The sequence below is a fragment of the Mustela erminea genome, chromosome 1 (genome assembly GCF_009829155.1).
Source record: "Mustela erminea isolate mMusErm1 chromosome 1, mMusErm1.Pri, whole genome shotgun sequence".
NCBI classification, from domain to species: Eukaryota; Metazoa; Chordata; class Mammalia; order Carnivora; family Mustelidae; genus Mustela; species Mustela erminea.
This window is the reverse complement of record NC_045614.1, coordinates 12049698-12110935: the sequence shown is the minus strand read 5'-3', so window position 1 is coordinate 12110935 and position 61238 is coordinate 12049698. Positions and strand designations below refer to the sequence as shown.

At 49.1% G+C, this 61238-nt stretch overlaps 4 protein-coding genes and 1 long non-coding RNA gene across 11 annotated transcripts in view; 2 read left to right on the top strand and 3 right to left on the bottom strand.

Annotated features, from left to right (window-relative positions):
* Positions 1 to 9278: 9278 nt before the first annotated feature.
* On the top strand, positions 9279 to 10291 carry LOC116573668 (olfactory receptor 10T2-like). Its single transcript, XM_032313910.1, has one exon. The coding sequence runs from the start codon at positions 9290 to 9292 to the stop codon at positions 10289 to 10291; it is 1002 nt and encodes a 333-aa protein (XP_032169801.1). The 5' UTR covers positions 9279 to 9289.
* Positions 10292 to 23380: 13089 nt separating this feature from the next.
* On the bottom strand, positions 23381 to 34042 carry LOC116573679. Of its 2 annotated transcripts, none has more exons than XR_004278927.1 (3): positions 33831 to 33925; positions 32112 to 32225; positions 23381 to 23625 (listed from the first exon to the last, which is right to left on the bottom strand). It is a non-coding gene; the product is annotated as an uncharacterized LOC116573679 (long non-coding RNA). The 2 variants fall into 2 exon arrangements; XR_004278936.1 differs by lacking the exon at positions 23381 to 23625 and adding an exon at positions 30317 to 31237 and having other exon boundaries at positions 33831 to 34042.
* ILVBL (ilvB acetolactate synthase like) lies at positions 33443 to 43916 on the top strand. 6 transcript variants are annotated; one of them, XM_032313868.1, is made up of 15 exons: positions 33444 to 33637; positions 34215 to 34359; positions 35552 to 35753; positions 35879 to 36006; positions 36094 to 36434; positions 39643 to 39742; positions 39879 to 39976; positions 40095 to 40231; positions 41236 to 41370; positions 42340 to 42454; positions 42554 to 42723; positions 42815 to 42885; positions 42968 to 43039; positions 43215 to 43320; positions 43437 to 43916. In XM_032313868.1, the coding sequence occupies exons 2-15, from the start codon at positions 34225 to 34227 to the stop codon at positions 43613 to 43615; spliced, it is 1989 nt and encodes a 662-aa protein (XP_032169759.1). In that variant the 5' UTR covers positions 33444 to 33637; positions 34215 to 34224; the 3' UTR covers positions 43616 to 43916. The 6 variants fall into 6 exon arrangements, with proteins under 6 accessions (XP_032169786.1, XP_032169759.1, XP_032169755.1 ...); XM_032313864.1 differs by lacking the exon at positions 33444 to 33637 and adding an exon at positions 33667 to 33900; XM_032313878.1 differs by lacking the exon at positions 33444 to 33637 and adding an exon at positions 34047 to 34124.
* Positions 43917 to 44317: 401 nt separating this feature from the next.
* On the bottom strand, positions 44318 to 50853 carry SYDE1 (synapse defective Rho GTPase homolog 1). Its single transcript, XM_032313845.1, has 8 exons — positions 50699 to 50853; positions 48750 to 49091; positions 48004 to 48648; positions 47635 to 47849; positions 46879 to 47005; positions 46508 to 46668; positions 45706 to 45931; positions 44318 to 45353 (listed from the first exon to the last, which is right to left on the bottom strand). Exons 1-8 carry the CDS (start codon positions 50784 to 50786, stop codon positions 44950 to 44952), a joined length of 2208 nt encoding a protein of 735 aa, XP_032169736.1. The 5' UTR covers positions 50787 to 50853; the 3' UTR covers positions 44318 to 44949.
* A 9940-nt stretch (positions 50854 to 60793) lies between these two features.
* The window catches only part of LOC116600376 (olfactory receptor 1I1), a 953-nt gene continuing 508 nt past the window's right edge, over positions 60794 to 61238 (bottom strand). The window contains 1 exon segment of the mRNA XM_032360571.1: positions 60794 to 61238. This exon segment is cut by the window's right edge and continues 404 nt beyond it. Coding sequence (XP_032216462.1) covers positions 60794 to 61238 — 445 coding nt within the window.

The window sequence follows — 61238 nt, the reverse complement described above, 5'->3', positions numbered from 1 at the left end:
GGTCAGCGGCCACCACCCTGATCGGTCAGCAGCTGTCACCATGGAGGCAGGACATTCCATCAGCAAAAAGATGAGGACTCCCTGAAAACCCAGGTGACGGTCGGCATTTTTTTAGCATTCAGTACTTTTATTTATTTATTTATTAAAAAGATTTTAATAAAATCTTTCTTTCTGCCTGTCGCAGAGAGAGAGGAGGACGCAGGCTCCTCCCTGAGCAGAGAGCCCGATGCGGGGCTGGATCCCAGGATGCTGGGATCTGAGCCGAAGGCAGAGGCTTTAACCCACTGAGCCACCCAGGCGCCCCAATCAAGTACTTTTAAACTAAGGTATGTCCATGGTTATTTCAGGCACGATGCTGTTGCACACGCACTAGACTACATATTGTGTAACATCACTTCTATATGCCCTGGGAACCCAAAAAATGCATTTCCCTTGCTTTATCATCGTGGTCTGGGACTGAATCTTCAGTATTTGGGAAGTGATCCTATTTTTGCAGTTTCTGTGAACTTCTTATTTATTTATGTATTTATTTATTTATCGTTTATTTATTTCTTTTTTTTTTTTTCAGTTTGAGGACTGACTGGCTTTCATTTCTCTGCTATGGAGGATGGAAGTGAAGGCTCGCCAGTCATTATGAGGCATTCAGTGCAGGCAGGGGGCCAGGGAGGACTCCCAGGTCCTGAGGAGGACTGCAGGACCCAGTGCTGCCGCCTCTGGTCCAAGCAGGTGCAAGCAAGGCTTGGTGGCTTCCATCAGTTTCCAAGGAGCTCTGGGCACCTTGTGCTCCCTCTCTCTCAAAGGCTGTGTGAGCACTTAGAAACACTATCCACTCATCCAGAACCTGGAGATCTGGGTGCTAGTTTCTCTCTGAACCACTCTTGGGGGCATGGGTAGATCCCTCCCCTTCTCTGTGACTCAGAGGTCATTGAATGGAGGAATTGACTCTGATGATCTCTTCTCTCTTGGACATTTTCAGACCCTATGCTGTCTCTGGAGCTCATAAATATGAGGGTTGGTGAGGATATGAAGGTCTGGCAAGGTCACTGTTTCCCAAAATGTGGAGCACAGAGGAGTAACATTTCCTGAGGATGGCAGGAAGAAAGATATCTTGGCATCACTGAGGCAGAAATGCATTCCTTTTCCTAATTCTCTCTCAGGGCTACTGATTACTGCAAGGAAAAAATTTAGTTTGATGCTAGTGGATCTTTTATCTAGTTATTACATTAAAAAGATTTTATTTATTTATTTATTTGACAGGGAGAGAGACAGAGAGAGAGGGGACACAAGCTGGGGAGTGGGAGAAGGAGAAGCAGGCTTCCCATTGAGCAGGGAGCCAATGGGGGGCTCCATCCCAGGACCCTGGGATCATGACCCGAGCCGAAGGCAGACACCTAACTGACTGAGCCACCCAGATGCTCCTAAACTTAAACAATGTTATATGTCAATTGTATCCCAATAAAGCTGGGGAAAATAAAAAAAGATTCTCAGCTAGGAAGAGAAGAGAGGGTCTAGGACTGAACTCTGGCGAGTTCTAATTTTAGATGCTGTGAGAGGAAGAGACTGAGAAAGGGTGGTGTATGGGGGTGGAGAAAAAGCAGGTGCCATGGAAAGCAAGAGAGTGGCCATGGCAAGGAGGGAATTCATCATTTGGGTTTAAAGCTCCTGGAAGGTGGAGAGGGAGGAGGACCGTTCCAGGGAGCTCACAGGCTACGGGGGGACACACAAGGACACAGACAATATGAAGAGGAAACCCAGGATGTGCGGGAGTGCAGATGCCACAGGCGACTAGCTTGGAGTGATCGGGGCAGGCTTCCTAGGGGAGGTGATAGAGATGTGTGTTTCTGGAGGAGTAGGAATTTTCCAGGAGGCTAGGAGGAGGGAGAAAGAAATTCCTGAGAGAGCAGCATGGGTGGGGGGCACGGGCAAAAGGATGCCGGACAGCATGGGAATGTCGGAGGAAGGGTCAGCAAGTCGGAATGGCTGGGTCTATACCTCCCTTCCTTATGAGTAATCGGTTAAATGGATGCGTGTCATTTTGCGTGGAGGGAACCGTGCGTGGCTGGATTTGGAAGTAGAGAAGATAGCAGGGCCAGATCACAAGGGTCTTGAATAGGAACATGGGGAATTTCAAACTTTACTCTGGGAGCCACGGGGAGCCACAGAGGTCTCTGAGTAGAGAGGGGTCAGAGGCAGAGCCTTCTGTTTTGGTGGCCAATCCAGAGGATGGACTGGAGGGAGGTGGCACTGCAGGCTTCTGCTGGGTGAGAAGGACGCACTTGAGTCAGGGTGGGGCTGGGGGTTAGTATAGAAAAGGAGGGAGGACAGAGAAAACATCGGACAATTCTGGGGAGAGTAGGGGGAGGGATCGACGGGGCTGGGGTCACTATAAGAAGCTGAGCGTGGGCAACATGTGCATAACATCTAGTGATCCACTTCTTCCTCCCAGCTCCGGGGGGAGGCAGTGTGCCTGTGTGTGTGTGCGTGTGTGCGTGTGTGTGTGTGCGGACATGCCTCTTCCCTGGGGCAGCAGCCTTGCCCAGCACACAGCGAGCACTAATGGGCACTGGGGAGCACACATGTTGTGAGGAGTGTGTGTGTTAGCTCCACCACAAAAATAAATCATAATTGGTTCTTCCCCCCACTTTTTGCCCTTGGAGCCTGGGGGCTGGGAAAGCTGTCCCTGGGGTTTCTAGTTTCCAGTAGGGAGAAAATCTGCAGGGAGTCACCAGCCTGAGCCCTGGGGTGCTTGTTAGTGTCTGGGGAGCCCCTTGGGCAGGAGCTCTGGGGACCCCTGCATAACAGGATCTGGGTCTTCAGCCCCTCCCTTCTCAGGCTGTGAGCAGAGAGCAATGCGGGCAGGCACCGTGGGAACCTGTCTTGGCCATGGTGAGTGTGGATTCAGAGCCTTTGTAAGGCTGGAGAAGTGACTCTGGCCCATCCCTGGTCTTCCGGGTGAAATATGAAAAGAAGTCGGGAGAGAGAAATGCCAGAGGGACTGAGTGTTAACCTGAAAAGATGGGCTTGGATGGCATTTGCCGGAAGGGTGCATGAGTCCCCCAAGCTTAGCTCAGCATGTGTCTGCCGCCGGTATTCCCTGAGACGACAGAGTCTCCTGGGCCCCCTAGCTGGACCCGTCTTGCCCTGCATACTCTTGAAGCTGCTCGGCCGCCCCGGTGCCCTGTCTTTGCTTTGCTGCATCCAACCTGTTAGGAAGTCTGGTGGGCTCCACCTGCACAACCTGTCCAGCATTGCCCACCTCTCACCGCCTCCACGGCCCTCACCCTGGTCAGTGCCCGTCATCCCTCACCTGGACCAGCTCCGCCGCCTCTTCCTCGGTCTCCCAACTTTCAGCTGTGTCCCCCCAACACATTCTGTTCTCCCTCAATGATCAGAGGGTGCCTGGGAAAGCCTGAGTCAGGTCACGTCCCTCCTCTGCTCAGAATCTTCCATCGGCCCCATGCCACTTGGCATGAGAGCTAAAGTCCTCCCTGGAACCCACAGACCCTAGCAACTTGCCCCCGTCACTCCTGTGGCCTCACCTCCTTTCCCACTTTTGTTCTCTCTATTACTCTGTTCCTCCTGCCTCTTCCTGTTCCAGGCGCAGTCTGCTTCCTCCTCTCTCTCTGCCTGCTTGTGATCTCTGTCTGTCAAATAAATAAATAAAATCTTTAAAAAATATTTTATATATTTATTTGTCAGAGACAGAGGACAAGCATGGGGAGCAGCGGGCTGAGGGAGAAGCAGGCTCCCCGCTGAGCTAGGAGCCCAGTGCTGGCACGACCTGGGATCAGGACCCAAGATCAGGACATGGCCTGAAGGCAGACGTTTAACCAACCGAACCTCCTAGGCATCCCGTTATCACTTATTCTTTTAAAAATGTTTTAAAAGAAGATTTTATTTTATTTTTCTGACAGAGAGAGAAAAAACACAAGCAGGGGTAGCAGGAGGCAGAGAGAGAGGGAGAAGCAGGCTCCCTGTGAGCAGAGAGCACTTTGTGGGACTCAATCCTAAGACCCTGGGATCATGACCTGAACTGAAGGCAGATGCTTAAGTGACTGAGCCACTGAGTCGTCCCATTAACAGATTTTTAAGTCACCACTGCATGGAACATGGGGTTCAAACTTGACCCTGAGATCAAGAGTCACAAACTCCATAGCGACCAGCCAGGTGCCCCAAGTTATTGATGATGATGATGTTGATGATTTAGAGAGAGAACGGGCCTGTGAGTGTCTGCAGGTGAGTGGCAGGGGAGAAGGGGCAGAGGGAGTGAGAAGTTTCAGTTGTACCCCGTAATGATTCCATGTTATTATACATGGCAACACGATCACCATCATAAGTCTGTCTCTCACCATACATAGGTACAAATTCTTTTTCTTGTGATGAGAACTTTTAAGATGTACCATCCAGTAACTTTCAAATACCCAGTACAGTATTATGAACTATGGTCACCAGGCTGGACTTGATATCCCATGACTGACTTATCTTAACTGGAAGCTTTCATTTTCTTCTTAATGATTTGTAAGAGCTAAATATATTTTAGGGCCACGACCTTTCCTAGTTTGTGACTCGCCTATACATTTGTTTCAGTTTAACAATGCTTTGTGAGATTTGGAAATTACATTTTTTTAAACGGTCGTATCCAATTACTTCAGGAAGTCTTCCAGGTCACTGGTTTCTATTATTCTCACTCTATAAAGGCGCTGATGTTCTCTCTGATACTGTTTAATTTGCAGCAAAAAGGCTTCTTTTAGACATCTGCTTCTCTGCCCAGTGTGCCTTTTCTCAGTCTAGAGTTCTTAAGTGGAGTACAAGATTCTTGGTTTTTGAGTTTCATTTTGCTTCAGTTTCTGCAGATGTCAAGGTAGGCGTTGCTTTTATCACACAATGAATTCCTAAGAGGATCTCTTTGGAGTTTCCCTAAGTTTAGTATTGTTTTAGTTCTACTCGTGCTAGATCAGAGGTTGGCAGACTGCAGCCCGAGGACCAGATCCGGCCCACTGCCTGCTTTTGTAAATAAAGTTTTATTGAAACAGCTGTGCGCACTTGTTTATACATTGTCTATGGCCTCTTTCACACTAGAATGGCAGAGTTGAGCAGTTATGGCCGAGATGGTGCAGCCCACAACGTCTAAAATATTCCCTCTCCGGTCCTTTCCAGAGAAGTCTGCACGCCTGTGCTTGATTGATGTGGCTGCCTGTTTCTTCCTTCCCTCGCCACCTTTTCCCTTCTAAGTTCTCCAATCGTCCTGACTTGTCTTCTTTGAAACCAGAATATAGATCAAGAGCATTTTTGTTGTTTTTCTCTATTTTATATGTCTTCAGAACTAAAGTCTAAAATTTGTTTCCTAAATTAAAATTTCAGCAAACTTCCAAGACATTTAAATGATTACTCTTAACTTCTATGGCCCCACTGCTGTGGATGAGAATTGTCAGGCACAGCCATTCATTATTCCTCCTCTTAGTGGTCACGGTTAGCAGGTTACCCCAAAATGCCACTAGGTGGCTCCTAAACCAGTCCTGTCCTCTCCACCCTCCTTTCCAGCCACCCTGTCTCTTGAGTTGGTGTTTGAGGAACTCAAGACTTGAGTTTTGCTTATCTAAGCCAAGGAACCCTTGGTCATCAGGAAAAGATGGGACGGGGGGCATTTTCCTTAAAAAAGTCCCATGTTCTAAATGAGTGCAAAATACTATGAGGAACGTTTCAATATAGGTTCTTTTTTTTTTTTTTTTTTTTCCCTGAGCTGGCAGGTTAATGGATCATAAAACAATGATGCTATCTCCAATCCAGGATTTTTACCAAAGCCTCATCATTTGAATTAAAGTGGTCAATAATTTAAGAGTTGTTTTCCATTTAATTAACACAGTTGTAGCCTTTAGTACAATGCCCAGGGTCCTCAATACTATTGGGTGGGAATGGGGGAGAGTATGAAACTTTGTAATTTCTCAGATCAGAAGAAATAAATAAACTTTGAAGATTGAAGAATATATTCATCTTTATACTAATACAGTCCTATAACATAAACCTTTAAAGTGTGATAATATTTAAATAATTTTATTTTATTATTTTTTGTTGTTAAATAATTTTTTAAATTTATTTTTTATTTTCAGCATAACAGTATTCATTATTTTTGCACCACACCCAGTGCTCCATGCAATCCGTGCCCTCTATAATACCCACCACCTGGTACCCCGACCTCCCACCCCCACCCCTTCAAAACCCTCAGATTGTTTTTCAGAGTCCATATTCTCTCATGGTTCACCTCCCCTTCCAATTTACCCCAACTCCCTTCTCCTCTCTAACTCCCCAAGTCCTCCATGCTTGTTAAATAATTTTACATAAAATTTAGATTTTATTTATTTGATTCAATAAATTCTATTTAAACACAATTGAGATACAAATAAGAGAGTTTGTTATGGGGAAGGCAGAAGTGCCTAGGGCCCACAGAACTCATGATGTAGCCCTAACATTCAGATTCCTAAAGGTGTTATTTTGTTCACGGCAGATGTCACTGTTACAGGCTTTGTCTTCTTTCTGGGGTGTTCTTTTCTTTTCCTTTTTTTTTTTTCAAGATTTTATTTATTTATTTGACAGAGAGAAATCACAAGTAGGCAGAGAGGCAGGCAGAGGGAGAGGGGGAAACAGGCTTCCCACTGAGCAGAGATCCCGATGTGGGGCTCGATCCCAGGACCCTGAGATCATGACCTGAGCCGAAGGCAGAGGCTTAACCCACTGAGCCACCCAGGCACCGCTCTGGGGTGTTCTTTTCACATGGACTGCAGCAGACCCTGTAAATTCCTCTCCCACATCCCTTTGACCCTTATATGTTTTTTCTCATCAGAGAAAATGTGAATTCCCCGTTCATGTCAGGTGGGAATTACTGGGAAATTCATGCCTCCTGGTAGAAACTTAAAAAAAAAAATAGTTTTTATTTATTTTAAGTAGGCTTCATGCCCAACATGTGTCTTGAACTCATGACCCTGAGATCAGGGCTTGCACAACCAACTGACTGAGCTAGCCAGGCATGCCTCTCGGTAGAAACTTTTAAGTAATGACCATTTTACTCTGGTTTTTTTTTTTTTTAAAGAGTTTGGCTATTTTATTTTATTTTTTAAAAGATTTTATTTATTTATTTGACAGAGAGAGATTACAAGTAGACAGAGAGGCAGGCAGAGAGAGAGGGAGAAGCAGACCCCCCCCACCCTGAGCAGAAAGCCTGATGCCAGGCTCCATCCCAGGACCCCGAGATTAGGACCTGAGCCGAAGGCAATGGCCCAACCCACTGAGCCACCCAGGTGCCCCAAAGTTTGACTCTTTTAGTGCTCAACATCACTCAGCATCAAGGAAATACAAATCAAAACCACAGTGAGATACCACCTCCACCAGTCAGAATGGCTAAAATTAACAAGTCAGGGAATGACGTGTTGGTGAGGATGTGGAGAAAGGGGAAACCCTCCTACACTGTAGGTGGAAAAAGCTGGTGCAGCCACTCTGGAGAGCAGTGTGGAGGATCCTCAAAAAGTTGAAAATAGAGCTACCCTATGACCCAGCAATCACACTACTAGGTATTTCCCCTAAAGATACAAATGTAGGTGTGCCTGGGTGGCTCAGTGGGTAAAGCCTCTGCCTTTGGCTTAGGTCATGATCTCAGGGTCCTGGGATGGAGCCCTGCACTGGGCTTTCTGCTCAGCGGGAGCCTGCTTCCCCCTCTTTCTCTGCCTGCCGCTCTGCCTACTTGTAACCTCTCTCTCTCTGTGTCAAATAAATATATATAAAATCTTAAAAAGAAAAAAAGTTACAAATATAGTGACCTGAAGGGGCACGTGCACCTGAATGTTTATAACAGCAATGTCCACAACAGCCAAACTATGGAAAGAGCCTAGATGTCCATCAACAGGTGAATGGATAAAGAAGAAGTAGTATATCTATACAATGGAATACTATGCAGCCATCAACCCCCCCCACCCCCCGGCGAAATCCTGCCATTTACAATGACATGGATGGAACTAGAGGGTATTATGGTGAGTGAAATAAATCAATCAGAGAAAGACAACTCTCATATGATTTCTCTGATATGAGGAATTTGAGAGGCAGGGCGGGGGGTTCATGGGGCATAGGGAGGGAAAAAATGAAACAAGATGAGATCAGGAGGGAGACAAACCATAAGAGTCTCTTAATCTCACAAAACAAACTGAGGGTTGCTGGGAGTTCCGGGGACAGGGAGAGGGTGGCTGGATGATGGACATTAGGGAGGATATGTGCTATGGTGAGTGCTGTGAATTGGGTAAGCCTGATAATCCACACACCGATACCCCTGAAGAAAATAATGCATTACATTAAAAAATATATTTAAAATGCATTATAATTAAAAGATATATTTAAAAAACTAAAAAGAAAAAAAAAAGAATTTGGCTCTTTCAGATTCCACCTATGAACGGTACCGTACTGTATTTGTCTTTCCTTATCTGTCTTATCTCACTCAACATAATGTCCTCAAGATCCAGCCGAGTTAGTAGCCCAAGGCAGGATTTGCTTCTTTCCCAAGGATGATTAATATTCCGTAGTGTGTATACAGCCCTTCTCCTCCTCCTCCTCCCTCTCCTCCCCCTCCTTGTCCTTTTAAAGTAATCTCTAGGGGGCGCTGGGAGGCTCAGTCATTAGGTATCTGCCAGGGTCCTGGGATGGAGCCCCGCATCCGGCTCCCTGCTCAGTGGGAAGCCTGCTTCTCCCTCTCCCACTCCCCCTGCGCGTGTTCCCTCTCTCGCTGTCTCTCTGTCAAATAAATAAATAAAACCTTAAAACAAAAATTCTGGACACCAAGCATAGGCTTGAACTTGCCACCCCATGAGTCGCATGTCCTACCAGTGAGCCCGCCAGGTGCCCTACACCACATCTTTATTCATTCATCCCTTGACTGACACAGGCTGTTTCCAAATCTGCAATTTTCTTGCCTATTGACAGACACTGGCTGGCTGGGTGATATTAAAGAAAAGAAGTAACATAATTTTTTTTTTTAAAAAGATTTTATTTATTTATTTGACAGAGACAGAGCTCACAAGTAAGCAGAGCAGCAGGCAGAGAGAGAGGGGAAGCAGGCTTCACTGAGTAGAGAGCCTGAAGCTGGGCTCGATCCCAGGACCCTGAGATCATGACCTGAGCTGAAGGCAGAGGGTTATCCCATTGAGCCACCCAGGCGCCCCTAGAAGTGACATAATTTCTGAGTCTCTCTCCTTTTTTTTTTTTTCGTAAAACAGGGATGATTTCCCGCCCTATCGGTACAGATGTATGGCAGATGGCTACAAAATTGTCCCATTCCATTTACTCTGTCCTTTCCTCTCAGGCTCCTGAGAAGCAGCAGGAAAATGCCACCTGGCTGGTGACCGAGTTTGTGCTGGTGGGTTTCTCCAACCTCCCACACCTGAGATATACCCTCTTCGGGCTCTTCTTCCTCACATACCTGGTCACCCTCAGTGGCAACATCACCATCATCATCATTATCCAGGAAGATCGGACCCTTCACACTCCCATGTACCGCTTCCTGGCGGTGCTGTCCCTCTCCGAGACCTCCTACACGCTGGTCACTATCCCCAACATGCTGGCCCATCTGCTCATGGAGAGCCAGGCCATCTCCATCCCTGGCTGTCGGGCTCAGATGTTCTTCTTCCTGGGCCTGGGATGTAGCCACTGCTTCCTCCTTACCCTGATGGGCTATGACCGCTACGTGGCCATCTGCCACCCCCTGCGGTACTCGGCGATCATGAGACCCACAGTGTGTCTCCGCCTGGGAGCCCTGGTTTTCTGCTCCGGCTTCTCGGTGGCCTCGATTGAGACCAGCATGATCTTCTCCTCGCCTTTCTGCGGCAGCAACCGCGTGGAGCACTTCTTCTGTGACATCGCGCCGGTCCTGAAGCTCAGCTGCTCCGAGAGCGCTGGCAAAGCGCTGGCCATCTTCTTCCTGAGCGTCCTCGTGGTGCTGGTCTCCTTCCTCCTCGTCCTCCTGTCCTACGCCTTCATCGTGGCCGCCATCGTGAGGATTCCCTCCGCCGCCGGCCGGCGCAAGGCCTTCTCCACCTGCGCGGCCCACCTCACCGTGGTCATTGTGCATTTTGGCTGCGCCTCCATCATCTACCTGCGGCCCGAGTCCGGGGCCAGGCCTGAGCAGGACCGCCTGGTGGCTGTGTTCTACACGGTGGTGACGCCGCTGCTGAACCCCGTGGTGTACACGCTGCGCAACAAGGAGGTGCGTGTGGCTCTGAGGAGGACCCTGGGGCGGAGCCGCGGGGTTTTTCAATAAACGCTTGATCCACGTTCCCCTTCTAGCTTCTTCATGAACGTGTATCCCGCCTGGCGCTCAGTTTCCCCGCTTGGAATACAGGGGTCGCTCCCGTAGCCTTGAATGAAATAGCCTCTTCAGTGAGGCAACTGGCAGTGGCTGAGACCCACCACGAAGTCCACGAAGAGAGCGCGGTCTCCTCTTCCTTTGGTCCTTGAGCCTTTGACTTGGCGGCGATGCACCGCGCTCTGCAGTGCAGATGGTCACCAGCCATGAACCCTGCCAAGCCTGGGCGAGCGGGGCGGGGTAGCGCTGACAGAGAGCAGGGAAGGCTGCTTCCTCCTTGCCCTGGGAGGTGAGGACCGCCAGGGAGCCTTCTGCCATCCCCTGGGGCACTGGGTGATCCTGAGACGCAGAGCTCCCATCTGACGCGGAGCTCGGGTTTTCTAATCTGTGTTCTGGGTGGCTTTGCACCAGCGGCCGCAGGCTGTCTTCTTCCTTCCTGCCGAATCACATCCTTAAATCTAGTGGGAGGAGGCAACAAACAGTAAGATCCTCTGCGTGATAAATATTTGTAAAAACTAGAGTGTCATGATGATTAGAGTTGATTTCATGATGGTTCTCTAGCTTCTTCCTCTTGGATCTCTTATTTCTTTGTTGTGTGACGGGAAAGGAAAGTGGAGGATTTCATAAATCATTGTGGTACAATTTGTGTAACATACATTTTGTCATTTTATCCATTAAAATCTTTATTATTGAGTTTCATGCGTTCTTGGTAGATTTGGGATGACAGTCCTTTATCATATATGTGTGTGAAAAGTTTTTATTTAAGTTCCAGGTAGTGAACATACAGTGTTATACTGGTTCCGGGTGTACCGTGTAGTGGTTTAACCCTTCCGCACGTCACCGGCGCACGCGTTAGTCCCCATCGCCTCCTCAATCCGTCCGGCCACCCTCCTCCCCTCTGGCAACCACCAGTTTGCTCTTTTTAAAATTTTTATTTTTAAACATTTAAAAAAAAAGATTTTATTTATTTATTTGACAGAGATCACAGGTAGGGAGAGAGAGAGAGAGAGAGAGAGAGAGACAGAGGGAGAGAGAGAGAAGAGGAAGCAGGCTCCCCGCTGAGCAGAGAGCCCGATTTGGGGCTCGATCCCAGGACCCTGGGATCATGACCTGAGCCGAAGGCAGAGGCTTTAACCCACTGAGCCACCCAGATGCCCTATTTATTTTGATTTTTATTTTTTAAAGAGATTTTATTTATTTGTCAGAGAGAGAGCACAAGCAGGGGGAAGGGCAGGCAGAGGGAGAAGCAGTCTCTCCACTGAGCAAGGAGCCCTATTCCGGCTCGATCCCAGGACCCTGCACAGAAGATATTTGCTTAATCAACTGAGCCATCATGGCATTTCCAATCTGTTCTTTATAATTAAGCATCTGTAGCTTGATTTCTCTCTCTCTTATTTTTCTCCCTTCGTTTGTTTTGCTTCTTAAATTCCACGTGAGTGAAATCTTATGGTGTTTGTGTCTCTCTGACTGATTTTGCTCAGCGTTATACTCTCCGGTTCCATCCACATCGTTGCAAATTTTAAGATTTCTTTCTTTTTTTTATGGCTGAATCATATTCCATGGTATATACATACCATCTCTATTTAATTCATTCACCAGTTTTTCAATTCTTGATTTCATCTGGGGACATGATCTCGGGAGTTGTGGGATGGAGTCCACATCAGGCTCTGGGCTCGGTGGGGAGTCTACTTGGGGTTTTCTCTCTTTCTCTTCCTCTGTCCTTCCCCCCACTCCTGTGCTCTCTCTCTCTTTTTAAAGATTTTATTTATTTGACACAGATAGAGAGATAGTGAGAGCAAGAACACAAGCAGGGGAAGTGGGAGAGGGAGAAGCAGGCTTCCTGACATACAGGGAGCCTGATGTGGGGCTCGATCCCAGGACCCTGGGATCTTGACCTGAGCTGAAGGCAGACACTTAAAGACTGAGCCACCCAGTCGGCCCCCCTCTCGTTCTAAAATAAATTAACAAAATCTTTAAAAACATTATGGTAAATGCATAAGCCAGATATAAAAGTACAAATATATGATTCCACTTACATGAAATATCTAGAATAAGCAAATTTATAGAGACAGAAAGTAGATTTGAGGTTACCAGAGACTGGGAGTAGGGGGGAATGAAGAATCATTGTTTCTGCTATCCTCATTCTTGCCAAAATTAATTCTCCACTTTCTGAAATTATAGCCACCCTAGTATATGTGAAATAGCTTAGTAATTCACTTTTGTCTAATTAAACCTGATGATGGATTGAAATCCTCCTGAGCATCTTCTCTGACCACTGTGGGATGAAATAAGAAATCAGTGACAGAAGGAAACTGGACACTTGCCAAATATGTAGCAATGAAACAATACCCTCTTTAAAAAAAAAGATTTTATTTATTTGACACACAGAGAGAAAAATCACAAGTAGCCAAATAGGCAGGCAGAGAGAGAGGGGGTAGCAGGCTCTCCCCTGAGCAGAGAGCCTGATGTGGGGCTTGATCCCAGGACCCTGAGATCATGACCAGAGCCGAAGGCAGAGGCTTAACCCACTGAGCCACCCAGGCACTCCTAAACACTATGCTCTCAAACAACAGGATCAAAGAAGAAATTACAAGTTACATTGGGAAAGAGTTTGACATGAATGAACATGAAAACACAACATACCCAAACTTAGGGGATACAGCAAAAGCAGTGTTCAGAGGGAAATTCATAGCTGTAAGTGCTTCCATTAAAAAGGAAGAAAAATACATAATCAACAACCTAACTATACATGCAAGGTACTAGAAACAAAGGACAAGCTAAACACCGAGGATGGGGTTTCCACCTTGAGATTTGTCAGCAAGCTATGGTCTGTGTGTATTATATGTTATATCTTCCATTTGTCAGAGCAAGAGCATCCTTTTGTGTTCATCTCTGTCTCAGGAGACCAGCCTGTATGGATCACATTGATGGGCTCTCTGCTTTCTGGCTTCTGGTTGGGTTTGGTCAATGAGAGGCACTGTCAGGAGCTGGAGGGTAGGAGGACACACAGGCCAGGGTATTATTCTCTCCTGTCCCCCTCTACATGTGTCCACAGGTGGCCACTCTTAGTCCGAGGTCACAGTGTTTTCCACACAACCAGTCTTTTTGGCTATAACCACTGTTTCCTTGGTTTCTTCAGGCATGTGGGTGCTGACAGCTCTCCAGTGCTACTAGTTCTTGGGTGCTACTCCAGCCCCTAACTCTGCTCACACCTTTTCAAACAGCACCACCACCCCTTTTAAAAAGATTTTATTTATTTATTTGACAGAGAGAGGTACGGTGAGAGAAGGAGCCAACTAGGGGGAGTGTGAGAGTGAGAAGCAAGTTTCCTGCTGAGCAGGGAGCCCAATGTGGGGCTTAATCCCAGGACCATGGGATCATGACCTCAGCCTGAAAGCAGATGCTTAGTGACTGAACCACTGAGGTGCCCCTATGAACAACCCCTTTTATTTTTATTTTTATTTAAAAAATTAAAAAAAAATTTGACAGAGAGATCACAAGTAGGCAGAGAGGCAGGCAGAGAGAGGAAGGGAAGCTCCCTGCTGAGCAGAGAGCCTGATGCGGGGCTCGATCCCAGGACCCGAAGGCAGAGGCTTTAACCCACTGAGCCACCCAGGTGTCCCTTTACAGCCCCTTTAAAAAACTGCCCTTGCATTACCTACCCAGAGTGCATCACTCATTTCCTGTTGGATCCTGTTGATACACTCACAAATGGAATTCCTTAAGAAAAGAACAAAACACCTCATAAAACTTTCCCTATTGACGTATCTTTGATTGCCCTGGGGAAACCAAGCCACTGTCCCTGACAACCCTGACTTCTCACGTGAACGCCTGTGCCTTGCATGGGACATGCCTCTCCTTGCTTCTCTGTTTTCTAACTCTGCTACTCATTCTGTGTATTTACTTGTACATGACTGTATGACATTTTCAGGGATAAGATTTTAAAAATCCCAAACAGATGTGTTTCTTGAAATCCTCTGCATTCCCCTAGAATGAATCTGCCATTGTGGTCCTGCAGAAAAAAGAGGGCGATGCCTACTTTGGGAAGGTGTCAGCGGGGGGTGGGGTGGGGTGAACACTGCTTCTGCAGTAGCAGAAGAAGAGAAGAAGAGAGGGTGCATGTAGAAGCTGGGGAAACAAAAGGTCAACACTGGAGTCCTGAAATGCAGAAGAGGGCACAATATGGCAGAGAGCCTTGAATATAGTCCCCAGTGATCCTATCTCCTGGTGCTCGTGACCTCATGTAATTCCCTCCCCTTGAGTAACTAGCTTCTAATCAACAAAATATGAAAATATGAGGGAATGTCATTTCCGTGGTCAGGTTACAAAGACTGTGGCTTCACTCCTGCTACTGGACACTTTCCCTTACTGGTTTTGATGGAGCAAATTGCACACAAGAGTTAGAGAAGCCCACTGAGAGTAGCCTTCAGCCAACAGTGAGACCCTGAGGCCCTGAGTTCAATGGCTCTTGAGGAACACAGTCTAGTCTGAAAACAAAGAAGTGAACTAGGAAAAGGATCCTTCCCCACTTGAGTCTTCAGATGAGACCTCAGTCCTGGCCAACATTCTGATCACAGCCTGTGAGAATCTGTGTCACAGAGGTCCTTGCTAAGCCTTGCTCAGATTTATGATCTACACAAATGTTGAGATAATAAATGTGTGTGGTTTTAAGTCATTAAGTTTGGGGTAATATGTTATGCAGCAATAGAAAACTAATAAAGGTATATTTTTGGGGGTGAAAAAGTAAGAGCCCTCTTTTCTCCTCCTTGGAATGAGCTCTTCAAAGAGCCTGTCATGCCAGGTGATTCACCCAACATCTGTTTTTCTCCTCTCCCTTAAAAACAATTTATTTATTTTTTTGAGAGGGTAGGGAGACAGAGGGAGAGGGAGAGAAGCCCAAGCAGACTCCCCACTGAGCATGGAGCTCAACACAGGGCTTGATCTTATGAGTCTGAGACCATGACCCGAGCTGAAACAAGAGAAACCAAGAGTCAGACGCCCCACCAGCTGAGCCTCCCAAGCGCCCACTATTTTTCTCCTTACTTCTTGCTAACAAAAGCTTGTTTTGAATTGGTTTCAGGGACATCTTGGGACCTGGGCCCCTGATAGCTCCAGAGTTGAGAATTTTGATTATTATAAGCCAATGAGAATAACTCCATTCTCTTGCTAGGGAGGGATGTAGAAATGGGCACATGACTCAGCTCTGGCTGATAAGAGTGGGAGGGAAGTCAGCACAGGGGGATTCTGAAGTTTCCTTGCATCAAAAAAAAGTTGTGAGAAGGACACTTTCCTTTCTTGCCTCTGTCTGAGTGTGTGTGAGATGTCATGATGTGTGGAGCTCGACTGAGACACAACACCTGAGAATGGCAGAGTAGAAAAGATGAACAAACTCTGTGTCCTTAATGACATTTCTTGACTAGAATAAAGAATATACTGGAGAAGATTACGCTGAGTAAAATAAATTATCTTCCATTTGTCAGAGCAAGAGTCAATTATCATATGATTGATAGAGTCAATGAGCTATCAATTGATCTATCAATTGATAGAGTCAATTATCATATGGTTTCACTTAACTTTTGGAGCATAAGGAATAACAGGGAGGACATTAGGAGAAGGAAAGGAAAAGTGAATTGGGGGAAATCAGAGGGGAAGATGAACCATGAGACACTGTGGACTCTGAGAAACAAACTGAGGGTTTTGGAGGGGAGAGGGGTGGAGGGTTAGGTGAGCTTGGTGGTGTTATTAAGGAGGGCATATATTGCATGGAGCACTGGGTGTGATGCATGAACAATGAATCTTGGAGCACTGGAAAAAAGGAAGAATAAATTGTCAATACCATTTAACTCACTTGCATTTGGTTTTCTGATTGCAGCCTGGAGCCCGCTCCTCAAACTGAAACAGATGTTAGAAGCAAGGTTTTACTGCTCAACACACCCATATCCACACCAGGGGCCAAGGACTGAGGGACAGGGTTTGAAGAGTTATAGAGAGTAAAAATGGCCCATTTTGTTTCCAAATCTAGTTTTGTCTTATGAGAATCTCCTCACTGTCTTCTATCTCCCATGGCCGCTCCTGAAGCTTTTTCAGCTCATTTCCTGCTAGTATGATTTTGGGCCATGGAGGTTATTTTAAAAGCTGATTAGTTACAGATAGTACATGAACATCATGTTGGGAGTTATACACTGTAGTGTTCCTTTAGTGGTCCTGCGCTGCCTTGCTACCCCTTCCCGAGAAAATGGAAATTTATTATGTGTGTCTGTGGCAGGATAGGGCTTTTATCCTTTCTGTTTTCTGAGGGAAGCATTGGCAAAATCCAAGAAAGAACGAGTCTGGACAAAATGATGAATTAAAAGCTATGGTATCATACCCATTGGGATGGTTTGTACAAACCCCACCCCCAGAAGGTAACAAGTGTTGGTGAGGATGTGGAGAAACTGGCACCCTTGTGTCCTATGTGTGTGTGTGTGTGAAATGGTGTAGTTGCTGTGGAAATCATTATGGCGGTTCCTCAAAAAATGTAGGACTGTGTAGTGATTCCACTTCTGGGTATATATCTAGAAGAATTCAAAGCAGGGTCTCAAAGAGATGTTTGCATGTCCATGTTCATAGCAGCATTATCTCCAATGGCCAAAAGGTGGAAGTAGTTGTTCACTGACAGATGAATGGATAAACAAAATGTGGTCTATCCATCTGATGGAATATTATTCAGCCTTAAAAAAGAAGGAAATTTTGGGGCGCCTGGGTGGCTCAATCTGTTAGGCGGCTGCCTTTGGCTCAGATCATGATCCCAGGGTCCTGTGGTTGAGTCCCCCGTCATGTTCCCCACTCAGCAGAGAGCCTGCTTCTCCCTCTCCCTCTGCCTGCTGCTCTGCCTACCTGTGCTCTCTATCTCTCTGACAAATAAATCAAAAATAAAATCTTAAAAAAAAAAAAAGGAAATTCTGACCCAGGCTGCTAGGTGGATGAATGGATGAGCCTTGAGGACATTATGTTAAATGAAATAAGTCAGACACAAAAGGACAAGATTATGGGAGTCTGCTCGTATGGTCAAAGTCATAGAGACAGAAAGTAGAACAGTGGTAGCCGGGGCTGAGGGACATGGAGGAATGGGGAGTTGTTGTTTCATGGGGACAGAACTTTGTTTTTGTAAAAGGAAGAGTTCTAGAGACTCTAGAATGTCTAGAGACATTCTAGAGAATCTAGAGACATTCTAGAGAATATACTTGGCACTACTGATCCGTACACTTAAAGGGGTCAGTGGGTTACATGTTAAGATGGTAAATTTCATGTTATGTGTATTTTACCCTAACTAAAATCGAAAAGTAGCGTTGAGTCAGGAATGCCTCGTGAGGCAGTCGATACTGGAAAGAGAAGGATTTATCTTGCAGATATCTTGGTGCTGATGGATCTGAAAGCAGCTCCCTAGACAAACAGAACAGAAGGACAGGTGCCGCAGTTCTTACTGTCATAGACCATGCCCACACCATTCCTTCTCCTGCATCCAGCACCCTTGCCCAGGGTTGTAGCCCAGCCAGTCATCTGTTCACTGCGTAGTGTTTGCTATAAGAACTCTCTTCTTCAAGCCCTGCAGTGACTTCTCCCATTCTGGCCACCCATGAACTTCAGAAAACTCCAGTCTGCATGAAATAGATGTTAAAACCACAGTGAACAACAACGACAGCAAAACAAACCTCAGCAGGGCCTGGGAAGCACACAGAAGTCGCAGAACTTAGCAACTTAAAATTTTTGTTAGGCTCCTCCCCTTGCTGTAAGCCAGTTGGTTGTACCATTGTCTTCCATGGCCCTGGGCTCTGCCCTCCCTGAGCCTCCTCACAGGGCTCTGTCCTCCATCACCGCTTTGGAAATTTTCTCAGTGCATTTCCTGTGGTTATGGTTTTGGGGACCTCATCGTGGAACACTGGGGCATTGTTTTATGAGCCCACTAGTCAACAGTTTTTTTTTTTAAAAGATTTTATTTATTTGACAAAGAGAGAGAGACAGACCATGAGCAGGGGGAGGGGGAGGCAAAGGCAGAGGGAGAAACAGCCTCCCCACTGAGCAGGGAGCCTGATGTGATCCTCCAACCCAGAACCCTGGGATCATCATCTTATCAGATGGCAGATGCTTAACTGAATGAGCCATCCAGGCGCCCCCTCAACAGTCATTTACAGGCTCTCAGTTTTTCTAAAAAATTTAGGAGGTGCTCCATCTTCGTGTGTCCAGACAGCTCCAAGTGCAAGCAAGCACAGCCAAAGATGTCCTCTCCCTCGGTTCTCTTTTGTTTCCATTTCTTTTATTGTGGTAAACTACCCATAATGTAAAATCAACCGTCTTAACCCCTTTTTACCTGTACACTTCAGTGGCATTAAATACATTCAGAATGTTATGCAACCATCCCTGTCATCCTTCTCCAGAACTCTTCCTCTTGTAAAACGGAAACTCTGTCCCAATTAAACACTAATTCCATTCCTCCCTCCCTGCCAGCCCAGGCAGCCACGCTTCTACTTCCTGTCTTCATGAATTTGACCACTCTAAGGCCCGCATGTGAAAGGACTCATACCACATTTGTCTTTTGGGGATGGCCTTATTTCACTTAGCATCATGTCCTCACGGTTCATCATCTGATATAGGTTGATTTATTTATTTGAGAGTGAGAAAGAACGAACACACATACGATTGGGGAGGAGGGGCAGAGGGAGAGGGAGAGAGAATCATCAAGCAGACTCCCCGCTGAGCATGGAGCCTGAGGAGGGGCTCGATCTCATGACCCTGAGATCATGACCTGAGCTGAAGGCAAGAGTTGAATGCTTGACTGACAGCACCATCCAGGTGCCGCTGGCATTAACTTTTGTGTCAGTTATTGTACAGTGGGAGCTGCTATAACAAGGAGATTCCAAAACACAGCAGCTGAAACTGGATGTTGCAGTCTTCAGGTGGTGATTGTTTTCATGCTGGTCAAGTGGTTCCTCTTTCCTTATAAACCATGTCTTCAATCCCTGGACCAAAGTAAATTCTTTAAGTCGCACCATTGTATCTACATCCCAGCCTACAGGAAAGGGTGAAAGGCTCAAAGGAGCACATGCTCTTTCCTCTGAAGGGCACAGTGTGGATGTGGTGGTCGTCACATCTGTTTGTGTCCCATGGTCATAACTCGGACCCTATGGCAGGCAGCAAGGGTATCTGGACACATGCTTTTTAGGGGGATTGACATGTGCTGGGCCACATCTTGGGAGTCCTATTTATTTTTATTTTTTTAAGTAAACTCTACTTACTTTTTTTTCTAAAGTAAGCTCATGGGGCTTGAACTCACAAGCCCAAGACCAAGAGTGGCGTGCTCTACTGACTGAGCCAGCCCAGCACCCCCTGGGAGTTCTATCTTTAAAGGAGGGAGGTGAGAATAATTTTTGGCAGCAAAGTAGCAACACATTACTTGTATCCACCCATGGATCAAGATTGCTATTTCCATCATATTGGTAAGAAACACTGAAGAGTTCAAAAACCTTGCCCCGTATCACACAGCTACTGAAGACCCAAGGTGGGATTCTGTCCCATGTGCTGTGTGCTCTTAGGACCTTCTCAGTTCCCTGGGAGCCAGGAGCCAGTGGAACTGAGAGATCACACATGATCTGAAAGAAATGTGGGATGAGAAGTGGAAGGGAGAGTAGAGCAAAGACATTCCTAGATTTCCATCTCAGGTCATTTGATGGGTGACTCAAGAGAATAATGAAATTTGGACAAATTTTTATTTTTACTTTCATTTATTTATTTAAAAAATTTTTTTTAAGCCTAACAGAATTCATTGTTTTTGCAGCACACCCAGTGCTCCATGCAATGCGTGCCCACCTTAACACCCACCACCTGGCTCCCCCAAACTCCCACCCCCACCCCTTCAAAGCCCTCAGATTGTTTTTCAGAGTCTATAGTCTCTCATGGTTCACCTCCCCTTCCAGTTTCCCTCAACTCCCTTCTCTCCATCTCCCCTTGTCCTCCATGTTATTTGTTATGCTCCACAAATAAGTGAAAGCATATGATAACTGACTCTCTCTGCTTGACTTATTTCACTCAGCATAATCTCTTCCAGTCCCTTCCATGTTGCTACAAAAGTTGGATATTCATCCGTTCTGATGGAGACATAATACTCCATAGTGTATATGGATCACATCTTCCTTATCCATTCATCCGTTGAAGGGCGTGTTGTTTCTTTCCACAGTTTGGCGACCATGGCCATTGCTGCTATAAACATTGGGGTACAGATGGCCCTTCTTTTCACTCCATCTGTATCTTTGGGGTAAATACCCAGAAGTGCAATTGAAGGGTCATAGGGAAGCTCTATTTTTAATTTTTTGAGGAATCTCCACACTGTTCTCCAAAGAGGCTGAACCAACTTGCATTCTCACCAACAGTGGAAGAGGGTTCCACTTCCCTCCACATCCCCTTCAACACATGTTGTTTCCTGTCTTGCTAATTTTGGCTATTCTAACTGGTGGAACGTGATATCTCAATGTGGTTTTAATTTGAATCTCCCTGATGGCTAGTGATGATGAACATTTTTTCATGTGTCTGATAGCCATTTGTATGTCTTCATTGGAGAAGTGTCTGTTCATATCTTCTGCCCATTTTTTTGATATGAATACCTGTTTTGTGTGTGTTGAGTTTAAGGAGTTAGTTCTTTATAGATCCTGGATATCAACCTTTTGTCTGTACTGTCATTTGTAAATATTTTCTCTCATTCTGTGGGTTGCCTCTTTGTTTTCTTGACTGTTTCCTTTGCTGTGCAGAAGCTTTTGATCTTGATGAAGTCCCAAAAGTTTATTTTCGCTTTTGTTTCCTTTGTCTTTGGAGACATATCTTTTTATTTTAATTTATTTTTTATTTATTTTCAGCGTAACAGTATTCATTATTTTTGCACCACACCCAATGCTCCATGCAATCCGTGCACTCTATAATACCCACCACCTGCTACCCCGACCTCCCACCCCCCGCCCCTTCAAAGCCCCCAGATTGTTTTTCAGAGTCCATAGTCTCTCATGGTTCACCTCCCCTTCCAATTTCCCCCAACTCCCTTCTCCTCTCTAACTCCCCTTGTCCTCCATGCTATTTGTTATGCTCCACAAATAAGTGAAACCATACGATAATTGACTCTCTGCTTGACTTATTTCACTCAGCATAATCTCTTCCAGTCCCATCCATGTTGCTACAAAAGTTGGGTATTCGTCCTTTCTGTTGGAGGCATAGTACTCCATAGTGTATATGGACCATATCTTGAAAGAAGTTGCCTTGGCTGATATCGAAGAAGTTACTGCCTATGTTCTCCTCTAGGAATCTGATGGATTCCTGTCTCACGTTGAGGTCATTTATCCATTTTGAGTTTATCTTTCTGTACAGTGTAAGGGAATGGTCGAGTTTCAATCTTCTACATATAGCTGTCCAATTTTCCAGCACCATTTATTGAAGAGACTGTCTTTTTTCCACTTTATATTTTTTCCTGCTTTGTCAAAGATTAATTGACCATAGAGTTAAGGGTCCATATCTGGGCTCTCTACTCTGTTCCACTGGTCTATGTGTCTGTTTTTATGCCAGTACCATGCTGTCTTGGTGATCACAGCTTTGTAGTAAAGCTTGAAATCAGGTAACGTGATGTGCCAGTTTTATTTATTTATTTATTTATTTTTAAAGATTTTTATTTATTTATTTGACAGAGATCACAAGTAGGCAGAGAAGCAGGCAGAGAGAGAGAGGAGGAAGCAGGCTCGCTGCCAAGCAGAGAGCCCGATATGGGGCTCGATCCCAGGACCCTGAGATCATGACCTGAGCCGAAGGCAGAGGCTTAACCCACTGAGCCACCCAGGCGCCCCTGCCAGTTTTATTTTTGTTTTTCATATTTCCTTAGCAATTCGGGGTCTCTTCTGATTCCAAAAAATTTTAGAATTATTTGCTCCAACTCTTTGAAAAAAGTTTACTACAAAGTCAACTTTGTAGACTTTGCACTTTCTACAAATTGAAGGTGTGTGGCAATCCTGGGTCGAGACAGGCTGCTGGCACTGGTGTTCTAACAGCGTGGAATTTTGATCATAATGGCATTAAAAGTGTAGATTGCTCTAGGCAGTATAGACATTTTAACAATGTTTATTCTTCTGATCCAAGAGCATGGAATGGTCTTCCATCTTTTTGTGTCTTCTTCAATTTCTTTCATGATTTTTCTGTAGTTCCTCAAGTACAGATCCTTTACCTCTTTGGTTAGGTTTATTCCCAGGTATCTTATGGTTCTTGGTGCTATAGTAAATGGAATCGATTCTCTAATTTCCCTTTCTGTATTTTCATTGTTAGTGTATAAGAATAAAATTTGGACAAATTTTTAGATGCCGTGTGTTCATGATTATCTACTCTCTCTTTTTAAAAAAGATTTTATGTATTAATTTGATTATCTACTCTCTCTTTTTAAAAAAGGATTTTATTTATTTATTTGACAGAATGAGATAGCAAGGGAAAGAATACAAGGAGGGGGGAGTGGGAGTGGGAGAGGGAGAAGCAGGCCTCCTGGTGTGAGGAGGGATCCCAGGACCCTGAGATCATTAACCCACTGAGCCACCCAGGCGTCCTCCATTTGTATTTTAAAGTTCATATTAAGCACGTGAAAATTTTTGTAGAATGCTTCCATTTTTCTTTTAGATTTGGGAATCAGATGATTCATAAATCACTAAGAACTACCAGAAACTTAGCACAGGCACCTCATTTGATTGCACATAGCTTTTTGGTGCTTCCTTTTCCCACACTTTGTAGACGTTGCACTTTCTACAAATTGAAGGTGTGTGGCAATCCTGGGTCGAGACAGGCTGCTGGCACTGGTGTTCTAACAGCGTTTGCTCATGTCACATCTCTGTGTCAATTTTTGTAGTTCCCAGCATATTTCAAACTTCGCTAGCATGGTATTTGTTATGATGATCTTGTGGTCAGTGATCTTTGATGCTACTACTGTAATTGTATGGGGGTGCCATGAACTGCGCCCATAGTAGTAGGTCAAATTAATAAATGTGTGTGTTCTCCCAGCTCCACTAACCAGCTGGTGCCCCATCTCTCTCCTCTCCTCGGGCCTCCCTGTTCCCGGAGACACAACATATTGAAATTAGGCCAATTAACAACCCTACAATAACTTCTAAGTCTTCAAGTGAAAGGAAGAGTCACACATCTCTCACCTAAAAGCCAAAGGAAGGACGACCAAGCTTAGTGAGGAAGGCAGGTTGCAGGTAGAGAGAGGCTGGAGGCAAGGCCTCTTGTGCCAGTTAGTCGACCTGTGATGCAAAGGAAATGAAAGTGCTACCCTAGTGAACAAACATGGGTGATAAGAAAGCGAAACCGCCTTCTTGCTGATAGGGACTAAGTCTGAGTGCTCTGGGTAGAAGATCAAACCACCATATTCCTTTAATCCAAAGCCTAGTCCAGAGCAAGGCTCTAACTCTCTTCAAGTCTGTGAAGGCTCAGAGTTCCGGGGAAGCTACAGAAGCAAAGTCTGAGGCCCAGCGGAGGTTGGCTCATGAGGTTCAAGAAGGAAACCAACTTCATGACCTGAAAGTGCCCGTGGAAACGGTATGGGTGCTGACGTAGAAGCCTCAGCAAGGACCGGGAAAGAGGCTGATTCATGAAGGTGGTGACCCTACTCAGCAGACTGTCAGTGCACGTGAGACAGCCAAGATGTCACCCAGGACTTTCAGAGAGAGAAGTCAATGCCTGGCTGCAAAGCTTCGAAGGACAGGCCTACTCTCTTGTTGGGGGCTAATGCGGCTGGGGATCAAGTTGAAGTCAATGCTTATTTACCACTGGAAAATCCTAAGGTTCCTTAAGAATTATGCTAAATCTACTCAGTCTGTGCTCTAGAAAGGAACAACAAAGTCTAGATGATAGCACATGTTTGTAGGATGGTTTACTAAATATTTTAAGTCCACTGTTTGAGACCTACTGCTCCAAAAGAGAAAGAAGGAAGAAAGAAAGGAAGAAAGAAAGAAGAGAAAGATTCCTCTCCACATATTACTGCTTGGGACACTTTGCCTGGGTGGCTCAACTCGTTGAGCATCTGCCTTTGGCTCAGGTCATGGTCCCAGGGTCCTGGGATTGAGTCCCACATCGGGCTCTTTGCTCGGTGGGGAGCCTGCTTCTGCCTCTGCCTGTCGCTCCCCCTGCTTGTGCTCTTTGTCTGTCTGTGTCTCTGTGACAAATAAATCAATAGAATCTTAAAAAAGTATTGCTTGTTGACAAGGCACACGGTCACCCAAGAGCTCTGATGGGATGTGCCATGAGATTAATGTTGTTTTCATACCTGCTGTCACAACATCCATTCTGCAGCCCATGGGCCAAGGAGAAATTTTGACTTTTTGAAATATTTATTTATTTATTTGAGGGAGAGAAAGAGAGAGAAAGCGTGCAAGCAGGCAGAGGAACAGAGGAGCGGGACAAGCAGACTTCAGGTTGAGTGCAGGGTCCAACAAGGAACTGGATCTCATGACCCTGAGATCACCACCTGAGTGGAAATGTTTAACGACTGTGCCACCCAGGTGCCCTAGTCATTTATACTTTTGAGCTTATTCTTTAAGAAATACATTTTTAAAAGACTACAGCTGCCACAGACAGTGAGTCCTCTGATGCATCTGGGCAAAATAAACTGAAAAGCTTCTGGAAAGGGTTTACCATTGTAGATGCCATTAAAAACATCTGTGGCTCATGGGAAGAGGTCAAAATATGAACATGAACAGGAGTCTGGAAGCCGTGGATTCCAACCCTCATGGATGACTGAGGGTTCAAGACGTCGGTGGAGGAAGTAGCCGCAGGTGTGATGGAAACAGCCAAAGAGCTTGAATCAGAAGTGGAGCCTGACGATGGGACTGAATTGCTCCAACCTGATGCTGAAACTTGAACAGTTGAGGAGTTACTTCTAATGGATGAGCACAAAGCATGGTTTCCTGAGCTGGAATGTAGTTGTGGTGAAGATGCCGTGAAGACTTGAAATGACCACAAAGGGCGGAGAGTATTATTGAAAACGAGCTGATAAAGCAGTGGCAGCATTTGAGAGGACGAAATCCCATTTTGAAAGAAGTCCTACTGTGTTTCAAATGTTAACAAACAGCATTGCATGCCACAGAGAAATGGCCTGTGAAAGGCAGAGCCAATGGATGAGGCAACCTTCCCTGTGGCCTTATTTTAAGAAACTGCCACAGCCACCCAAGTCGTGGCTGGCCATCGGTCAGCAGCCATCACCATGGAGGCAGGATTTTCCATCAAGAAAAAGATGACGAGGGGTGCCTGGGTGGCTCAGTTGGTTAAGCGACTGCCTTCGACTCCATGATCCTGGAGTCCTGGGATCGAGTCCCACATCAGACTCCCTGCTCGGCAGGGAGTCTGCTTCTCCTGCTGATCTCTCTCCTCTCATGCTCGCTCTCTCTCTCAAATAAAGAAATAAAATCATTATTAAAAAAAAAAAGAAAAAGATGACAACTTACTGAAAACCCAGATGCCGGTTGGCATTTTTTAGCAATCAAGTACTTTTTTTTTTTTTAAATTTTTTATTTTTTATAAACATATATTTTTATCCCCAGGGATACAGGTCTGTGAATCACCAGGTTTACACACTTCACAGCACTCACCAAAGCACATACCCTCCCCAATGTCCATAATCCCACCCCCTTCTCCCAAACCCCCTCCCCCCAGCAACCCTCAGTTTGTTTTGTGAGATTAAGAGTCACTTATGGTTTGTCTCCCTCCCAATCCCATCTTGTTCATTTATTCTTCTCCTACCCACTTAAGCCCCCATGTTGCATCACCACTTCCTCATATCAGGGAGATCATATGATAGTTGTCTTTCTCTGCTTGACTTATTTCACTAAGCATGATAACGCTCTAGGTCCATCCATGTTGTCGCAAATGGCAAGATTTCATTTCTTTTGATGGCTGCATAGTATTCCATTGTGTATATATACCACATCTTCTTGATGCATTCATCTGTTGATGGACATCTAGGTTCTTTCCATAGTTTGGCTATTGTGGACATTGCTGCTATAAACATTCGGGTGCATGTGCCCCTTTGGATCACTACGTTTGTATCTTTAGGGTAAATACCCAATAGTGCAATTGCTGGGTCATAGGGCAGCAATCAAGTACTTTTACATTAAGGTATGTCCATGGGTATTTCAGGCACGATGCTGTTGCACACGCACTAGACTACTGTATTGTGTAACATCATTTCTATATGCCCTGGGAAACCAAAAAATGCATTTCGCTTACTTTATCATGGTGGTCTGGGACTGAGTCTGCAGTATTTGGGAAGCGAGCCTGTTTGTGAAGTTTCTGTGGAATTCTTATTCATTCATTCATTCATTCATTCATTCATATATTTTTCTGTTTGAGGACCGACTGGCTTTCATTTCTCTGCTATGGAGGATGGAAGTGAAGGCTCGCCAGTCATTATGAGGCATTCAGTGCAGGCAGGGGGCCAGGGAGGACTCCCAGGTCCTGAGGAGGACTGCAGGACCCAGTGCTGCCGCCTCTGGTCCAAGCAGGTGCAAGCAAGGCTTGGGGACTTTCATCAGTTTCCAAGGAGCTCTGGGCACCTTGTGCTCCCTCTCTCTCAAAGGCTGTGTGAGCACTTAGAAACACTATCCACTCATCCAGAACCTGGAGATCTGGGTGCTAGTTTCTCTCTGAACCACTCTTGGGGGCATGGGAAGATCCCTCCCCTTCTCTGTGACTCAGAGGTCATTGAATGGAGGAATTGACTCTGATGATCTCTTCTCTCTTGGACATTTTCAGACCCTATGCTGTCTCTGGAGCTCATAAATATGAGGCTTGGTGAGGATATGAAGGTCTGGCAAGGTCACTGTTTCCCAAAATGTGGAGCACAGAGGAGTAACGTTTCCTGAGGATGTCAGGAAGAAAGAAAACTTGGCATTACCGAGGCAGAAATGCATTCCTTTTCCTAATTCTTTCTCAAGGCTACTGATTACTGCAAGGAAAAAATTCGGTTTGATGCTAGTGGATCTTTTATCTGGTTATTACATTAATAAAGATTTTATTTATTTATTTGACAGAGAGGGAAACAGTGAGAGAGGGAACACAAGCTGGGGGAGTGGGAGAGGGAGAAGCAGGCTCCCCACTGAGCAGGGAGTCTAATGCAGGACTCAATCCCAAGACCCTAGGATCATGAGCTGAAGGCAGATGCTTAACGACTGAGCCACCCAGATGCCCCTATTTTTTTATTGACTTATTTCCTATATTGTACCCTTTAGTCTTGTGGTTTATTCATTCCATAACTGAACACCTGTACCTCCTAGTCACCTTCACGCATTTTGCCCATCCTCCTGTCCCCTTTCTCTCTATCAACTATTGGTTTGTTTATAGGTCTCATTCTGCTTTTTGTTTATTCTTGTTTGTTTTTTATATTCCATATATAAGTGAAATCAGATGGTATTTGTCTTTCTCAGTCTGACTTATTTCTGCTAGTGTATCTTTAAAAAATTATTTACATTGTGTATGTAGAATATCTACCTAAACACACACGTATGAGATTATATGTATAATTTATTTACATATATATATTTAATGATTTTAAAATTTATTTGACAGAGATCACAGGTACGCAGAGAGGCAGGTGGGGGTGGGAAGCAGACTCCCTGCTGTGCAGAGAGCCTGATGTGGGGCTGGATCCTAGTACCCCGAGATCATGACCTGAGTTGAATGCAGAGGCTTAACCCGCTGAGCCACCCAAGCACCTATATTTACATATATGTGTGTGTGTGTGTATATATATATATGTATATATATATATATAATTATTATTATTTTTATATCTTTTCAGCATAGCAGTATTCATTGTTTTTGCACCACACCCTCTGCTCCATGCAAAACGCGCCCTCCTTAATACCCACCACCAGGCTCCCCCAACCTCCACCCCCCCGCCCCTTCAAAACCCTCAGGTTGCTTTTCAGAGTCCATAGTCTCTCATGGTTCACCTCCCCTTCCAATTTCCCTCAAACTCCCTTCTCCTCTCTAATTCCCCTTGTCCTCTATGTTATTTGTTATGCTCCACAAATAAGTGAAACCATATGATAACTGACTCTCTCTGCTTGACTTATTTCACTCAGCATAATCTTTCCCATTTCCATCCATGTTGCTACAAAAGTTGGATATTCATCCTTTCTGATGGAGGCATAATACTCCGTAGTGTATATGGACCACATCTTCCTTATACATTCGTCCGTTGAAGGGCATCTTGGTTCTTTCCACAGTTTGGTGACCGTGGCCATTGCTGCTATAAACATTGGGGTACAGATGGCCCTTCTTTTCACTCCATCTGTATCTTTGGGGTAAATTCCCAGAAGTGCAATTGCAGGGTCATAGGGAAGCTCTATTTTTATTTTCTTGAGGAATCTCCACACTGTTCTCCAAAGTGGCTGTATCAACTTGCATTCCCACCAACAGTTATTTACTTATATTTAAAAAAACCTTTTATTTTTAGAGAAAGAGTTGAGGAGGGGCAGGGGGCGAGAATCTCCAGCGGACTCCGCGCTGAATGAGGAGCCCGATGTGTGGCTGGGTCTCTGACCCCGAGATCATGACCCGAGCCGAAACCAAAAGTTGGACACTCAACTGACTGAGCCACCCAGGGGCCCCAAATTTAAAAATATCGTACATTAAAACAGATTCTTAAAAAGTGCCCAATTCAATGAATTTTAGCACATGCCACCACCACTATAACCCAGATACAGAACATCACCTCAGAAAACTCTCTAGTCCTACCCCCTTTATAATCACATCCTTCCCTATCCTCTAGCAACTGCTGATCTGGTTTTTACTTGGAGAATATAATACTGATGGAATCATACAGTATGTAACCCTTTAAGACCGGCTTCTTTCACTCAGCATCATTCTCTGGGTGTGTGCATGCCTTGTGGATAGAGAATACCACCCCACCCCATTTCTTCCCCTTGTTCTTTTTTCCCCAGTGTATACATATTTTTTTTTTTTTTTAAGATTTTATTTATTTATTTGATAGAGAGAGAAATCACAAGTAGGCGGAGAGTCAGGCAGAGAGAGAGAGAGAAGCAGGCTCCCGCTGAGCAAAGAGCCCGATGTGGGGCTCGATCCCAGGACACTGAGATCATGACCTGAGCCGAAGGCAGCGGCTTAATCCACTGAGCCACCCAGGCGCCCCCCCAGTGTATACATATTTTTAAATTAACATATAATGTATTATTTGTTTCAGGAGTACAGGCCTGTGATTTATCAGTCTTCTACAATACCCAGTGTTCGTTACAACGCATACTCTCCCCAACGCTCATCACCCCATTACCCCATCCACACACTCCCCTCCCGCCCAGCAATCCTTAGTTTGTCTCCTAAGATTAACAGTAGTCTCTAAGAACTTAACACAGTGTTGGTTGTTTCTTCTTGTTTTGCTCTGACTTAGATTTAGTTTGGCACTGTCACCAATATTCTCATCTCTAAGTGAAAATAAAAATTTTCGCAGAGTCTCATTCTGTCTTAATTACACTGCTTAGTAAATTAGATACTCTAAAAAGAAAAAAGAATGGTAACTTCAAGCTTATCAAATATACTTACTTGGTTTATTTGTTGACTTATTTTTTCCTAAAAGTAGGCAAGTTCTTCTTTTTGCTTACATCTTTCAACAAGTAAAAATAATTTGCCCAGGCTAAAATTTAAGTTTTTGAAATGCCTGAAACTTACAATTTCTTCGCTTAGGATAATCTATTTCTTTTTTTTTCTTTTTTTTTTTTTTAAAGATTTTATTTATTTATTTGACAGAGAGAAATCACAAGTAGATGGAGAGGCAGGCAGAGAGAGAGAGAGGGAAGCAGGCTCCCTGCCGAGCAGAGAGCCCGATGCGGGACCCGATCCCAGGACCCTGAGATCATGACCTGAGCCGAAGGCAGCGGCTTAAACTACTGAGCCACCCAGGCGCCCCTAGGATAATCTATTTCTGTCACACTTTTTAATGTTCAGCACAATTTGATTTGTGAATTAATAGTCTTTCTAAAATTAAAGAATAAGTGATATTTAAAATAAACCTTTTAAATAATATCTTATTTCTCTATTACAGAGATGGCACTCCATTCAACACAGAATATTAAATGTTTCTGGAGATTAAAATAATTTTAAATAGTCAGGATTATATGACACCAGCATAAGGAATGCTGATATCTGATATATTAATCCAATGTATAATTTATAAATCTTCATTCTTTAAAACTATTTCACCAAAAATATCATTGATTTCATCAAAAGGTAAAGGGCTAGAACATTCAAATAGAACTCAAGAGTCTGTCTAGGAATAATAAGATATGCAACATATAATCTCACAGACCTTTGCTAGAAAGAAACATAATTTAAATTATGACTTATGTTTGTAGTTCTGGACTTTCTTGCCTCCCCTACCACCAGTTTTACTGAAGTATAATCGACATATAACATTGTATTTTAAGGTATACAACCAATGGTTTGATATACATATATATTGCAAAATGGTGACTATAATAAGTTGACATCCAACACTTCACATTGTTACAATTTTTTTCTTATGACAAGAACTTTTAAGACCTACTCTCTTAGCAACTTCCCAATCTACAATACACTATTGTTAACTGTGTTTTCCAAGCTGTCCATTACAGTCCCAGGACTTACTTATCTTTTAACTGGATGTCTGCAACTTTGATCAGTTTCCCTCCCACTCTTTCCTCCCACCCTGGCTTCTGGCAACCACAATCTGTTCTCTGAGCACAATTACTTTGAGATTCATCCAAGTTGTGTGTTTCAATAGTTTTTCTTCCTATTGCTGAATAGTGTTCCATGATCGGAATGGACCACCGCTTGTTTAGCCATTCACCTATCGAGGGCATTAACCTTAAAGATAAAACTATCATTTATTAATCAACAAAATTGGGTTTATTCAGGGATAGCAGAAAATTACAGTTCAGGATACACAAGCTACAGCAAAACTGAATGCAAATCTGGGGAACACAGGCAAGGTATATTTTTTTATAAAGGAAAAGGGAGGTTTGAAAGGAGCTGTTGTAAACCAAAAGCTCATTAGAGTAAACTGGGAGTTCCAAGAATAGTGACTTTTCATTGGCTGAGCTGTCACAGTCCTTCATTAGCTGGGCTGTTGCTGGGGGAGGAGGAAAAACCTTTCTTTCTCCTGCTGGAGTAGTACAATAGTATCTATTCTCCAGACTTGCGAGGTAGGTCTCTTCCTGAGGTTTACAGTTGATGATGAGTGGCAGGGCATGTGAGCTTCCCTTCTAGCCTCCCAACTCGATTTTATTTTATTTTATTTATTTTTAAAAGATTCTATTTATTTGACACAGAGAGAAAGAGAGAGAGAGAGAGCACAAGCAGGCAGAGTAGCAGGCAGAGGGAGAGAGAGAAGCAGACTCTCTGCTGAGCAAGGAGCCCGATGTGGGACTCGATTCCAGGATCCTGGGATCATGACCCAAGCCAAAGGCAGCCGCTTAAGTGACTGAGCCACCCAGGCATCCCCCAACTCCATTTTAAATGAGGTTTCCTTTTACTGATTTTCACAAGAAACATTTGGTTTTTCCAGTTTTTGGCTGTTACAGATTAAGCCCATATGAATAATTGTGTGCAGGTTTTGTGTGACTTAGGCTGTTCAAAATCTTCTCCCCTTTCCAACTCAGAATAAAATCCAGTGTTAAGTGGAGGGTGTCTGGGTGGGCCCCAAATGTTACATCCTGTGACAGGCATGGGGAAGCCGTACCTGTTCTCCCAGACTGAGAGCAGCATTGCTTGAGTTCACATTGTGCCTCTTTCACTTACAAGCTGTGTGACCTTGAGCAAGTTCCTTAACCTCTCTGTGCTCCCGTTTCCTCATCTGTAAACAAGGATATTAATAATATAAACTACCTTACAGGGCTATTGTGAGGATTACGTGAGTTGATGTGAAGAGCCTATGGAACAGTCCCTCATATGTAATAAGTGCTTAATGAAAAGTAATGGTCACTATTTCATTATTGGCTTTGGAAATTTAATTGGACCTAGAAGACCTTTCTAGGAAGTTTTATCCTTTTAATTATAGGAAGGGAAAGTGGGGTTGAGCTGGTAGATAAGATAGAAAGGAGAGGAACCGGTTTTAGAGACTGTTGGACTATTCCTAACAGATTTCATAAAGTGGCGGGGAGAGACTCTTTGGAGTGGGTTCAAGAGGGAATAGAAGGGCTCATGAGAGTAAGTAAAGACAAGTCATTGGAGGAATTTCGCTAAAAAGAGGTGCAAAAGGACAGTGATAGGTGAAAAATGTGGGGCAAACGGAGTTTTCTTTTCTTTTTTTAAATGGGTGAAATGAAAAGTAGGAAGATTCAACATTAGATAAAATTAATAATGGGGTGGAATACTCAGCGGGAAATTCCAGAAGTTGACGAGGGATGGGAGCCACTGCTAAAATGTGAAGATTCATTTTGGAAGGTAGTAGGGTACTTAGTACTAGAATTATTTCCCCTTTGCTGATGGGGATCATTTTCCAAAGGTCGGACGGCTGGAAGCAGGTCCCTGGTGCTACCGAACGTCTCCCCCCCGGCACTCTACTCCCACGCATTATGAACTCTGCATTGAGAAACCCGAAAGTCGGGAAAGAAGGCGGCCTCTGTTGTTGAACAGAGGCCGGCCTACCAGCGAGGGGGCGGGCCTCTGCCTCTGCAGGGTTACGTAAGATGGGAGGCGGGGTCTGTGCAAGAGCTGGGAGCGGAGCTTGATTGGGACGTGGGCCCGGGTGGTGGTGGATTCTGGGGAGCGGCCTGTGACGTCCAAGTCCGGCTAATCTGACGGGGCATTCGGCACGGCTGGTGGGAAAGCCGGCGGGCTCGGAAAGCCAGAGGACTACAGGCTGAAATGTGGGGCCAATGAAAGGCCGCGGAAAGTCGGCTCCATGGGCCTCGGTTTAGACCAGCTGCCAAGGGGCGTGGCCTCTTGTAAAGAAAAGTGATAGGCTTGAAGTGAGAGCCAATGAGAGGCGGGGGAAGGCGGGGCCTGTGCGCGCGCCGCCAGGAAGACCAGAGTCCTTATAGGCGGTGCTTGTGTCCCAGGGCGTGGTTACGGCTCTGCGCACGCGCGCCGGGCCGGACTACAGGGAACCGCCAAGAATTTCTCACCCCACTCTCCTTGTGAGAGAAAGGGGCGCGGCCCCAGCTGCCGGCCCAGCTCCCCAGCTCTCCGACCCCAGGCCGCGCTCCTAGGTCACGTGACATGAAGGGCGCCGAATTCCCCCGCAGTCAGGGCCGTTTTCTGCAGGTGAAGGCCAAAGTGCCCCAGGGGTAGGAAAAGTCTTCTGATGTGATCCGACCTCGACCACGGGCTTGGGGTGTGGGGTCGAGTTCCGGAGCTCGCAGTGGGTAGAGATTTGGTTTCAGGAGAGGGGCTCACTCGCGAGCTTGGGGGCGTGGCCTCGTCCTAGGTGACGTAGACGCGGGGTGGGCGGGCTCACCTTTAGGGCTGAGATTCGGATCCAGGTGTAAAAGAGAGGCGGGGCTCCCCACCAATTCGTTGAGAAGCCGGTGAGTGTTAAAAACTATCTTGAGGTCGTTCTGGCCGCATTGACGTGTGGTGGTCTAGTTTCAGTGGTGGTGGTGGTGGTGGAGGAGACGTAAAGGGAGGGTCTGTCGCCGCAGGAGGCGTGACCTCCCTCGAGAGGCGGGGCCTGGTCGTCCAGGGGGCGTGGCTTCGTCCAGAGACGTGCGGCGTAAGGGGCGCGTCCGCGCCGAAACGAGGGGTGGGGGAGGTGTGGCCCGGTATCCGTGTGGGAGGGGGCGTACTTTCTTCCGCAAAGGATCTCTGCGTCTAGAGGCTGGCTCTGTCCTTTCTCTTTCAGGTGCGGTGTCATGGAGACCCTCGCGGCCGCCGCCCCTGCCGGGAACTTCTTCCCCTCATTTCTGTTCTTGGCCTGCGGGACGCTAGTGGCCGCTCTGCTGGGCGCCGCGCACCGCCTGGGGCTCTTCTACCAGTTGATGCACAAGGTGCGGGGGCACAGATCAGAGGCGGGCTGGGGGAAGGCAAAGAAGGAACGAGCGCCTGGCACTCCCTCTGGCTCACATATTTTGCAGGCGGAGAAAGTGAATCCCAACTAATTTAGGGGGTTCGGTCGGGAAATTCTATCCACTTTCCTGTCCCCATTGCCAGGTTGCAGATGAGGCCCTGGACTTTGCCTCTAGCAAGAGAGAATCTGGAGTATCTGTGCATTGGCTCAGCGCTCGGCCCACTCCTTCCCCAGCGGCCCCGAGCCCTTTTCACAGAGCACTGCTCCCTGAATCCTGTGCGGTCAGAGTGGGCCAAAGGCAGGCACCCGAGGGGGCTGTGACAGTTGTCATGTACCTCTCAACACGACCCTGAATATTTTTTTTGTTTCTGCCCTCACGTTGCACAAGAGGAAATAAGCTCAAGACATTTTGTGGGATAACTTGCCATAGTTGATCTTTTTGGGAAGAATTGACCCCACCGACCTTACTCTTGGTTCCTCCCCTCAGGAATCTACCCCTTCCCCGCACTCCTTCCCCAATCCTTCCTTTCTTCACCCGGAGCAATAGGAGCAAGGCTGCTAGTCTTGAGGATTTGTGGAGGTTTAAGGCAGAGGCCTCTGTTGTGCCCGGCTGTGAGGAAGCTGGGTCTGGGAAGCCTCAGGCATGATCTCTGACAGCAGGCCACTCCGGGTGGCTAGCAGCAGGCCAGCTGGGCCTGCCAACTGGGCTTGCCCCGTGAGTGGGAGGAAGTCTAGCAGGCTGGAATTAGCAGTCAGGCTGCCAGGCCCTGGAGGGCAGGCAGTTCTGGAATCTCAGCAGATAGCCCCTGGCCAAACTGCTTTGGGTTCTTGGGATCCATTTTCCCCTCTCCTGTCACCCTCATTGCCCCACTCCCCTCAAGACAGGGAGTGTAACAGAGAGCGCTTAAGAGCATGGGTTCTATGGGACTTGGACTATTGCTGGGGCAAGGCTTGGTCTTCCTAGCTGCAAAAGGATATAATCACCAGAGGATCTGATAGGATAACGTGCCCTTCTCTGGGCCTGGCATATGGTATTATAGGTGCCTAACCAACATCCAAGTTCCCCTGACTGTCCTGCCCTCCTTCCTGGGGGAGCGAGATTGCCTTCTCCCTATGTGCCCTAGTGCCCTTGCTGGTCCTTGATAATCTTGCGCTTCCTTTCCGGGGCCCAGGTGGACAAGGCAAGCATTCAGCATGGCGGGGAGAACGTGGCAGCTGTGCTGAGGGCCCATGGCGTGCGCTTCCTCTTCACACTGGTCGGTGGGCACATTTCCCCGCTGCTGGTGGCCTGTGAGAAGATGGGCATCCGTGTGGTGGACACTCGCCACGAAGTCACAGCCGTCTTCGCTGCCGATGCTGTGGCCCGCCTGACTGGTGAGGGCAGAGCAGAGAGGACTAAGGGCTGGGGAGAATGGGATGGGGGAGGTCTTCGAGGGGCAGAGTTTTTTTCAGAGGTGGCCAAGCCGGTGGGCACAGCTGCGATGGATTCTGTGTTTCAGGGACGGTGGGTGTGGCTGCAGTGACAGCAGGCCCGGGCCTCACCAACACGGTGACTGCAATGAAGAATGCCCAGATAGCTCAGTCCCCAGTCCTGCTTCTGGGTGGGGCTGCCAGCACACTCCTGCAGGTGCCTTGTCCTTGGTGGGTGGTGGGGGCCCCAGGGAGCCTCAAAGGGCTCATGTGTTGACTCTCTGGACACCTCTGTTTCCACCAGAACCGGGGTGCACTCCAGGCCATTGATCAGATGTCCCTGTTTAGGCCACTGTGCAAGTTTTGTGCTTCTGTGCAGAGGGTGCGAGACATTGTGCCCACTCTGAGGGCTGCGATAGCTGCTGCCCAGTCGGGCACCCCAGGTAGGTGGAGGGTGCTGGGCAGTGGTCAGGCCCTAAGGCTTGGGTCTAGGGAGGCGTGGCAGGCTCAGTATCCTCCCTGCCCCTCTGCAGGCCCAGTGTTTGTGGAGCTGCCCATCGATGTGCTGTACCCCTACTACATGGTCCAGAAGGAGATGGTGCCAGCCAAGCCGCCCAAGGGCTTCATGGGTCGAGTGGTCACCTGGTGAGCAGCCCCACTCCCACCATGCTCTCTCCAGCCCCTTGCCCTCCTTTGTAACTTCTGCCAGCATCTGTCCCTCCTTTGACTCATTCATGGGCTTGCATATCAATTGAGTGGGGGAAGGGCAGCCATGGGAAGAGCATTCTAGGTAGAGGGTCTACAAATGCAAAAGTCCTGAGGCAGGAGCAAATTTGGTGGGTTAGGAAAGCAAGGTAGCCTATGTGACAGCAGCAGGTGAGCAAAGAGGGCAGGGGCTGAGCTCGGAACCGCCAGCAGCGGCCATTGGAGGACCTGGATTTTTTTTTTTTTTTTTAATTTGAGTTCCATTGAGAAGCATTACAGGGCCTTAAGCAGAGGCATAGGATACCCTGAGTAGGAAAATGGACTGTGGGGTTGGGTGCAAGCTGGGAAGCCAGGGAGGAGGTGTGGTGGGCCTTGGGACTAGAGGCATGGTGGCCTGGATCTGGGTGGTGGCGGTGGGATACAGAGACATGTGGATGGATCACATGTGAGTGCTTAGACCTCCATCTGGCCAGGATAAGGGAGACAGTTAAAGGTTTTTCTAGAAGAGCTACAAGCTTGAGGGGGGCTTCTTTCAGTTGAGAGGATAGAAAAGGGTTCTAGGTAGGGCCATAGCCCAGGCAGAGGAATGGGAAAGGCGTTGGTTTTTGGTCGCCACTGAAATGGGCCTGGCTGAAACTGCACGGGAGAGAGTCGATTGTCTTCCTTCCCCTCTGTCCCCCCCTTTGCCCGTGTTTGCCCTTCCACCTTCTGTTCCCCTCCGACCACACACTCAGTGCCACGTACCTCGCAGGTACCAGGACAGGCGTGAACAAGACAGATAGGCCACTAACCCCTGGAGAGACAGCACCTGCGGGCCAGCTCAGGGAGTAGTGGTTTCATGCATATGGCTTTTATAATAACCCTGAGTCAAGATGGCAAGGTATTATTATGCGCATTTCATAGGTTCGGTAACTGGGACCCAAGGGGGCCAAATGACTGGCATGAAGTCATCCAGCTTGCTCATGGCACACGACAATTCAGCCTCGAGGATCCCTCAGGGCCTTGTCCACAGAGCTATGTGCTGTCTGTAATGAATGAAGTGAGTCCAGAGAGAGGGGTCCAAATCCCAGGACCACCACTACCTAGCTGTGTTCACCTTAAGCAAATGGTTAAGCCTTTCTTTTTTCCTACAGTTTAACTAAGATACAGTTAACAGAGGGTGAAGTTTGAGGTGGACAACGTAATCATTTAACCTTTCCTGACATCACCTTCCTTATCTGTGAAATGGAAAGCATTGCCTGTTTTTCTCTCTAGACTAAGATTCTGTGGAGAATGAAACGAGGTCATTTTGAGAGTATAAAATGCGGCAGTGAATAACTAACTGTTACTGTCTTAAATAAGGATACTGTTGGGAGTCCAGTGTCCCTGTCAGGTGTGAGGCAAGGTATCTCCCATCCTTTCTCCAACATGGTTATGGAACCACAAGTACAGAGGGGGATTCAGGGGTTCTGAACACATAGGAAGTAGCTGGTGACCCTGTCTGGTGACCCTGATGGGTAGGCTCAAGTTTAGCAGATTTATTCTGTGGCTGTGACAGCAGCCTGTTTGTTCCCTGGCTCCTCCCCTTCCCTCCCCCCATTCACTTCTTTTTTTCTTCTCTTTTTTTTTTCTTCTTAAGATTTTATTTATTTATTTGACAGAGATCACAAGTAGGCAGAGAGGCAGGCAGAGACAGAGAGGAGGAAGCAGGCTCCCCACTGAGCAGAGAGCCCCATGCGGGGCTCCATCCCAGGACCCTGGGATTGTGACCTGAGCCAAAGGCAGAGGCTTTAACACACTGAGCCACCCAGGCGCCCCATTCTTTTTTTCTTTTCTAAATTAAAAATTAAAAAATTTTAAAAAATATTTTATTTATTTGATAGAGATCACAAGTAGGCAGAGAGGCAGGCAGAGAGAGAGAGAGAGAGAGAGAGAGAGAGAGAGAAGCAGGTTCCTTGCCAAGCAGAGAGCTCGATGCGGGACTTGATCTCAGGACACCGAGACCATGACCTGAGCCAAAGGCAGAGGCTTAACCCACTGAGCCACCCAGGTGCCCTGTAAAATTTTTTTTCTCTAAGTTTATTTATTTGACAGTGAGTGAGAGAGGGGACACAAGCAGGGAGAGTGGGAGAGGGAGAAGCAGGCTTCCCACCGAGCACGGAGCCTGATTCCGGGCTTGATCCCAGGACTCCGGAATTATGACCTGAGCCAAAGGCAGATGCTTAAAGACTGAGCCCCCCAGGCGCCCGTAAAATGCTTTTTAAAGATTTTATTTACTTGACAGAGAGCATAACCAGGGTGAGCAGCAGAGGGAGAGGGAGAAGCAGGCTTCCCCCAGGCAGGACTCGATTGTAGGACCCTGGGATCATGACCTGAGCTGAAGGCAGACACTTAGCCCACTGAGCCACCCAGGCGCCCCTCCATTCCCCTCCTCTCTCCTAGGCTGCCCCTACTTGGCCCCTGGCTCTTCCTTTGCCTTTTCTTTTTGCGTTAGTTCCTTCCTTGGCCTCTTCTCATCCTCTGTAGTCTCCTTCTCATTCTCCGTTTCTCCTTGAAAGAGAAAGAGAAGTTTCAGGCTCTGTGTGCTTTCTGCCAATGCCCACGTGTCTTGTTCTTGGTTGGGCTGGGTGTTCCTCAGGGAGGTCAGAGCTGGGCAGGTGGTATCTCTCTGTCTTGAGGCCCTGCACAGGCCCACATGGATGGTCAGAGTCCTACGACTGAACGAGTAAGGATACAGAGGTGTCAGAAGCCAGAGAAAGCAGCTTGAGTCTTGGGGATATTGGTAGCTTCACTGACTGAGTGTTTTACAAAGTGCTTTAGGGAGGAAAAGCAGAAAGGTTTAACAGTCTCGAAGTTAAGTCACTTGTCTGGTCACACAGCTAGGAAGCGGTGGAGCTGCATGTGGCTGTCCGTGCAGCTATTTGTGGCCCTGATCATGGTACTCCATGCCTGTGTCTCTTGTTTCTGAGGGTCTGTGTCTGGCTGGGTAGTCACCAGAAGCTTCTGAGGGAAGCAGGCTTGCTGGAGACTCGGCCACTGGCGTGTGCCTCTGCCACGGTGTTGCCGGTCCACTCCTGTGCCTGCCTCACTTCCTAGACCCTGGCCGCCTCTAGCTCTGGGAGCCCTGGTCACTGATTCTGGTAACCAGCTCTTGCTCTCACCTTTGCAGGTACTTAGAGAATTACCTGGCCAACCTCTTTGCAGGAGCTTGGGAGCCTCGGCCTGAGGGCCCTCTGCCTCTGGACATTCCCCAGGCACCCCCCCAGCAGGTGAACCGCCTCTCTTCCCTGGCTGAGGACCCCACCTGGCAGGACGGTCTCTCTTTGAGTCCGTATTGGGGCCTTGATCTTGGGGGCTGATGGTGACTCACACGGTTGGCTCTTTGAGCCCCATCTCTTCTCCCAGGTTCAGCGCTGTGTGGAAATCTTGAGCCGAGCCAAAAGGCCCCTTATTGTGCTGGGAAGCCAGGCTCTGCTGCCCCCGATACCTGCTGAAAGACTTCGGTGAGAAGGCTCAGCCCTGCCGTTCCTATCATATACCTGGTCCCTGGTCCCCTGATGCCTTGTGGGGTGGGGCACGCCCTTGACATTACACTCACCTCTGTTCTGTCCGGATCCCCAGGGCTGCTGTGGAGACCCTTGGCATCCCCTGCTTCCTGGGAGGGATGGCACGAGGACTGCTGGGCCGCAACCACCCCCTACACATCCGGCAGAACCGTAGTGCTGCCCTGAAGAAAGCAGATGTTGTCCTTCTGGCAGGTGGGCCTCGGCCGCCTCTGCCCTCTTCCCTTCCCTCCAGGCCCCCCTGCCCACTGCCCCCACCTCTGTGACCCTGCCCCTCCTGGTCAGGTACTTACTGGCACCCTGCCCTACTAATCACTAACCTACTAATCACCTACCGTCTTATCTTGGGCCCCACCCCTTCACCTTCCAGGGGTGTGGACAACTGTGTACTTCAAGTCCAGGTAAACTCTGGCAAGGCTGGAGCTGTGTTGTAGGCTCAGCTTCGTGCAAAGGAGAATGCGTGGATAGTGGGTACCTGCAGTATTTATACTCAGCATTTGCATTTGTGTGCTTTATACGGGGTTTCTGTAGCGTAAACCTGTATGTCATGTACATTCTCACACAAAGTATTTGGACTCCTGTCCAACATGCAATAGTTGTTTCAGTTGGCTGTTGTGTAGTAACCATTGCTAAACTCAGTGACTTAAAATGAACTTATCATTACTTAAGGTCCACCTAGAGGTTAGGTGGTAGTTTTCCAGGTTTTGATGGGGCTCACTGATGAGTCTGTAGTTGGAGAGGCAATAAGGCATCTGGGCTGATCGGGCTGGGCTGCTGCATATACTTGGCCTTGGTGGACTACAGATTAAGCTGCCGTGGCCTCCGCTGGCTAATTGAGTTCTTTTGCTCTTCCCTGCCTTTTCCTCCAGCTCTCTCAGCTTCCAGCGGGCCAGCCTGGGCTTGTTCACTTGGTGCGATGAGAAACATGCAGGGATAGGAGAGTGAGGTTTTTAAGAGAGAGGCAGCAGAAGCCACCGTTCTTGAAGCTTGGTCTCAGGAACGCTTGCCTTCACCTGCCACACTCTCTTGGCCAGGGGACAGATTCGAGGGGTGGGGAGCTGTGAAGTCCACTGCAGGCGGTCCTGGTACAGGGAGAAAGGAAGAATGGGGACCCTTTTGCATTTAGTCTGCTATGGTGGATTAAGTAAGGTGGTGGGATACTGGCTGTCCAGCCACTGAACCCCTGTTCTCCACTCCAGGAGCCGTGTGTGACTTCCGCCTGTCTTATGGCCGTGTCCTTAGCCGCAGCAGCAAGATCATCATTGTCAACCGTAACCGGAAAGAGATGTTGCTTAACTCAGACATGTTCTGGAAGCCCCAGGAAGCTGTGCAGGGTGAGCTCCTGGGACCCCCCCGCTTCCGCCCCAACACATATAGGGGCACCCAGTCAGCCAGAGACACGGGCTCTCAGACTGATGGGTGCTTCTGGATGAACAAACAGTGGGGCGTGCGTAAGAGGGAAGGCCTGGGAATGTGCCTGTGATCTTGCTCCTGGTTGGAAACCCTCCCATGCTGCCAGCTTCCTGGAGGACAGAGAGCTCCCTCCTGGGCCCCGAGGCCTCTGTTGTCCTGCCATACCATCCCTGTTACAGTCTGTTCCCATAGCCTTAATGTGCTCTTCTTTGCCCATCATTCCAAACACATTGATGGTACTACACGGACCTCTCGGGTCAAGCAGAGAAGTGGCATTGCTACAGTCATGTTCGGGAAGGTCCACTGTAGTAGCTGGTAGGCAGTGAGTCAGAGGGGGCAGGTGGAGGCCAGGGGCTTATTCAACCAGGCCAGGACAGAAAGGAGGCCTGGAGTGGGCACAGACAGGGAGGACAAATTCTGCTTCTCTGCGCTTACATGGGATCATTTCTAAGACCAACATGAAAAGGACAACACTGGCCCATTTCTCAGTCAGTTCACAAGCATGCTGTATGTCTTGGTCGGAGAGACATGCTTGGCTGATGGAGGTGTTTGGAGGGATGTGTTTTAGAGGCCGAAGTGATAGCACTGCCTGATCTGGGCGGGGGGGCGGGGGGAAGGAGGAGGCAGGCAGTAAAGCTGCTTGGGTTTCTAACCCACGTTGTGCTTCCTAAACCTTCATTTCTCTGGCCTTGCTCTCTGCCTCACCTTGGCTGCCCTAACCTGGTTCTGGCAGATCCTGGGTGTGTTTTCCCTGTTTTGCTCTAGGAACATTCTTGGTCTGCCTCCTTGTCTCTTTCTGGAATGTTGCCATTGGATTCCTGCTGTCACTGGGCCTCTGATGCCGGAAGGGCAGGACGCCACTTCCCTGCAGCTGTATCTTCCTTCCCTAGGAGACGTGGCCTCCTTTGTGTTGAAGCTGGTGGCGGGCCTTAAGGGCCAGACGTGGGCCTCAGACTGGACAGAGGAGCTTCGGCAAGCTGACCGGCAGAAGGAGCAGACCTTTTGGTGGGGACCGGGTAGAGCAGACACGGGACCGGGGGTATTGTTCTGGTTTCCTGGAAGGCTTTGTTGCTGGCCCTGCTGACTTGCACTGCTCCATGGCAGGGAGAAGGGGTTGATGCCTGCAGCCCAGCACCTGAACCCAGTGCGGGTACTGCAGCTGGTGGAAGAAACTCTGCCTGACAACTCGATTCTGGTGGTTGATGGTGGGGACTTTGTGGGCACTGCCGCCCACCTGGTGCAGCCCCGTGGCCCCCTGTGCTGGCTTGATCCTGGTAAGGAGGGACAGCTTGGGACAGCTGCTCTGCCTGGGACAGCTTGCATTGTCCAGGCCCCTTTACACCCACCTGCTCTTGGTTTTCCTAGGGGCCTTTGGGACTCTGGGCGTTGGTGCAGGATTTGCACTTGGGGCCAAATTGTGCCGGCCGGATGCCGAGGTGAGTGAGGATGCTGGAGGCTGGGGGCGGTACACTGTTTTCTGAACAGTGAACCACTCAACCAGCCTTGTTTTCTGCTCAGGTGTGGTGCCTGTTTGGAGATGGAGCTTTTGGCTATAGCCTCATTGAATTTGATACCTTCGTCAGGCACAAGGTGACCGAGCTGCCCTGAAGGAAGCTCAGAGCTTGGGGTTCTGGGAGTGGTCATGAGGGGTGAGCAGGGCTAGGGAGGGAGCTGCTTCTGTCTGGCAAAGGTCCTGTCCCTGTCTTTGTCCTCTGGCTAGCCTTAAAGCTGAAGGCTATGGCCTGGCCTCATCCTTTCTCTGCAGATCCCAGTGATTGCTTTGATCGGGAATGATGCTGGCTGGACCCAGATTTCTCGGGAGCAGGTGCCGTCTCTGGGCAGCAATGTGGCCTGTGGCCTGGCTTACACTGGTGAGAGGCTGGGGTTCGGTGGAGAGAGGGAGAAGCTGTTTTATGTGTTCCTCTCCTGGGTTGACTGCATGGTGGCCTGGGTCCCTGCCACCATCTGACTTGACTTCCCCTTTTAGATTATCACAAGGCAGCCATAGGACTTGGCGCCCAGGGCTTGCTGCTCTCACGGGAGAAAGAAGATCAGGTGGTCGAGGTGCTTCATGATGCTCAAAAGCAGTGCCGAGATGGCCACCCGGTTGTGGTCAACATCCTTATTGGGAGGACGGACTTCCGAGATGGCTCCATTGCTGTGTAGGGCCTCGTGGGTTAGTACCCTTGGCCTTCCCACCCCTGGACTGTGCCTAGTTGGTTTAGAGTCTCATCCTTGCCTGCCTTGGAGCTGGCCTATCAGGTCCAGTGACTCTACAACCCTCCCTGAAGACAGGGTGGGGCTGGGGTTGGGGTGGTGTGGGTCAGAGCTCAGAGAGGTTCCCTGGTAGCACTAGAGAGCTCCTGGGCCTTTTCCACTGTGGACTGGGAAAAAGCTCCTGGGCCTTTTCCTCTCATGTGCACTGAATAAACCACCTTTGGTCCATGTGGCTCCAGCACTCATTCCAGAACTTGTGCATATTGATTTATTGTCCACAAAGATGGAAGTGAGGGAAAGGGGGAGACAGGAGGGGGCCTACTCTCCCGCTGGAACTCGGGCCCACTGAGGCTCCATTATTGGGGATTTCAGGGTGCTTGGCCACTGCAAATTCTTTTGCCCTTAGAGGTCCGTGAAAGAGCCCCATATGCCTGCTCCAGACGTGTCCATGCACACTAGTCCTCACATACAGACACACACGCACGGAGGCAATAAATATGTTCCGTACCAAAGTGCCCCCAGCCTGACATTTCAGGTGGGGCCCTCCGAAAGGGAGGTCTTGTAAGTGCTCAGTTTTTTCAGGGATGTGGAGGAAGAACTGGGGAGGGGAAAGGTCAGACTCTGCTAACTCCATTTCCTGGTTTGAGGCAATCATGGTGTTTTCCCGGAAGAGAAGGTGGGGAAGCCAGCTATTTTTCTAAAGACCCTTGGCTCCCCTTATCCAGCCAGAGCCCAGGATAGGGGCTTTCCCCCCCACCCTGCCTCACATAGCACCTCATGATAGTCCTTGGACCCTCCAGGGGAGGGAGCAGCAGAGTGCGGTGCTTAAAGCTAATACTGATTTGGTTGGCAGCAGCATAGGACTGACGGGGGTGGGGGGCGGAGGGGCAGGGGAGAAGGAAGTGGGGGCGGTGTCGTCTCACCATCTCGGGGTGATGCTCACAGTAACTGGTGTTTCCCTGGCCAAGGGGGAGGGGGCAAGAGAGGCCAGACCAGCAAGCGGGAGAAGTGCCTTTTGGCAGCAATGGAAGAAGCCCTTGGTACTAAGAAAAGATGTCCTCAGCAGCTGGTCCCGAAAGTACCCAGTCCCCAGCCTTCGCAACCAGTGCCCCACCACTGGGCACTGGAAACGAGGAATGATTCTCAGCAACCGGCTGGTCACTAGGCAAATCCCCAGCAACTGGGACGGTGGCCCGGGCGGCCCTGGTCCCCTCTGTCGCCGGGGCACCGCCTCAGCTGCCAGGAGTCTGGCCCTTTGTGACCGAGGTCCCGCCCCGCCTGGCTCAGAGGCACACGTTGATCTGCTTGGAGAGCTCTCGCTCCAGGTCCAGGATGAGGGCGTCGAAGTCTTTGAGGTTCAGGTGCGGGTTGAAGGGTGCCTCGAAGTCGTCTTCGAAGTCCGCGGCGCCCGCCGGCTCGCCCGCCTCCTCGTCCTCGTCCTCGCTGTAGCTGCCCGTCACGTGGTCGTAGTCCGGCCCGGACAGAAAGTCCCGCCCGCACGGCAGGAAGTCCCGTCCGCACACGCTCCAGTCGCCGGCGTAGCGGTTACTCGGGGGGCTCTCAGGGCCGCCCCGGCCGCGGGGCCGCGCCACCACTTCGGGGCCGGAGAGCGGCAAGTGCAGCGGCGGCTGCCGTTTGGGCCGCAGGTATGGGGCGAGGTCGGGAGGCTCCGGGGCCCCGCGGGGATCTGCGGGGGAAGAGCGGGGCTCGTGATTGGCCGCCTAGCTAACCGGGCCCCTGATTGGCCCGGCGGGAGACGGGACCTGCGACCGCATCGGGATTTCACTGGCCGAGCTAGAACTGGTTGCTTCGGCAACCGGCCCTCTGATGGGCAGGTCGAGAGGCAGGGTCTCTGACCGCGTCAAGCACGGATTGGCTCAATCTGAACGGGTTGCTGAGGCTACCAGGTACCGTTCACGCAAGGGGCCAGGCGAGAGGGGCGTGGCACGCCTGAAATCTGGGACTCTGATTGGTCGCCCAGAAAGCATCCTTGCGGCGGCCTGGCCTGGATTGGCGGCGCGGGCCAGGGGCGGGCTCACCTGGCCAGGCCTGAAGCAGGTAGTGCAGCACCTCGATGTGGCGCTTGAAGTCCACTGCGTTGGTTAGGCCGGGGCCAGAGCTGCGGATGCGGGGCCTGGCGGGTGCCTGGCGCGCGGGCAGCAGCACGGGACCGAAGCACACGGCCAGGTTCTGCGGGGTCATGCGGTTGTGGGCGTGGAAGGAGGAGACGAGGCGCAGATGGTCCAGGAGAAGCGTCAGCGTGGCCTGAGAGAAGACGGTTGGGAATCATGAAGCGGGTGAAGCTGGTCCCCTGTCAAACCTGAAGGGAGACTAAGGCGGCCCAGAGTGGGAAAACTCGAGATTTCATAGCTGGTTGATGGCTGAGGTCAGGCTTTGATATTAGTATTATGATCTATTTTGCTGGAGAGGAGACTGAAGACAAAGGCAACTTAGCTTTGGAAAGGCAGAACTTGGATTTGAACCCTCCCCACTGTCTGTTAGGCAGGGCTAGCATTAATCCCATTTTAGGGTTTATACCCTATGAGGATATTGAGGCACAGAGGGTCAGGACTTCTCCAGGATCCCACAGCCAGAACCTCCCTGGTGGTAGGCTTACAGACCTGTATTCAGAGCCTGCATTTTTGTGATATCCTGGCTGTGCAACCTTGGGCAACTCACTTAACTGCTCTGGGCCTAGGTTTCTGTAGCTACGAAGTGGGGACGCTAATAGCACCTACTTTCTAGGGTTGTGACAGTGTACATCATGGGCTCAGTGCGGGTGAAACACTCTCCTGATGTCAGCTCATTCAGTCCTGCCCACTCCCACCAGACCCAACTCACCCTCTCCACATCTGGCAGGCAGTTGAGGAGCCCACGGGTGCCCTCAGTGCTGGAGGGTGCCCTGCTTGGGGGTCCTTGGGCCATGGCCTCCAGCACCACCTGATAGAGGGGCTGGGTGATGAGTGGGGTGGGCAACTCCCGAAGATAATCCTTGAGGATGCCTGTGGACACAGGGCCCACTCTGGTCAGGGCACCCCTGGCTTCTGAGGCTGGAAGGGTCAGCTGGGGCTGGGAGGCGGAAGAGGAGGACAGGCACAGGAAAGTGAAAACAAAGCTAGACAGAAAGGGTGATGTCCCAGAGGGACCACAGGGACTCCCTTGCGGTGAAGTTTCAACAGGGAGCAGGCAGGGGACAGAAGGGGCTTGCTGACCAGTGATGACATTGATATCAGGATACAGGTCCTCAGAGAGGCAGACGGCTGCACTGTCCCGCTCAAAGGCATCCCGAAGCTCTTTCTTCACGGCTGCCGAGCCACACAGACGGTACAGCCCCACCACCTGGGGGTGGGGACAGAGAGAGATCTTCTTGCCAGGGCTACAGACTGATCGGGGCCAGGTGGTTTGGGGTTGGAGGTTTGGGTGAGGGTGGCAGTGGGCTGTGGCAGAGGGGCTGGCTGTGGCTTTCCCAGCTGCCTTCCTGCTCTTCTGACACCCATCATGGGGTCCCCACCTGGCTGCCTGAACAACCTGGCCCTGTAAACCCTCTGCTTGGATCATTTGTCCTGCCACCACCCTCCTTCTCAGCTCACTTGTCACCTCCTCTGGGAAGCCCTTTCTGACTACTCCAGCCAGCATCAAGTCCTGCTTCAAGCTCTCCCAGCCTCAGTCTTGTCCCAGCCAGTTTTACACTTGTGAGTTACTGGAATCATGGAATCATGTCTTTTCTTCCATCAGGTTCTGAGCTCCAGTAGGTCCAGTAGGGACCATGTATTACTAAATGGATGGATGACTCATGGGTTCTGGGCTGGGTGCTGTGGTCTATGGGAGCCTCCTGCCCTTGTCTAAGCTGGGATTGGACCTAGGAGTGTCCCAGGCAGGGTGTATTCGTGGGGAAGGCCTGGCCTCTGTATGCTGGGTGTCCTGGGCTGTAGGTCTGAGGGCCAGCTGGGACGGGGCAGGGGGCTCACCCGCAGCCCTCGGCGCTCGATCTGCCCAACACACTTCTGGATGATGAGGGGCACCTGGCCCGGGGGGTTTTCTCGCTCCACCAGCAATGGCAGGGGCAGCCCAAAGACTCGGGGCTCAGTTGTGCCTGGTGCTTCCTGCTGCTCTGACAGGGTCAGTTTGGCATACAACAGCCCCTGAGGCTCCAGGCGCACGGCCAGCTGCTGGGCCTGGCACCCTGAAGACACAAGGGCATCTGTGGGGTCTGGCTGCCAGGCTCCTATGCCCTGGCCCCCTGCTCTGAGCCACACCCCCCACCCTGGACACTCTGGGGGGAAAGGCAGGGCTGAATCCTGTGCCAACCGCTCTTCCCTTGCAGCCAGGTATCCTACCTCGGAAGACTGTGGGTAGCAGCACAGTGCCCTGGGCGCAGGGCCGGTGCCGCCGGACACCAGGGTCCCACGCCAGCACCAGGGCCCGCAGCAGCCGGGCAGCCTCAAGTTCCAGGTGGAAGGTGTGATCCAGCCGCAGGAAGTCTGGCCCCCCCCTCAGTGGCCCCGTTCGGGCCCGGGCCACCCCATCCACCTGCAGTAGGCAGCAGAGGTCTCTTGGGGTGGCCCCAGGTGCTGGCCGCAGACCCCCCAGCCCATACAAGTGCAGGCTGAGGCGGCCCCAGAGTGCGGCGGGGGGTGTTCGGGCTGATGGGCCCACCTCATAGGGCCGGAAGGCAGTGGGTGATGGGGGCCCCGCTGGGCGCTCCGGTGAGTCCCCATCACTGAGGTAACCGGCCCGAGGTCCCCTTGTGGCCCCAGCCCCTGCTGCCCGTCCCGGGGTCCCCACACTGCTGTCCAGGTGGTAACGACTGATGACGGAGCCCTCGGGGGCGGCTCGCTCACGCTCTCTGCCAGCCCGGGTGCCCCGCAGGCTCAGTCGCCGCCGCAGATCAGGCAGCTTCTTCATCTTCATGGAGAGGCGCCGAGCTGGGCCAGGGGACTTTGTGCGGGAGGCTTTGGTTGGGGGGCTTGCAGGGGCTGTGGCTGTAGAAATAGCAGATCTCAGAGTTCAGAAGCCTGGGCTTGGGATAGGGGTGAGGCTTGTGGTCATCTTGGGGAGCTGGAGGAATGAGGCTTGTGCTCACCTTGTGAGGCTGGGCCCTCTGGCTCAGCTGAGCCTGGTTGTGGTCCCAGGGGCTCTGGTGCTGGGGGTCTGGAGTCTTCCTCGGGGATAGGGTTGTACCAGATCTCACCTGCGGGCTCCCCGCTGCCAGGTGCCCTGGCCCCCAAAGCAGCCTCTTCTGGTGGCTTGGCCCCACCCAGCACCCATCGTCGACTGCTGGGCTCCAGGCTCTGCAGGTAGGCCCCCCGAGCTGGGCTCCGAGATGCCTCAGGGCTTGGGGGCCCCTCTGCTCCAGCTTGGGACCCTTCAGGGGCCTGGGGCTCTGGCTCTGGAGGATTGGGCTCCGGGCGCTGGGCTGGGCGGCCTGGCAGAGAGCAAGGGGAGTGAGACCCAGCTACCCCTCTGCTGCCCCCAGTGCAGCCCCAGCCTGCTGGCTCTTTCCCCAGCAGGGGCCATGGCTGGGGTGCACACAGTACTGGCACTCACTCCACATGTTTGTTTGGAATGGGCAGGGGCAACCCAGCAATCTCATTGGTTGCCAGCTTACAGCCTGCCCCCACTTCATCCCTGGGGGTCCCAAACGGTGTCCCTCTGCCCTTCAGCCTCAGGGGTCCAGTGGGGTTTCTCCAGGACTGGGGCCCACATTCTCAACTCTACCTCCCACCCCTGGCATGGAGCTCTGTCCCTGTCCCTTCTTACTGGGTGGCTTTGGGGAAGTTGCTTTCCATCTTTGAACCTCAGTGTCCTCCTGTGAAATGGGGGGAGTCAATGCCCTCCTCCAGGGAGGCGTCAGAGAGCTCGGCGTGGGGACTGCTTCTTAGGTGTCCAAGTTATGGTCAAGCATATAACCCACAGTGAAGGCTGCCTTGCTCCTTTCGGAAGACAGGAGCAGGCACGACAACTAGTGCTCGGGCCTCCCTTAGCCCTCCTTTTCTATAGCGCTCCCCCCACCGCCCACCCCTCGCCTGGTCTTCCAGGCTCTGCCCCCACCCTGGAGTGAGCCCTGTCTCTCAGCCCAGTCCAGATCCCCATGGTCAATGCCTTGGGGCCTCCGCTTTGCTCCATCCTCCCTTCTCTGACATCCTGGGCTGTTTCCTGTCTGTGTTTGTGCGTGGGCACCCCTGTCCCTTCTCCCTGCTCTAGGAAACTTGGGAATCTTTGGGAAGGGACGGGTGGGGAGAAGGTCAGATCCTGGAGTCATCAGGCCTCCCTCCTTTAACTCCTTCCTTCCTGGGACTTTCTGGCCCACGCAGCTCCCAGTTCCTTAAGGTCTTGTCTTGTTTGCTGGTAGACTCTCTCATCTGGTCAACTCTGATTTCCAATGCCCTTGACCCTGTCTCGGGGGTCTCTATTAGTAGCATGTCCAAAGAGCTGTTTAAGTCACTTCATTGGCTCTGGACAAATGACCCAACTGTTCCATGCCTCAGTTTCCCCACCCATCTAAAAGGAACAATATCCTAGGGCTGCCTAAGGTGGGCGCAACTGCAGTCACTGGTTTATAGGAGGGAGGGGGTTTAGGGGGTGGCCACTGTGGCTGATGCACCGCCTCTCTCCCTCCTCTGCAGGAGGTGGCTACCCATCTTCCATCCCGGGTCTCCAGGGTGCAGGGTGTCCCAGCCTGGCCTGACTGGGCCCGTTTGCCAGTTTCCCAACTCCTCCTCCCCTCCGCCCTCCAGGCGCTCGGTCTCGGGCCCATTTCCTGTCAGGGGCGAGGCCCCCTCCTGGGCCTCGCAAGGAACCCGCAGCGCTGGCATCCCAGGCCAGGCGCACATAACGGTTTGCGCCCCCTCTCCCCCCTGCCCAGCTCCTTCCTGCCAGGACCCCTGCCCGCTCTCGGTCCCCCACCCGGGGCCTCAGGGGGCTCCGCGGGGCTCCCCCCACCCCCTAGTCGTCCGCGCCTTGGGGCTCCCGGACCATCTCCCGGGCAGGGCGGGGTTCGGCGCCCCCTCCTCCGCCGCCTCCTCTGCTCACCGCGCTCCTTCGCGTCCGACTTTTTCCGGGGAAGTTTTTCCCGGCCTCGCAGGCGGGAGAAGGTTTTCCTGAGCAGCGGCTCGGCCATGCTGGGGCCCGGGCCGGGCCGAGTGCGCGCCCCGGGCTCCGGCCGCGCCGCCCCCCGCCCTCCCCGCCCCGCCCGGCCTCCCCGCCCCGCCCGGGCCTCCCCGCCTACCCCCCCACCCCCACCCCCAGTTCTCCGCGCCAGCAGGAAGCGCATTCCGGGAATGCTTGGCCCAAACTTTTTTTTTTTTCCCCTTCCCGCGGCTCGAGCGAGCGATGCTGGGATATGTAGTTGCCCGGGCCGGGTGGGGAGGAGATGGGGGCTCTAGGCTGCCTTGCTGGCTCCAACTGTATATAGCGTGGCACGGTCCTGAGCCCTGTCTTCCCTCTTATCCACTCTCCTTTGGTAATCGAACTCAGCACCTTCTTTTGGATTTACTTTCAAGACGCATCCTGCACGTATTTCCACCTCTTACCCCCCTGTACTGCTCCAGCCTGGTGCAAGCCGTGGCCTCACTCCCTTTGTTCCATGACACCTCCTCTTCTTTAGTCTTCTGGACGCCACTTGGGTGCCTCCCAATTTTCCCATCCCCCAATTTCAGTTACTACAGATGTTTAACAGACCATCTCCAAACTAGTGGTGTAGAAGCCATTTTATGATGCCGCAGATGCTGCGGGTAAGGGATTTGGGCAGGGCAGAGCTGACATTGATCGTTTCTACTCCTTGGTTGGAAAGGCTTTGAGGTTTAGAGGTAACTCAGCTATGGGGAGCTGGAATCATCTGCAGGCATGTTCACTCACAGGGCTTGCAACCTATCCCAGCTGAGGGCTGGGACCTCTTCACCGGCTGTGGACCAGGACAACTACGTGGGCCTCTCCCTCTGGCCCGGGCTTCCTACCAGCAGGTCATTTGTCAGGAGGGTTGTTTCCAGGACTCCAAAGTCAACAAGACCAAACCTGCATTACATTTCCTAACCCAGCCTTGAGGGTCATGTTGTGTCACTTCTGGCGTCAGATTCAAGACATAGACCCCACCTGCTCAGGAGGCCTTATGTCAAGGTGACCTTGTGAAGAGAATGTGGGATGGGAGCTATTGTGGTCATCTTGGAAAATTTAACCTGCTTCAGTCCTACATTCCGTTCTCCAGAGTGGATTTAAAAACCGAAGCCAGATTATGACACACCCCTGCTGGAGAGTCTTTCCATGACTGCTCACCCCACCTAGAATAAAATGCAGATTTCCAGTAAGACTTCTGGCCTCATCTCCTTTGTTGTCCCCATTGCTCACCATGACCTCCTCTCTGGTCCTCCTTTACTTCAAACTGTATCTGTATCAGGCCCTTTGCACATGTAGTCTCCTCTGTCCCAGAGCCCTGGTTCTTCTGAATTTGCCTCTTTCTCATCCTTTAGTTCCAAAAGCACCCCCTTGGGAGGCCCTCCTTGAGTCCCCACCCCTGTCCACTCATTATCACCTCATTGTGTTTCATTTCTTTGAACACTGTCACAGATTGAAATGAATAGCTTCAGTGTTTGTTCTAGTTTATCTGTGTCCTTGTTGAAATGGGGACTCTACCATATGCATGTCTGTCTTGTTCACTGCTGAGTGTTCAGGTAGGCGATCAGGTGCCAGGTGCCAGAGGCCTGGCTAGGAGTGGGTGGCCAAGCAGCTTGCATAGTGTGTGTTTGCTAATTTTGTGTCTCAAAGTGGATCTTTCTGTTTATTCGACTTGGAGTTTGTTGAGCTAGTTGGATGTGCAGATTCATATCTTTCATCCACTCTGGGAGGTTTTTCTTGGGCCATTATTTCAACTGTTTTTTTCTATCCCTTTCTCTTCTCTCCTTTTGGGACTCCCATTATACATATGTTTGTAGGCTTATCAGTGGTCCATGGGTCTCTCAGGTTCTACTCATTTTTCTTGGATGTGTGTTTGGCAGGAGACATGCTGGAGAGTGGTGGGATGCACCCCAGGAGTCTTTGAGGTAGCTACTGACAGCGGGGGAGAGGTCAGGGTCAAGACAACATCTGTTCACAAGTCCCAGGAAGTGGGCACAGGAGAGGGGGGCCCCTCAGGGTATGCCAGTACTTCAGAGAAGCTGGAGGCTGACATGGAGATGAGAGCAGCCCTTGGTCCCACCCATAACACATCAAATGAATAAAACCCACTCACACAGCATATCCATATTTACTTATTCATTCTTGGTAAACACTTTTGACGTTGTTTCTCTGCTTTTCCTTTGCATTTATTTGGCTCATTATTTAACTCATTTAATTCACAGTTGGCTATGAATCTTTGTCAGCAACCAGAAATTTTTGGTAAGTGTTAATAAAATGGTTATGAATACTGAGTTTCACATTCTGTGTAGACTGGCTTTTGGTAGTTGCTGTTGGGATTTAAGAGTGTTTGTGTGTATTCTCTTTCTCCCCAATGTTCTCACTGGCTGCAGACATGATGTGCTGTACTTATGGTGCCTGATGGATAAATCCAGCCCCCAGAAGAATGGGGATTTGTTGAAAGAAGAAGTGCAGGTGGAGGGTGCTGGTGAGGTTTGAGCAGAGCTCTGCACCTCTGTGGCAGACAGTGTGTGGATATATATCCTAGCTCCCTAACCCCTCATGTGGGATGACTGAAGGTTCATGTCCCACATCGACCCTACAGGTCCCCATGGGACCGAGCTCCAGCTCCCCACACTGGAAACTCGAATGTCAGTACACTTTTTACAGACTTCCTTCCCTTCTGTTTCTCACTTCTGCACCGCCTCCCCCCCACCTCCCCCTGCCTTCCAGCATTTCCTGGATCACTTCCCAAATAAACTCTCTGCACTTGAATCCTTGCCTCAGGGTCAGCTTCTAGAGGACCCCAAATGCAGACCTTCTTTCTAAGCCTCAGTTTCCTTGTCCGCACAAAAGAAAGAAAACTCCCCCTGTTACCAAGACTGTGGGAGTGGGAATAATGGAGGCGGGGCATGTATCTGTGGGCTAAGCCTGTCTGCCTTCTCCCTGGGATCCTTAGTTCCTGGGAATGCAAGATGAAGAAGATCACAGGGAGCAGTCTCCCAGCTTTCCCCCACCCACTTTTGTCACTTCCTGTTGTCCCTGTGCCTGAGGCTCACCTGTGTCAGGTACCTTCCAGGGTGAAGAGGCACTTGCCTGGCTGGGAGTCCATCCTTAGAGAATCCAGGGAAGAGGTGCTTGCTCAGAGATGTCCACCAGGGTAGCATTGAGCATCTAGAGGGGGAGAGGTGGCCAAGTTACCATGAGGCAGCTTCCTGAGGTGAGATATGGCGTCACCTAGCAGGCATTTATTGGGGCAGCTTATCTGGGCCAGAGCCTCCCAGTGACCCTTGGCAAAGCCCAGCAGGCCACCCATGGAGCTGAAGCCCAGGGGCAGCAGAGCCCCTAGTGCCCTTGCGGTGCCCTCCTTCCATCAGCTGCAGGTCTGCTGGGCTCTCCTGCTGGCCAGGCCCCTGTACACGCCCAGGACACCTTCAGCAACTGGCCACCAGGAGCCATGCCAAGAGCTGCCATGGTGTCCAGCTTGTAAGACCTCTAGTTGTCCCAGAGAAAGGGGAGGCAGTGTGGATAGGGGTGACCAACCCATGGGCTGGGGCAAATGGCCCAGGGTGGGAAGGACCAGGCAGAGACCCCATGTCATTTCTTAGCTACTTCCTCCTCTCTCCAAGGTCTCTGGGTTTGACTTCACTTCCACAGAAACGTCTGGCCCTTGACTGGCTCTTGGGAGGAAGCCCCTAAACCTTTAGAGTATCCTACTTGATAAGAATCTCTTTGTATACCTGGAGGCCAGGCTAACAATGTGATTTATAGTGAGGGCCTTCGGCCACGCTGTGTCAGGTTAACGTGGAGGAGCCAGACACTGAGTAACCAAGGTCAGCCACATGGGCAGTTGGCCATGTCTGTGTGGCTGTTATGGACAGAATTGTGTCTGCACCAAATTCATATGTTGAAGCCCTTACTGCTCCATCCCTCCCCCCAACCAAGTTCCTCAGAATGGCCTTTAAACCATGATTAAATCAAGTGAAGTCTTTAGGGTGGGCCCTAATCTGATATGACTTCTCTTCATAAGAGGTTATCCGGACACAGGATGTGTGCATGGAGGGGAGATTATACGAGGGCATGGAAGATGGCCGTCTACCAGCAACGGAGAGAGGCCTGAGAAAGAACTAAGCCTGCTGATGCCTTGATCTTGGACTTCTGGCCTCTAGAACTGAGAAGTAAATTTCTCCTGTTTAAACCACCCCGTCTGTGGTGTTTTATTATGGCAGGAGTAGGAAACTAATACCGATGAAAACTCTGGGCCACGGGACTCAAGGAGCTCCCCTGGCTGGCAGTATACCATGTTTGTGGTTGAATGTCACTGCTGGGAGAATTACATGCTGTCCACATGCATCCACTGGGAGGGGACAACTGGCCCCCTGGTGGCTCATCCCTTCTGGACCCTAGCCCTTGTGCTTTTTACCCTTGTTGGTTTTTAATCTCTATCCTTTCCCTGTGATAAACTGTGCATATAACAATTTTGCTGAGTTCTCTTGACTCCTAGTGAATCATTGAACCTGAGGGTGGCCTTGGAGACCTCCTCCTACACAGGTTCAGGGAGATAGGAATGACTCCCCAAATCCCTGGCAAGTGTCTATTTGGGAGTAGCAGCTTTCCCTCCAGGACCTCAGGCTGAAGCCTTACTGTATCCTTCCTCATGCCTTGCTGGAAGTGCCTTTCTTTCCTACCAGCTGATCCACCTTTTGCCTCCCAGAGTCCCACATGGGGCTGCAGCATGACCTTGGGCAAGTCACTCACCTGGGAGGTCACTCGGCATGATGGAAGGAAGGGTCAGGTGTTTGGGTCACACTACACTGCATTGGAATACTTCCTCTGCCCTTATCTAGCATATGACATCGGGACAGTTACTTTCCTTCTTTGAGTCTCAGTGTTTGAGTCTCCAAAATTGCTTTGAATTACCCAACAGAATCCCATGTATGGAGAAAAAAGTGTTATTGTGCTCTAATATTGACCAGGGTCATTCTGCTCCTTCAGACTCAGATAGATGGGCTCAGGCCCCTTCCAACACCCTTGCTTGAGATGTTGGAGAATTACTAGATGTTTGTTTACTCATGGACTCCTGTTATTGCTGAATTAAATAGCTTCATGGTGAGCTTGCTCTTCCTCGTTTCTAGGATGGGGTGCATGGGCTTCTTGCCTTGATTTTGCCAGGGTTCCCGGTTGTGTGACAGATTTTACTGAGGTTGGGGGAGTGGAGGGAGAGTTTACATTGCATACCACAGCAACTTAACCTTGACTGTTAGATGTCTCTGTTCCAACCCGGCCTACCTCCTAGAATCTTGTCATTGCATTGCCTCCCCATCCATTCCTTTGTTCATCCATTCATTTGTTCATTCATTCATTTGCTCAGTCAACAACTATATTTTGAGTGGCTGCTGTCTGGGTTTGGGGAAGATAAAGCAAGAAAACATGATTTCTCAGCTCTCAGCTCATAGGTAAGTGGGTGAAATAGACATTCACCAAAGAATCACACAAATGAATATAAAATCACTAATGTGATGAGAAAAATGAGGACTAGTGAATGTATTTGGGCACCTGATATAGCTGGGGTAGGGAGTGGGTGAGAGGCTTCCCTGAGGAAGTGGGGTTTGCCTTGAAATCTCAAAGCTGAGGAGACATTAGCTATGCAAATGTCCTGTGGCACCATCCATCCCTTCATTTTCTGGTCCTAGGATTCAGCCCATTTCACCTCTCACTGTTTGTTCCCTGTTGGTCTCTCTGTTTCTTGTCACTTCCATCCATGTGGACCAGGATTTGCAAAATAGAGCCTGTGGGCCAAATCTGGCTCTTGAACTATGACCTTCTTAAAAAATTTTAAAATGGTTGGAAACAAATCAAAAGAAAACATTTCGTGAGCTACTTTTGATAACTTTGATAATTAAAACTTCAAACCTAGTGTCCATGAAGGGAGCCTTAGTGGTAACCGTAGGATTAATGTGTCCAGTATACGTAATGTTAGAAAGCTCACACTGGATGGCAGATTCAAGACAGAATTTTCTGACTCTCAGATTAAGTAGTTTTTTCCCTGCGATCCTGGAGCCCAGCCAGCAGATACAGAAGGTGGAAACTTCCTCCTGATTTCCTATTTATGGGTGACAGTTGAAATATTTTGGTAGTTGAGATATTTGGGAACCCATGTAGGAGGATTTCTGGGGTGAGGAGAGAAAAGGAGTGAACATAGGCCAGTCACTAAAACCCAAAGAGCCAGATCCATTTCTGCAATATATTTTACTTTCTTAAAAAAAAAAAAAAAAAAAAAGGAAAAGGAAGGCACATGCTCTATTTTGTCACTACAATTTGCAGGGAGAGAAGTACACGGAAGGTAGGTAGACACTGAGAATCTTTCTGAATCATTTTGATGATGTCAACCCATTTTTTTTTTTTTTTGCAAGAGTAAAAAAAAAAAAGACTTTTATGACATGTAAAATGATATGAAATTCAAGTTTCAGTTTCTACTCTTTGATGTATTGTTTATGGTGACTTCCATGTTGGAACAGCAGAGATGAGTCATTATAACAAGCTGTATGATCTCTAAAGCTGATAATTACTATCTGGCCATTTATAGAAGGTTTCTGACCCCCAAGACATGGGATGAGTCATCAGTGGATTAATTCTGAAACATGGGCCCTCCCTACATCCCTGCTTAATGTCATTGTCCCCCTCTGCCCTGTGGACCAAGGCCCATGGTGACTGACCACCACTGTCCTCCACAGCCTCCCACACACCCCACTCCCCTCGCTGTGGCCTGGAGACACACCTCTCTGCGTGTGATTTCGCTGAACAACCCAGGCTCTGTCCCACCACGGGAACTTTGCACATGCTGTCCCTCCCAGGGGATGATACACCTGAGGTAGGGGAACTGGGGCAGTTTACAGCCAGGATAAATGCTTCTGAAAAAGAACAGCTTTATTTATTTTTTAATTAAAAAATTTTTTTTAAATTTAATTTTATTTTTTCAGTGTTCCAAGATTCATTGTTTTTTTTTTAATTTTTAATTTTTTTATAAACATATATTTTTATCCCCAGGGGTACAGGTCTGTGAATCACCAGGTTTACAAACTTCACAGCACTCACCAAAGCATATATCCTCCCCAATGTCCATAAACCCACCCCCCTTCTCCCAACCCCCCTCCCCCCAGCAACCCTCAGTTTGTTTTGTGAGATTAAGAGTCACTTCCAAGATTCATTGTTTATGCACCACCTCCAGTGCTCCATGCGATACCTGCCCTCCTTAGTACCCACCACCAGGGCCACCCATCCCCTCACCCCCCTCCCTTCCAAAACCCTTAGTTTGCTTCTCAGAGTCCACAGTCTCTCATGGTTCTTCTCTCCCTCCGATTTCCACCAACTCACTTCTCCCCTCTCCTTCATCCAATGTCCTCTGTGTTATTCCTTATAAAAGAGCCGCTTTAAATCCAAGTTGTGAAACAGCACTGTCGCCACCTGGTGGCCATATCCTCAAGTTGCAGCTGCAATTCTTCCAAAGCGTTTGGTGTCGTTCTTGGACTTTTCCTCTCCAGAACCACATCTATACCAGGGAACTGGAAAACGTCCGTGGAAAAATGCCCCAGATCCGGTTCTCCTGTATCTCTGAACTGAAGGCCTATTTGGATCCCACATCTCTATAACCCTCCTTTCCATCCTCGACCTATCTCTGTGATCCCCAAACTTTAAGGCTCATATAAGCCCTATGGGTTGCTGTTAAAATTATGATTCAGTGGTTTGGGATGGTGTCTGAGTCTTCATTTCTAGCAAAATCCCTATGATGCTGATGCTTCTGGTTCATGGATCTACTTGAGTATCAGTTGCTACTTTTTCTATCGAAAAGGGGTCAATAAACTCCTTCTGCAGATAGCTAGACAGTAAATATTTTAGGCTTTGTGCACCCTAGAGTCTCTGTCAAGATTATTCAACTCTGCCCTGTAGTTTGAAAGCAGCCGTAGGTGATACATAAATTAATGGGCATAGGTGTGTTCCCATAAAACTTTGTGAGCACTACAATTAGAATTTTATATAATTTTAATCTGTCATAGAATAGTCTTTCTTTCCCCCCAACTATTTAAAAATATAAAAAACATCCTCAGCTCACAGACCATACAAAAAAGGCTGTGTTGGATTTGGCCCAAGGGTCATAGTTTACACATCCTTGCTCTAGATGCCAACTTCTAGACAGTATCATGTAATGTTAAGATCTGGGCCTTTGGGATGGGTCCTGTGTTTGAACTTTGGCAGCTTCATTTTGCAAACCTCAGCTTCCTTATCTGTAAACTAAGAACTTTTATCACCTACCTTGTAGGGTTGTTGTTTCCAAAGGGCTAGCACTGTACACAGCATGCAGTAAATCTCATTATTGTCATCACATTGAGACCCAGAAAATGAATCCATACAACTTAAATCCTTCATCTTTTCCTGCAGATGTAACCCAGACTTTTAACCAGACACGCAGTGAGTCATGGGCTTGAGGGGATGAATCTGGGTGTGGTCTTTGCATGATGCCTGGTCTTCCTAAACTCACTGTGCTCATTTGCTAGGACTGCCATAACAAAAGACCACAAACCAGATGAGAGATATTATTGTCTCATGGTTCTGGGGGCCAGAAGTCAGAGATCAGGTATTAGCAGGGTTGGTTCCTTCTGGGAACTGTGAGGGAGGATCTGCTCCACGCTTTGGTCCTGGCTTCTGGTGGTTTGCTCGCACTCTCTGGCATTCCTTGGCTTGTAGAACCATCACCATCATCTCTGCCTCCATCTCCACATGGCCTTCTCCCTGTGTGTGCTTCTGTGTCTAAATTTTCCCTTTAGATAAGGTTGGCAATCACACTGCATCAGGATCCATCCTAATGACCTCATTTTAAATTGATTACCTCTGTAAAGATCCTATTTTCAGGTAAGGTCACATTCTCAGGTCCTGGGGGATTAGACTTTGACACATCTTTTTTTGGAGGGCACAATTCACCTTCCAGCACTAACTTTCCATGCTTGCCCCCATCCTATCTGCTTGTTTCTGATTATGCCTGTAGAATTAGATTGGGTTTGAAGTCAGGTGATGGACATCACAGGAAACACATGGACTCTGCAGCTTGTCCAGGGCTTGTGTCCTCAGACAGAGGACTGTGTACTTCTTGCTCATGGCCACCTGGAAAGCCTGTTGAAAAGGCAGATTTCAGGGTTCAGCGCCAACCTGAATCACAGTATCTGGGAGCCAGATGTCATTGTCTCTTATGATCCAATGCATGGGAGGTGGGGGAGGTGCACATGGGAGGCCTGATTATGACAAAGATCCCCAAAGTCATGAGCACAAGAGGTGGCCACAAGGTCCTTTTGAGACAAGGCTGGTGGCTGCTGAAGCAAATAATAAGTGAGCTAATCTCAACAGATACTTTCACTTTCCTTCTCCATGTCACTTAGGAAGCATGGTGATGTAACTGGCTAATATGTATTGTCTTTATCAATATTAAAATGGTGTAGCCAGGGGTGCCTGGGTGGCTCAGTGGGTTAAGCCTCTGCCTTCAGCTAAGGTCATGATCTCAGGGTCCTGGGATCGAGCCCCGAATTGGGCTCTCTGCTCAATGGGGAGCCTGCTTCCCAGCCTCCCTCGCCTGACTCTCTGCCTATTCATGATATCTGTCTGTCAAATAAATAAATAAATAAATCTTTAAAAACAAATGGTGTAGCCAAAAAACAAATGGTGTAGCCAATTTTTGTTCAACTGTATTAACCCAGGTAGCAATCCCATAAGCCCAATACCCCAGAGAGGACCAATTTAAGAGTTCTTTGAAGTCTTTTGATCTTCATGGGGGAAAATGCACAGCTCTCCCTTTGAGTTCCCAAAGGTTTTCATTTATTTTTGTGATACATTTACCACGTTGGGCCATAATGACACATGTCTATGCCCCACTCAATTCTGAATGCCCTGAGGGCAGGGATGGGATGTATCTCTGTGTTCCCACCACCCAACATTCGTTATGGAACAAGCTGAATGCCCAACAACTGTTCTACACTAGGACTGAGAGGAGACTGCTTTGCTGACGAGCTTCCTCAGGGCTGCCTTCATCTCCTTGTTCCTTAGGCTGTATATAAAAGGGTTCAGCATGGGGATGACCACCCCACACATCAGGGCAGCTGCCTTGTCCTTCTGGGAGGAGGCAGGAGATGTGGGTTGCAAGTACACGGCAAAGATGGTGCCATAGAACAGTGATACCACAGTGAGGTGTGAGCCACAAGTGGAGAAGGCTTTCCACTTGCCCTGAGCAGAAGGGATCTTGAAGACTGCCCAGAAAATGCAGGTGTAGGAGAGAAGGATGCACAAGAGGGGGCTGATGCCCATGATGATGCCAAAAGCAAAAATCACCAGCTCATTGGTGTGGGTATCAGAGCAGGAGAGCTTCAACAGGGGCATGAGATCACAGAAGAAGTGGGGGATTTTGGAGCCAGCACAGAAAGTC

Coding starts and splice junctions, on each gene's coding strand:
- ILVBL (XM_032313868.1), top strand. CDS start 34,225: ATGGAGACCCTCGCGGCCGCCGCCCCTGCCGGGAACTTCTTCCCCTCA. Junction 39,743..39,878: donor CCCAGGCACCCCCCCAGCAG/GTGAACCGCCTC, acceptor CTCTTCTCCCAG/GTTCAGCGCTGTGTGGAAAT. Junction 43,040..43,214: donor ATACCTTCGTCAGGCACAAG/GTGACCGAGCTG, acceptor CTTTCTCTGCAG/ATCCCAGTGATTGCTTTGAT.
- LOC116573668 (XM_032313910.1), top strand. CDS start 9,290: ATGGCTACAAAATTGTCCCATTCCATTTACTCTGTCCTTTCCTCTCAG.
- SYDE1 (XM_032313845.1), bottom strand. CDS start 50,786: ATGGCCGAGCCGCTGCTCAGGAAAACCTTCTCCCGCCTGCGAGGCCGG. Junction 47,006..47,634: donor TCGAGCGCCGAGGGCTGCGG/GTGAGCCCCCTG, acceptor CCCCACCCCCAG/GTGGTGGGGCTGTACCGTCT. Junction 45,932..46,507: donor GCCTGCCAGATGTGGAGAGG/GTGAGTTGGGTC, acceptor GTCTTCTCTCAG/GCCACGCTGACGCTTCTCCT.